Below are 72,089 nucleotides of genomic sequence, written 5' to 3'. Positions count from 1 at the left end.
TTCTAGGCACAAGGGGTTAATTGGGCTATCCGTAGGATTTGATTATTGCAAGAGAATTTAGAATTAGCCCAATTCACCCCCCCTCTTGGGCATCTTGATCCTTTCAATTGGTATCAGAGCCTCGTGCTCACGTTTTTTAAGCTTAATCGCTTAGAGCAAGATGTCTCACGGGGATGGACCTCCTCCTTTCTTTGAGGGAGATGATTTTCCATATTGGAAAATCTGCATGGAGGCATACTTAGAAGCTCTAGATGTTGGAATTCTAAGAGCCGCCTCTCAAGGGTTCCCAGCACCTAGGAATGCCGCACAACTTTAAGGTGATGAAGTGAATTATGAAAAATGGAATGCAAAGGCTCGCAACACCATCTTTAGAGGCCTTTGCAAAGATGTGTTCAATCGTGTAAGGAACCACAAAGATGCCCATGCACTATGGTCGGACGTTTGTGCGCTCCATGAGGGAACCAAGAGTGAGCGTGAGGAACGCTATCATCTTGTGATTAAAAAGCTAAATTCTTTTGAGATGTTTCCCAAAGAAAGTGCTAATGAGATGTATTCTCGATTAAATGTTCTTGTAGAGGAAGTCAATGGGCTTGGACTCACTCAAATGTCACCATCCGACGTTGTGAGAAAAATCTTGAGTGTCCTCCCCATTGACAAATATGGGCACATTGTGACCGTGCTACATCAAGGTGATCTTTCCGCCGCTACACCGACACAAATCTTGGGAAAGATCAATGCTCATGAGATGTACATGCATATCACACCACAAGATGGCTCATCCTCTACAAAGAAGAAAGAGAAGGACTTAGCATTCAAAGCTAGCCAAGACAAGGGCAAAGCAAGACTTGAGTATGAGAGCTCAAGTGATGAAGATGATGAAGAAAGCCTTGCCCTCATGGTGAAGAAGACCACCAAGATGCTAAAAAGGCTAAACAAGAGTGGCATCAAGTTTGATGGCAAGAAGAAGAAGTTCTTCACTAGCTCAAGAAGAAAGCCAATCTCCGAGATGGATTGCTACAATTGTGGCGAACTTAGCCACCTAGCTCATCAATGCACAAAGCCCAAGAAAGACAAGTTCAAGAACAAGGGCAAGAAAGATGAGTCAAGCGATGAAGATGAAAAGAAAAAGAACAAGCCATACAAGAAGAGAGATGGTAAAAAGAGGGACTTCTACAAGAAGAAGAAGAGTGGCAAGGCCTACATTGTCGGTGATTGGCTCACGGACATTGATTCATCAAGTGGATCATCCGATGATGATAGTGATGATGAAAAGGTGGCCGCCATTGCTATTGATCTTGCATCTTCACCACCACCATCGCCATCATCCTCTACACACCTATGCCTTATGGCCAAAGGTGAACGCAAGGTAACTAAGAGTGATGATAGTAGTGATGATGAACATGCTAGTGATGATGATAGTGATAGCGATGATGATGACTCACCTACTTATGATGATCTTGTCAAAATACTAAGAAAATATACTAAGATCATTAGAAAGAGTAGAGCTACAAATGAAAAACTTGATGCTAAAAATGATTCACTCTTAGCTAAGTGTGATACATTAGAAAAGGCTAATGATGAGCTCAAGGAAACAAATGATTCTATATCATCCAAACTCAAGGAGCTCAAATCTTCTAAGAAAGAGCTTAAAGATAAAAATGATAAACTTGAGTGGGTGCACAATGAGCTTATCACTAGTCACAATAAGCTAAAAGATGAATATGCAACTCTAAAGATCAATTATGATACCCTTATTATTGCACAAGAATTCTTACCAAATGAGCCACATGATGCTACTAACCATGTTGTTAAGATTGATATAGCTACCTCATGTCATGATTTAATTGATGAAAGCATTGAGCATGGATCTAGTAGCAAGGGCAAGCAAGTGGTTGAGTGCAATGACTATGATGAGTATGTCAAGCTCAAGAGTGAAAATGAGAAGCTCATGAAAGATCTTGAAGAGATGAAAAGTCACAACACCATTGTGCTAGAAACTCTTGATCATGACAAAGAGGTGATCCTTGAGAATGAGAAGCTAAAAGAAGAAATCAAGAAACTCAAGGAGGAGAAGAACAATGATATTCTCAAGGAAGAGAACAAGAAGCTTAAGATGGAGAAAGAGCATCTCAAGGTGGGATTGAGTAAGTTTGCTAGAGGCAAGCATCTTCAAAGTGAGCTACTCATGAATACCGTCATGAAGATGGATAGAAGTGGCATTGGATATATGGCAAGTGTAGAGAAGAAGAAGGCTCAAGCTCAACACCAACAATCAAAGCCAAAGCCAAAGCCAAAGAGATGTTTTGAGTGTGGACAAGAAGGCCACTTTGCTCATGAGTGTCAAACTCCACCACCACAACCCTTGCCCAAGCATGCTAGACCCTTTGCTTTCAATGCTCACTACATGCTTAGAAAAGATTCGAGTGGAAAGATGAAAGTCATGTTCTTAGGTCCCCCCAACAAGAGTAGGCCTAAGAAAATTTGGGTGGCTAAGTCACTTGTTGAGAAGGTGAAGGGCCCTCAACAAGCTTGGATCCCTAAAGCTTGAATCTCTTGTGTGTAGGTGAACTACAAGACCGGTGGAAGTCATTGGGTTATTGATAGTGGTTGCACTCAACATATGACCGGTGATCCTCGTATGTTCACCTCACTAGATGAAGAGGTAGATGGACAAGAGAAAATAACATTTGGAGATAATTCAAAGGGCAAGGTTAAAGGATTGGGCAAAGTGGCAATATCAAATGATCATTCCATCTCCAATGTGCTCTATGTTGCTTCATTGAGATTCAACTTGCTATCCGTTGGGCAATTGTGTGATCTTGGCTTTCAATGCTTATTCACCGAGAAGGAGGTTGTTGTATCCAAGTTAGATGACAATCAAGTGATATTCAATGGATTTAGATACAACAACTTATATCTAGTTGACTTCACCTCCGAAGATGCAAACTTGAAGACTTGCCTATTCACCAAAACAACACTTGGGTGGCTATGGCATAGAAGACTTGCTCATGTTGGGATGAGCTCACTCAAGAAGCTTATGAAGAATGATTTGGTGAGAGGGTTGAAGGATGTGAAGTTTGAGAAGGACAAGCTTTGTAGTGCATGTCAAGTCGGCAAGCAAGTTGCAAACACTCATCCAACCAAAGCTTTCATGTCAACCACAAGAGTGCTAGAACTCCTACACATGGATTTATTTGGACCAACAACATACAAGAGTTTGGGAGGAAATCTCTATTGTCTTGTGATTGTGGATGACTATTCAAGATATACATGGGTGTTCTTCCTTCATGAAAAATCCGAAGTTGCATCTTGTTTCAAGAAGTTTGCCAAGAGAGCTCAAAATGAATTTGAAGTGAAGCTCAAGAAGATAAGAAGTGACAATGGCAAAGAGTTTGACAACACAAACATAGAAGCTTATTGTGATGAAGTTGGAATCAAACATGAAGTCTCCGCAACCTATACTCCTCAACAAAATGGTGTAGTTGAGAGGAAGAACCGGACTTTGATCACTCTTGCAAGGACAATGATAGATGAGTACAACACCCCCAAAGCTCTATGGGCGGAAGCAATCAACACCGCATGTTATGCATCTAACCGCCTATTTCTTCAAAAGTTCCTTATCAAGACACCATATGAGTTGCTCAATGGGAAGAAGCCGAACATCTCCTTCTTTAGGGTGTTTGGTTGCAAGTGCTACATCTACAAGAAGCGACAACACCTAGGGAAGTTTCAAAGGCATTGTGATATAGGTTTTCTTGTTGGTTACTCATTGAAGTCCAAAGCATATAGAGTATTTAATCATGCCACCGGCTTGGTTGAAGAAACATATGATGTAGAATTTGATGAATCTAACGGCTCCCAAGGAGCACATGAGAATCTTGATGATGTAGGTGATGAACCATTGAGGGAGGCTATGAAGAATATTCCGGTGGGAGACATCAAGCCAAAAGATGATGTACAAGTCATTAACCAACCCTCTTCATCAAATGTACCACAAGATGGTGAAAAAGTTGGGAGAGTAGAAAATGAAGATACTCATATCTCCCATGAGCAAATGGTGGTACAAGCACAAGATGTTGATGCTCCACAACCTCCTCCTCAAGTGGTCAATAGAAGAAATATACCTCTCCTACAAGATCATCCACAAGATCTCATCATAGGGAGTCCAACAAAGGGGGTGATGACTTGATCTCAAAAACTTACCTCATTTATTGCTCATCACTCTTTTGTCTCTTGCTATGAGCCTACCAAGGTAGAAGAAGCTCTAAAAGATCCGGATTGGATCAATGCCATGCATGAAGAGTTGAACAACTTCACTCGCAATGAAGTTTGGAATCTTGAAGAGCGACCAAAAGGTGCAAGAGTGATTGGAACAAAGTGGGTGTTCCGCAACAAGCAAGATGATCAAGGTGTTGTTGTGAGGAACAAGGCAAGACTAGTGGCAAAAGGGTTCTCTCAAGTTGAAGGTTTAGATTTTGGAGAAACCTTTGCACCGGTTGCAAGATTAGAAGCCATCCGTATCCTTCTTGCATATGCATCACATCATGAAATGAAACTATATCAAATGGATGTGAAAAGTGCATTCTTAAATGGCTTTATTAATGAACTAGTCTATGTTGATCAACCTCCCGGGTTTGAAGACCCTAGATATCCTAATCATGTTTATAGGTTGTCCAAGGCACTATATGGGCTTAAGCAAGCCCCAAGAGCTTGGTATGAGCGCCTTCGGGATTTCCTTATTGAGAAGAGCTTCACCATTGGGAAGGTCAACACCACACTATTCACCAAGAAGCTTGATGGGCATATCTTCATTTGTCAAGTATATGTTGATGATATCATCTTTGGATCATCAAATGAAGACTCATGCAAAGAATTTGGTAAATTGATGTCTAAGGAGTTCGAGATGTCAATGATTGGTGAGCTTACATTCTTTCTTGGTTTTCAAGTCAAGCAAATGAAAGAAGGCATCTTCATCTCTCAAGAGAAATACACAAAAGATCTTCTCAAGAGATTCAAGATGGATGAATGTAAGCCAATCAAGACCCCAATGCCTACCAATGGACATCTCGACCTAGATGAGGGAGGTAACTTGGTTGATCAAACTCTCTACCGTTCTATGATTGGCAGCTTGTTATATTTAACCGCATCTAGGCCCGACATCATGTTTAGTGTGTGTATGTGTGCTAGGTTTCAAGCTAGTCCTAAGGAAACACATTTAATTGCCGTAAAAAGAATCCTTAGGTATCTTAAGCACACGCCAAGCATTGGCCTTTGGTATCCCAAAGGAGCTTTATTTGAATTAATTGGCTATTCCGATTCGGATTACGCCGGATGCAAAGTTGATAGAAAGAGCACATCCGGAGGGTGCCATTTGCTTGGTAGATCACTTGTGTCTTGGTCCTCCAAGAAACAAAATAGTGTGGCTTTGTCCACCGCCGAAGCGGAATACATTGCCGCGGGTGCTTGTTGTGCACAAATATTATATATGAAACAAACTTTACTAGACTATGGAGTAGTTCTAGAGAAAGTACCTCTTTTGTGCGACAATGAAAGTGCGGTAAAACTTGCAAATAATCCGGTTCAACACTCTCGCACCAAGCATATAGATATCCGCCATCACTTTCTAAGAGATCATGTAGCTAAAAATGATATATCACTAGAAGGTGTAAGATCCGAAGATCAATTAGCGGATATCTTCACTAAACCGCTAGATGAGGCTACATTTTGTAGATTGCGGAACGAGCTCAATGTACTTGATTTTAGTAACTTCACTAAAAATTGAGCTTGTGTTGTCCCTTGCATTCATTGTAATATACAACATGTTTAATTTGTGGCAATGCATATAGGGCTTGTCTAACATGGTTAAGATAACCGCTGAAAAGCGTGTGAAGAAGCTTAACCTTAGATCAAACTTGACAAGCAACTAGATTTACTTACAAGTATTACATATGCATGAATGTTGTTTTGTCGTTTTGTTCCATTTGCCCTCTTGTTGCCTATTTTCTTAAAAAGAATTATAGCCTAAGGCAAAATATTTTGAAAAATATGAGGGTTTGAGAGAGGTCACTCACATCAGTCCCAATTGGTGTTTATTTGGATCTTATTTAAGTTGGGACTTGATTGGGAATAGGCAGCGCGAAGGAAGGTTGAAGGTTTGCTGGAAAAGGTGCACCGGACGCTGTACCGGACGCTGCTGTCTAGCGTTCGGTCAGTTCACAGGAGGTGAACTGCTACTGAAGGAGTGACCGGACGCTGCGTCTATGCGTCCGGTCAGGAAGGGTTCAGCGTTCGGTCGATCAAAGGATGATCAAGTTGTACTGACCGGACCCTGCCTGCGTCCGGTCATGGACCACCGGACGCGTCCGGTCCCAATTCCAGAGGATTTGGACCTCTCTGGAATCGATCGGACGCTGGGTGGTAGCGTCCGGTCGCTACCACCGGAGCGTCCGGTCAGTGGATCTCGCGCGTCTTAAGGACTCTTTTCCCTGTTTCCTTTTCTGTCACAATTTGGGGGATTACTTAACCTGCCCGCAACCTCTGTCTCCCGTCATGCCCTAGCCCGTGCCGCCGCACTGTCGCACCGCCGCCTCCTCATGCCCAACCTCGCGCACGCGCCGCCGTCTCGCAAGCCACCGTGCTCGGCTCCCTCACCTGCCGCGCCTCTGCAGCGCCGCCGTGCTCTAGCCAAGCCCGCAGCCGAGCTACGCGCCGCCGTCCCACGTGCCACCGTGCCTGCTCAGCACCACGCCGGCCTCCTCGCGCCCAAGCTCGCCGCTCCGCCGTTGCCAAGGCTGCCGGTCTTCGCCAAGTGCTCTTGCCCTATCCTCCCATTGATTGGGCATTTGACCTAACCCTAGCCGATTCCGAGATCCCCCACGTGACATCTTATCTATTCTCGGATCGCTGATCGTTAGGTAGAAAGCCACTCGATTCAAGTTCGCATCTAAAATTGCTTTCTCTATTAGGATTTCGCATCTATTAGATATATGGTATTTATTTGTATATCCATCTATTCTATCGTGCAGCGAGTCGATTCCGTTGTGTTTCGTCTGGTAGTTGGCAGTCAACTCGGAGCCAAGCTCGCGAGTAAGGATCGAGGCCAAGCCTCGAAAGCGGCAGTTTGACAGTTGATCTTCATCAGCGATAGTTCACCATCTTGTCAGTTCAGATGGCTCGCACCAAGAATGTTGGTGGTGGCCCAGGTGATGATGATCGGAGGCCCCCGCCTCGCCAGCCAGCCGGATCTAAGGGCAAGTCAACCAAGCAGTTGACATCCAAGAAGTGCAAGTACCCCGATGCAGAGACAGCGAGAGCAGCAGCTGTTGCAGAGGCCGCAGAGCGTGCCGAGAGAGGTGGTACCCGCAGCGGAGTTGTCATTGCAGATCAGCCAGTTTCACCCACAGTCAGAGCTGCGATTGAGGAGGTTGAGCATCGTCACGGTAGTCCAGCTGGGACTGCCACGTTTGCAGGACGATGGGTCACCATTGAGGAGGGTCCGTCAGCACAGCAGCAGCCCCCACCAGCAGAGCCTCAGTCAGCCCAGGAGACTCAGGAGAGTCAGGAGACCGAGCCGGCACCTCAGCTATGCCGCTCGAGTCATACCAGTGCTGTAGTTCCACCGAGGCCAGTTACACAGCGCAAGGGTTCTCGCCCTTCGCCCAGACCACAGGGTCCGCCTCCAGTGGTTCACCTCGACTTAAGGGCCGCTACAGCCAGGCAGGTTCAGCAGCTGTGTTTTGTTGAGTTTGAGGTTTGGTTTCCTCCGAGGAGGGATGAGAGAGCAGCTGAGGGATTCTACACGCCACTGCAAGAGGATTTCTACAATGCATATCTCAACAGTGGGGTAGTGTTCAGATCTCAGAGGGTCTGTCAGATAGAGTCTATTGTGGCAGCAGCCGGAGAGAGCATTCGGCCATACTTGTCATATTTGCCAGGACTGTCAGATCTGATTGGACGGACGGGGATATATGTACCTTCTTGGGTCCGTCAGTTTTATGCCTCACTCTTCATCGATCCACATCACAGATTCATTCACTTTGCTTTCAGAGGCAAAGACTATAGAGTGACGAGTAGCAGGGCCAGAGAGATACTGAGGCTACAAGAGCAGCCTATAAAGATGCATGAGGTCTGTTATGGACAGCAGGGACCTCCCAGGCGTCCCCATGGAGGGTTGGTGCCCCCTACAGATTTAGTGCGCCATTGCTTCAAGGAGCCCTTTGGTGAGGGGTCGAGCAGGAACCCCAGTGACTTGACTCCTATAGCGAGAGTACTAGAGGCCATTATCAGGAGGACACTGCTTCCCAGGTTGGGATACAGGGAGGGCCTGACTCGCTTATAGCTCTGGCTTCTCAATGCCATTATGCAGAGGATAGTATTTGACATCTGGGACCTCCTTCTTTCAGAGATGGAGGATACTATAGCTGAGGGATTCAAGGGTCGCAGGCAGCTTCCCTATGCTCACTGGATCACGTTCCTCATCCGCAGAATAGTGCTTGATAAGCCCCCTGGTATGATGGATGAGTATACAGGTGCCACCACAGAGTTCCTGGCTTACAACCTGTCACAGAGGATTAGACACGCCACTCCTCAGGCACCCAGTCAGCCTAGCCATCGCCCCGACGTGCCAGAGTCTACAGCTCAGCAGGATGAGATCATCAGAGGGATTGCAGCCACTGAGGAGGAGGAGCTAGAGGCACAGCAGGAGGTGAGTGAGTACAGTGATAGCTCTGACAACGACTACCAGCCTATACCTCAGATGCCTCCACGTAGACACGATGCAGAGGCAGGTAGCTGTAACACCCCGGTGTTACATTGTAATGTTTTGCTAAAACATCGCAGGAGCATCATGTATATGTGCATATGTGTGTAAATTGGAGTATAAATCAATATACGACATTTGAAACGTTTATCCGAAACGGGAAATAAATGTTAAGTTTCATGTCGCTTTATATTGTTTAGTATTCTAAACGGATTTTTATTAAATAAAAATGATGTAGATCGTGTATGTGAACTTTAATAAAATTTGTAGTACGAACTCAGTAGTCGACAACGAAACAGGTAGCTCGGAATTGGAATTCGACGCGAAACCGTTCGAAGTTTAAGTCATTTCGCGTAAGCTATAAATGGGTCGACGAAGCCACTTTTGGTAATTTGTAGAAAACCCGTGCACGTCATCTGCTTTGGACAAGCCATCACTGACCATGGTCACCACTGTGCCTTGGTTGCCTGCCACCGCACGCAAGCACACTGCGCACGAGTCCTATCAGCTCTGCACTCGCGTGGGTCGACCGCGCGGATAGTCGCCTGGGCACGTCTCACTGTCTTCCGTCGTCATGTGCACGCGTACCTTGTGTTAATGACCGTGGATGTGCCAACGCCTCTGTCTCCGCTGAAACCATGGCCAACGGTACCTCTTGCTTTCAATTCGATGTGACCGTAGAGCGTTAATGAAATTCGTCGCGTCCGTGGCTCCGCGAGACAGCCAGCAGCTTGATTGACACCACCTTGCCCATTGTAGCACCTCACTGTGCTTCAATTTTGGAAGCATAGCTCCGCCTGCTCCATAAGAACGAGGTGAGCTGCGCCGTCGTCCATCCACTGAACTAGAGCATACCAGTTCAATCCACCGCACTGCTAGCTTCTCCTTCAGCTGTGCATCGCTCTGCCCACTCATTCGAAGCTCCACCGCCCAGTAGCATCCTCTCCGTGGCCGGCGGAACCACGTCCCGTGCAGAGCAGAGCAAGCAGAGCAGCGACGGTGCGTTACTGCTGTTATTAGCTTGTTGATGTCATCTTGACGTCACCCCTACGTCACATGTGTTTTGTGGCCGCTTTCATGTAGGAAAATAAAGCCGTAATACGTTGAAATACGCCTCTGTGGGCTGCTGTCGCTTGCTGGGCTGCGCTGCTCGCGCTGGCCACCTGCTGCCGCGCTGTTGGGCCGCGCGCACTCGCCCGCGCTTGCTTCCGCGCTGGGCCGTGCCCGCTGCTAGGCCGCCCCGCTGCGCTGGGCCGCACGCCTGCTGCCGTTTGCTGGCCGCACCGCTTGCGCTCGCTCGCCCGCGCCCGCGCGCTGCTGCGCTTGCGCTGCCGCTGCTACGCCCGCTGGGCCGCTGCCGCGCCTGCGCTGGGCCGCGCCCGCTGCTGCGCCGCTGCCGAGCCAGGCCATGGGCCACGAGGCCTGTTTCGGTTGTTCCTGAGAATAGAATTGCTTAGTTAGTTTAGTTATGTGCTGAACTTTGATAAATGATAGTAAATGGTGTAGATGCCCTAAAATAGTGAAACCAAGTTTGTTAGGTTCACAAAAATGCCATCTACCTGCTAGTATAGTTAGTTCACCATTAACTGTTAGGATGGTAGGCTCATAAGATTAAAGTAGAGAGCTTAGCAGTATATCGATCTTTAATTGCAGGATTTGTTGTGGTAAACCGGCTAATAGTTTTAGCTTCGAAATTGTTACGGTAGGGTCCTTAGATCTTTACATACTTGCTGTAAAATAGGTAGCCATAGAGCGAGTCGCTTAATGGCATAGTTATTATCCTTGCTTTAGGGTATGTATCAGTAAACTAGCATTAGGGGTAAGAATAGCTGTAGTTGCTATAACAATAATGATACTTCAAAATGGTTATCGGTGACAATAGGTAGCCTAGTACCGTGGTCGATATCCATAGCTTAGTAGCTAAATCAATGTACTTTTATTTTAAGAGCTGTTGTTGTTATATTCATAAGCATTGCATCATCATTTCATGCATGTAGATCACGAGCTGGTAGACTTCGTGCCCGTCGTCGAGCCGGAGTACGACGAGGTGATCGAGGAGTACGAGGAGGAGATCTTCGCACAGGAGGAAGCCCAGGAGCCGGTTGGTGCTGACTTTGCTGACCCGGCACCTGCCCAAGGCAAGCCCCGGTGCATAACCCCTATTTTTAAATGATCACTGAATATATTTATATGATATGCATTTACGTTACAGGCATTTTATGGAAACTACATGCATAGATATATCCACCATGAGTCCTACTAGTGCAGGTCGAGTAGCTGCTATGCTCAGGATGTCGGTAGCGTGAGTAACCTGCCGTTACTCGCAAATAGGTGATTACACTATGATATCATGATGAAATAATGGAAAGGAAAAATGGTGACCGGACAGGGATGTGGATTTTGGTACTGGTGGGTGTGAGGGGTTGTGTCCTGCGGCCAACAGGGCATAGCTCGGTTACACTTTTTCCCTGTCTGTGTCGATTAAGGACCGGTCATTGCATATGACTCTAGGCAAGTCACAGACTATTGTCCCGAGCACATACTTGGGTATGGGCGCAGGGAAGACTTGCTGCTCTCTTGTCGCTGGATCCGGCTCTTTCCGGACCGACTGATGGGAAGAGGAGGTGGTGGAGGTCCTTGCGCCGCACTGAGTCCGGGATTCAGAGGCGGGGGCTTGGAGTCCAAGTTTGGACGGGGACCTGGACACCCGGGACAGGAGAGTGGTGGGTTAGTCCTGTTTGTGCCTGGGGTACAAGCGGGGCGTGTGTCTTCGGGGCACCCAGCTAGGTACATTGATTCGCGAATCGCCGGGTTATCCGGTACGGCTTGTCTGCGGTTTAGCACCGTAGTAAGAACTGGAAGTGAAAAAGGAGAAGGAACAATATCGATTGCTCAACCCCTGCTTGAAAGTAGAACAGGTGCTTATATAGATTGACTAGATGAAAACTTAATCCGGCTGATGATAATAATGTATCAATAAGGATTCACTATTAGTATTGCTTTTTGCTAAAAGAGAACCAGCAACCATAAAGCCTAGCATATTCCTTGGAGTCGGGAAAGTATTCCCACTGATCGGATAAGTCTTGCGAGTACATTGTGTACTTAGGGTTTATTTTACCCCTGTTGCAGGTGATGCTTGAGGAGTTCCTTGTGTGGAGGATCCATCTGGTGGGCTCAGACGGAATCCTCGTTATCTTATCGCTAGATGTTATCTTTTAATATTCCGCTGTTTATCATTCCGCACTCTGTATTTGGTATTGTAATAATGTACTTTTAAGAAACTCTAATGTATGAGATGGACTTGTGTTGTAACTCGTTTTCATTATTGGATCCTTGGGATAAATGTGGATCTTTCGGGTTCTCCCTCGGGGTGTGCCCGACGGATACCGCTCGTGGTAGTGGCTTTCGGGGTGCTTAGTGTCTGGTGGAAGACGAGCGCCTCCGTAAGTACGCTATTCCGGGTGGTTCTGCCACAGTTGGTACCAGAGCCAATAATGGTCATGAGTTCCTCACTCTTTTACAAAACTAAAAGTTTGACCAACAAAAGTTTTGCGAAAAGTAGGATGCGATTAAGTTAAGTTATATAAGTATAAGCCCTAGCTATATGGTGTATCTAGGATAGCGGCACTGGTTTTATCTAATCAGTTTTCTGCAGGTACACTGACTTACGTTGCATAAGAAATCGCTTAGTATACGGAAAAGTGAGTGTGCGATGTGCCGAAAATGTTACGAACGCCGCTATATTCCCGGCTTGAGTGAACGAATAGGTCGAAGCATGCATCATATAGTAGCATCTTACTTGATCTAGGAAATCCCCCTTCACGTATAATGAAAGTAGTAAATTGGTAGAACTAACTTAATGAATGCTTTAATAAATGTGCTGCCATTTCTTTAATCTCTGGATCCTATCAGGAAGGTGTCCTAATGGTTGGTTCGTCTCTCTTACAGATGAATCTGAGGTCCGGACGTGGGAGCACTAGTTCGGGAGCGGCCAACGAGGGCCATGGTGACAGTGGTCGGGCCTTTGAGCGTGACGATGAGGGAGCTCGGGAGGTTCCACCTTTGGTTCCTCATCCTTTCCCGCCGCCGCCACCGCCTCCGTCGTTGTCCGCCGCGGAGGTCATGGTGGAGTTATTGGCTGCTCGTCAGGAGACAGCTCGTGCCATGGAGATTATGGCACAGGCCATCGCGGGTCTCGCCCGTGGAGGCCCCGGAGGCAACGGTGGGAATGGGGGTGGTGCTCGCCGTCCTGAGGGACAGTCCTCTTACCAGGACTTCCTCAAGACCCACCCGCCCACGTTCACACCGTCGGATGATCCGTTGGAGGCGGAGCACTGGCTTCGCACACTGGAGCAGAAGTTTCGACTGCTTGGAGTGGCCAACGAGCAGAAGGTGCACTTTGCGTCCCAGCAGCTTTTGGGGTCCGCAGGTGCCTGGTGAGAGACTTTCCAGGCCGCGAAGCTGCCGGATCACCCGGCAACGTGGCAGGAGTTCTCCACCGCCTTCCGCGAGTTCTTCATACCTGCTGGTGTTATCCACCAGAAGGTGACCGAGTTCATGGAGCTGCGTCAGGGGAGCAGGACGGTAATGGAGTATGTGACCCTAGTTTAACCACTTGGCTCAGTATGCTGGTAGTCAGGTGGACACGGATGACAAGAAGAAGGATCGCTTCTTTCGCGGTCTCACTCCTGCTCTTCAGGAGAAACTGTACCTAGGGGAACTATCAGACCTTTGGGGCTCTGATGAACGCCGCCATTGCTCTTGAGGGTTTTCAGCGGGCATCTCAGGCGGATTGGAAGCGGAGGAGGGTGGCAGCTGGATCCTCCAGCCACCCTCATACTCAGAAGGTGCAAATTGTTAGGCGGGGGCCCTATCAACCATCCGGCGGGCCTCCGTTCTGGTCACCCCAGCAGACATCACATACTTCTGCTACTCAAGTACAAGGCACCTCAGCAGCAGGTGCAGCCCCAGCAGACTCAGGGACAGCAGGTCCCACCTCGTCAGGGATTCGGGAACAAGCCTGGTGCTTGTTTCAAGTGTGGCAAGGAGGGCCACTATGCTAGGGAGTGTCCTCAGCAGCAGACAGCTCAGCCGTCTCAGCCATCTGCAAATTCCAGGCTGATTAAGAGGACTTTCATCAAGAGGAAGGTGCCCAGCAGATCTGGTCAGGTGCACTTCACGGATGCTCAGCAAGTTGTGTAGCAGGAGACAGTCATGGCTGGTATGTTCACCATCGAATCCCATCCAGCTTTGGTGTTGTTTGATTCTGGTGCATCACATTCCTTTATGAGCATGGGGTTTGTAGAGCGGCACAACCTATCACTTGTGGCTATACCGTATGCCTATAAGATCCGTACTGCGGGTTCTCAGGTGTTCATCAATACCCGCACGGATACAGTAAGTTTGGTATTAGCCACCCACACTTACCGTCTACAGTTCATGATAATGCCTGGGCAAGGCATTGATGTTATTCTTGGAATGAACTGGTTGCGGGCGTATGGGGTAGTATTGGATATGAAGAGAAGAAGTGTAGAGTTACGGCTTCCGTCTTCTGAGGATAGGATGTCTCTCATCATACCCTCAGAACCGGTCTTACCTGTTGCTGCCCATGCTGAAGCCGTTCCCGATCTTACCTCCATTCCAGTAGTATGTGAGTTCCCAGATGTTTTCCCTGAAGATCTTCCTGGATTGCCACCGGACCGTGAGGTAGAATTCTCCATTGAGCTTGAGCCTGGTACTGCTCCTATCTCTAGGCGTCCGTACCGCATGGCTCCGAGAGAACTGGCAGAAATGAAGAAACAACTGGAGGAGTTGATGGACAAGGGTTTCATCCGCCCAAGTTCTTCACCATGGGGTTGCCCTGCAATTTTCGTGAAGAAGAAGGATGGTACTCTGCGGATGTGTGTGGATTACCGCCCTCTCAATGCGGTAACAGTTAAGAACAAGTATCCCTTGCCCCGCATAGATACTTTGTTTGATCAGTTAGCTGGTGCCATGGTGTTCTCGAAGATAGATCTCCGATCGGGCTACCATCAGATCAAGATCAGGCCACAGGATATACCAAGGACAGCTTTCTCTACTAGGTATGGGCTCTATGAATACCTAGTGATGTCTTTCGGCCTCACCAATGCCCCGGCCTTCTTCATGTACCTGATGAACTTAGTTTTTATGCTGGAGCTGGATAAGTTTGTGGTAGTTTTCATTGATGACATCTTAATCTATTCCAAGAATGAGGAAGAGCATGCCCATCACCTCCGGATAATACTAACTCGGCTAAGGGAGCACCAGCTGTATGCTAAGTTCAGCAAGTGTGAGTTTTGGTTAGATCGAGTGCAGTTTTTGGGACATGTGTTGACACTTGAAGGCGTTTCTGTAGATCCCAGCAAGGTGCAAGATGTATTAGATTGGAAGTCTCCTAGGTCTGTACACTAGATCCGTCAGTTCCTTGGGCTAGCTGGATACTATCGACGTTTCATCCCTGATTTCTCCAAGATAGCCCAGCCCATGACTAAGCTGCTCCAGAAAGAAGTTAAGTTTGTTTGGAGTCCAGCTTGTGAAGAAGCTTTTCAGTCCCTGAAGACTTTTCTGACCACTGCTCCTGTATTGGCTCAACCTGATATTGAGAGTCCCTTTGATGTTTACTGTGATGCCTCGAAGACGGGTTTGGGGTGTGTGCTTATGCAAGAGGGGCGTGTGATAGCTTATGCTTCGCGCCAACTGAAGAAGCACGAGGTGAACTACCCTACCCATGATTTAGAGCTAGCTGCTGTAGTTCACTCTCTGAAGATTTGGAGGCATTATTTGTTGGGCAACAAAGTGCACATCTTCACTGACCACAAGAGCCTTAAGTATATTTTCACTCAGTCTGAGTTGAACATGAGACAAAGGAGATGGTTAGAGTTGATTAAGGATTATAATTTGGAAGTCCACTATCATCCAGGAAAAGCCAACGTGGTAGCTGATGCCTTAAGTCGTAAGTCGCATCAGGTTGAGGAAATACCCTTGTCACTTCACCACACAGAGGTGCTAGCTCATATTGCATTGACATCAGAATTGCTGGAGCAAATTATTCGGGAGCAGAAGGAAGACCCCGAAGAGATTCCTCACATCAAGAAGTTGCTAGCTGAAGGACGTGGACCTCATTTTAGCATTGATGAGATGGGAGTCGTGAGATACAAGAATAGATTGGTGGTTCTGTCTAATGAGGAGCTGAAAAGGAAGATTCTAAAAGAAGCCCATCATTCCAAGCTATCTATCCACCCTGGTAGCAACAAGATGTACCATGATCTACGTCAACTGTACTGGTGGTCTTATATGAAGCAAGATATCACCCAGTTTGTTGCAGAGTGTGACACTTGTGGTAGAATCAAGGTAGATCATATGCGTACTCCTGGATATCTGCAGCCCTTGCCCATTCCTGTTTGGAAATGGGAGGATATTTCCCTGGATTTCATTGTGGGTTTACCCCGCACCTCCTCTGGCTTTGATTCTATTTGGGTCATTGTGGACCGTCTCACCAAGTCTGCCCACTTCCTTCCGGTGGACACTAGATACAATGCAAAGAAGTATGCGGAGTTATACTTTGATCGGATTGTGACCCTACATGGAGTTCCTCTCACCATCATCTCTGATAGAGGGTCAGTTTTTGTCTCTCGTTTCTGGGAGAAACTCCAGGAGTGTTTGGGTACTCGTCTTCTCAGAAGCTCGGCATACCACCCACAGACTGATGGTCAAACTGAAAGGGTGAACCAGGTGCTCGAGGATATGCTGCGGGCTTGTACCATCTCTTTTCCTGAGAAGTGGGATCATTGTTTAAAGCTGGCAGAATTTTCTTATAATAACAGTTATCAGGAGAGTATTCGCATGGCGCCATTTGAAGCTTTATATGGACAAAAGTGTAGGACGCCACTAAACTGGGTTGAAGTAGGAGACCGTGGGTACTTCAGGCCTGATTTCATAAAGGAGGCCCGAGAGAAAGTAAATATAATTCGTGAACACTTGAAGGCAGCTCAGAGTCGACAGAAGGCTTACGCAGACAAGCGAAGAAGACCTTTGGAATTTGCAGCTGGAGATTTTGTGTATCTCAAGGTATCTCCTATGAGAGGGGTACATCGGTTTGGTGTCCATGGCAAGTTAGCCCCTCGGTATGTGGGTCCATACAAGGTGTTGCAGCAGTGTGGTCCCGTTGCTTATCGTCTCCAACTCCCGGAAATTCTCTCGGCAGTTCACAATGTATTTCACGTCTCGCAACTGAAGAAATGCCTACGAGTTCCTGAAGAATCTGTGGAAATAGAAGGACTTCCGCTCCAACCTGATCTGTCTTATGTGGAGCATCCTATAAAAATCTTGGATGAGAAGGAGAGAGTGACCAGGAACAGGGTGATAAAGTTTTACAAGGTGCAATGGCAAAACCATTCAGAGGACGAAGCCACCTGGGAGCAAGAGAGCTACTTAACAAAGCATTACCCCCATCTCCTCTCTGGGTCGGATAGTTAGTGTTGCGCCAAATATATTTCCCTGTCTCTTTCTCACACTAGGCACATAAATCTCGGGTCGAGATTTTCTTTTAGGGGGGTAGGTTTGTAACACCCCGGTGTTACATTGTAATGTTTTGCTAAAACATCGCAGGAGCATCATGTATATGTGCATATGTGTGTAAATTGGAGTATAAATCAATATACGACATTTGAAACGTTTATCCGAAACGGGAAATAAATGTTAAGTTTCATGTCGCTTTATATTGTTTAGTATTCTAAACGGATTTTTATTAAATAAAAATGATGTAGATCGTGTATGTGAACTTTAATAAAATTTGTAGTACGAACTCAGTAGTCGACAATGAAACAGGTAGCTCGGAATTGGAATTCGACGCGAAACCGTTCGAAGTTTAAGTCATTTCGCGTAAGCTATAAATGGGTCGACGAAGCCACTTTTGGTAATTTGTAGAAAACCCGTGCACGTCATCTGCTTCGGACAAGCCATCACTGACCATGGTCACCACTGTGCCTTGGTTGCCTGCCACCGCACGCAAGCACACTGCGCACGAGTCCTATCAGCTCTGCACTCGCGTGGGTCGACCACGCGGACAGTCGCCTGGGCACGTCTCACTGTCTTCCTGTCGTCATGTGCACGCGTACCTTGTGTTAATGACCGTGGATGTGCCAACGCCTCTGTCTCCACTGAAACCATGGCCAACGGTACCTCTTGCTTTCAATTCGACGTGACCGTAGAGCGTTAATGAAATTCGTCGCGTCCGTGGCTCCGCGAGACAGCCAGCAGCTTGATTGACACCACCTTGCCCATTGTAGCACCTCACTGTGCTTCAATTTTGGAAGCACAGCTCCGCCTGCTCCATAAGAACGAGGTGAGCTGCGCCGTCGTCCATCCACTGAACCTAGAGCATACCAGTTCAATCCACTGCACTGCTAGCTTCTCCTTCAGCTGTGCATCGCTCTGCCCACTCATTCGAAGCTCCACCGCCCAGTAGCATCCTCTCTGTGGCCGGCGGAACCATGTCCCGTGCAGAGCAGAGCAAGCAGAGCAGCGACGGTGCGTTACTGCTGTTATTAGCTTGTTGATGTCATCTTGACGTCACCCCTACGTCACATGTGTTTTGTGGCCGCTTTCATGTAGGAAAATAAAGCCGTAATACGTTGAAATACGCCTCTGTGGGCTGCTGTCGCTTGCTGGGCCGCGCTGCTCGTGCTGGCCACCTGCTGCCGCGCTGTTGGGCCGCGCGCACTCGCCCGCGCTTGCTTCCGCGCTGGGCCGTGCCCGCTGCTGGGCCGCCCCGCTGCACTGGGCCGCGCGCCTGCTGCCGTTTGCTGGCCGCACCGCTTGCGCTCGCTCGCCCGCGCCCGCGCGCTGCTGCGCTTGCGCTGCCGCTGCTACGCCCGCTGGGCCGCTGCCTGCCGCGCCTGGCCGCTGGGCCGCGCCCGCTGCTGCGCCGCTGCCGAGCCAGGCCGTGGGCCACGAGGCCTGTTTCGGTTGTTCCTGAGAATAGAATTGCTTAGTTAGTTTAGTTATGCGCTGAACTTTGATAAATGATAGCAAATGGTGTAGATGTCCTAAAATAGTGAAACCAAGTTTGTTAGGTTCACAAAAATGCCATCTACCTGCTAGTACAGTTAGTTCACCATTAACTGTTAGGATGGTAGGCTCATAAGATTAAAGTAGAGAGCTTAGCGGTATATCGATCTTTAATTGCAGGATTTGTTGTGGTAAACCGGCAATAGTTTTAGCTTCGAAATTGTTACGGTAGGGTCCTTAGATCTTTACATACTTGCTGTAAAATAGGTAGCCATAGAGCGAGTCGCTTAACGGCATAGTTATTATCCTTGCTTTAGGGTATGTATCGTAAACTAGCATTAGGGGTGAGAATAGCTGTAGTTGCTATAACAATAATGATACTTCAAAATGGTTATCGGTGACAATAGGTAGCCTAGTACCGTGGTCGATATCCATAGCTTAGTAGCTAAATCAATGTACTTTTATTTTAAGAGCTGTTGTTGTTATATTCCTAAGCATTGCATCATCATTTCATGCATGTAGATCACGAGCTGGTAGACTTCGTGCCCGTCGTCGAGCCGGAGTACGACGAGGTGATCGAGGAGTACGAGGAGGAGATCTTCGCACAGGAGGAAGCCCAGGAGCCGGTTGGTGCTGACTTTGCTGACCCGGCACCTGCCCAAGGCAAGCCCCGGTGCATAACCCCTATTTTTAAATGATCACTGAATATATTTATATGATATGCATTTACGTTACAGGCATTTTATGGAAACTACATGCATAGATATATCCACCATGAGTCCTACTAGTGCAGGTCGAGTAGCTGCTATGCTCAGGATGTCGGTAGCGTGAGTAACCTGCCGTTACTCGCAAATAGGTGATTACACTATGATATCATGATGAAATAATGGAAAGGAAAAATGGTGACCGGACAGGGATGTGGATTTGGTACTGGTGGGTGTGAGGGGTTGTGTCCTGCGGCCAACAGGGCATAGCTCGGTTACACTTTTTCCCTGTCTGTGTCGATTAAGGACCGGTCGTTGCATATGACTCTAGGCAAGTCACAGACTATTGTCCCGAGCACATACTTGGGTATGGGCGCAGGGAAGACTTGCTGCTCTCTTGTCGTGGATCCGGCTCTTTTCGGACCGACTGATGGGAAGAGGAGGTGGTGGAGGTCCTTGCGCCGCACTGAGTCCGGGATTCAGAGGCGGGGGCTTGGAGTCCAAGTTTGGACGGGGACCTGGACACCCGGGACAGGAGAGTGGTGGGTTAGTCCTGTTTGTGCCTGGGGTACAAGCGGGGCGTGTGTCTTCGGGGCACCCAGCTGGGTACATTGATTCGCGAATCGCCGGGTTATCCGGTACGGCTTGTCTGCGGTTTAGCACCGTAGTAAGAACTAGAAGTGAAAAAGGAGAAGGAACAATATCGATTGCTCAACCCCTGCTTGAAAGTAGAACAGGTGCTTATATAGATTGACTAGATGAAAACTTAATCCGGCTGATGATAATAATGTATCAATAAGGATTCACTATTAGTATTGCTTTTTGCTAAAAGAGAACCAGCAACCATAAAGCCTAGCATATTCCTTGGAGTCGGGAAAGTATTCCCACTGATCGGATAAGTCTTGCGAGTACATTGTGTACTCAGGGTTTATTTTACCCCTGTTGCAGGTGATGCTTGAGGAGTTCCTTGTGTGGAGGATCCATCTGGTGGGCTCAGACGGAATCCTCGTTATCTTATCGCTAGATGTTATCTTTTAATATTCCGCTGTTTATCATTCCGCACTCTGTATTTGGTATTGTAATAATGTACTTTTAAGAAACTCTAATGTATGAGATGGACTTGTGTTGTAACTCGTTTTCATTATTGGATCCTTGGGATAAATGTGGATCTTTCGGGTTCTCCCTCGGGGTGTGCCCGACGGATACCGCTCGTGGTAGTGGCTTTCGGGGTGCTTAGTGTCTGGTGGAAGACGAGCGCCTCCGTAAGTACGCTATTCCGGGTGGTTCTGCCACAGTAGCTCCAGTTCTGCTCCACTTGCTCCACAAACATACCCCGCTCTCATTGCTATTCTTGAGCGGATGCAGCAGGATCAGACACAACAGGCACAGGAGACAGCTGCCAACTTCACACAGTTTCAGGCTCGTCAGGACGAGTTTCAGCGGCAGCAGCAGCTTCTTCAGCACCAGCAGTTACTTATGCAGCAGCAGCAGCTCATGGGATTCATGCAGCATGTAGTGACAGCCATTGGGATCCCACTGCCACAGACTTCGCCCCAGCTTGCATAGCCGCCTACCACTTCGACGACTCTAGCAGTACAGCCCATTGGGCTTCAGAGTCAGGGACAGCCTCCAGCTCAGTTTCCTTCACCTCCTGTACAGGTGTCCCAGTGGTTAGCCTCACCTGGTGTAGCCCCGTAGTTCACTCCTTATCACACGGGTTTCTCACCAGAGCAGACTTCCTCACTATTCGTGCCTGAGTCGTCAGTCTCCAGGAGACTTGGAGCATCATTCAGCGAGTTGACCAGCATGCCTACTCCGCCTCACATGCATACTGCCGGTCCGTTGAGGCAGAACCACCCGGAATAGCATACTTACGGAGGCGCTCGTCTTCCACCAGACACTAAGCACCCCGAAAGCCACTACCACGAGCGGTATCCGTCGGGCACACCCCGAGGGAGAACCCGAAAGATCCACATTTATCCCAAGGATCCAATAATGAAAATGAGTTACAACACAAGTCCATCTCATACATTAGAGTTTCTTAAAAGTACCTTATTACAATACCAAATACATAGTGCGGAATGATAAACAGCGGAAGATTAAAAGATAACATCTAGCGATAAGATAACGAGGATTCCGTCTGAGCCCACCAGATGGATCCTCCACACAAGGAACTCCTCAAGCATCACCTGCAACAGGGGTAAATAAACCCTGAGTACACAATGTACTCGCAAGACTTATCCGATCAGTGGGAATACTTTCCCGACTCCAAGGAATATGCTAGGCTTTATGGTTGCTGGTTCTCTTTTAGCAAAAAGCAATACTAATAGTGAATCCTTATTGATACATTATTATCATCAGCCGGATTAAGTTTTCATCTAGTCAATCTATATAAGCACATGTTCTACTTTCAAGCAGGGGTTGAGCAATCGATATTGTTCCTTCTCCTTTTTCACTTCCAGTTCTTACTACGGTGCTAAACCGCAGACAAGCCATACTGGATAACCCGGCGATTCGCGAATCAATGTACCTAGCTGGGTGCCCCGAAGACACATGCCCCGCTTGTACCCCAGGCACAAGCAGGACTAACCCACCACTCTCCTGTCCCGGGTGTCCAAGTCCCCGTCCAAACTTGGACTCCAAGCCCCCGCCTCTGAATCCCGGACTCAGTGCGGCGCAAGGACCTCCACCACCTCCTCTTCCCATCAGTCGGTCCGGAAAGAGCCGGATCCGCGACAAGAGAGCAGCAAGTCTTCCCTGCGCCCATACCCAAGTATGTGCTCGAGACAATAGTCTGTGACTTGCCTAGAGTCATATGCAACGACCGGTCCTTAATCGACACAGATAGGGAAAAAGTGTAACCGAGCTATGCCCTGTTGGCCGCAGGACACAACCCCTTACACCCACCAGTACCAAATCCACATCCCTGTCCGGTCACCATTTTTCCTTTCCATTATTTCATCATGATATCATAGTGTAATCACCTATTTGCGAGTAACGGCAGGTTACTCACGCTACCGACATCCTGAGCATAGCAGCTACTCGACCTGCACTAGTAGGACTCATGGTGGATATATCTATGCATGTAGTTTCCATAAAATGCCTGTAACGTAAATGCATATCATATAAATATATTCAGTGATCATTTAAAAATAGGGGTTATGCACCGGGGCTTGCCTTGGGCAGGTGCCGGGTCAGCAAAGTCAGCACCAACAGGCTCCTAGGCTTCCTCCTGTGCGAAGATCTTCTCCTCGTACTCCTCGATCACCTCGTCGTACTCCGGCTCGACGACGGGCACGAAGTCTACCAGCTCGTGATCTACATGCATGAAATGATGATGCAATGCTTAGGAATATAACAACAACAGCTCTTAAAATAAAAGTACATTGATTTAGCTACTAAGCTATGGATATCGACCACGGTACTAGGCTACCTATTGTCACCGATAACCATTTTGAAGTATCATTATTGTTATAGCAACTACAGCTATTCTTACCCCTAATGCTAGTTTACGATACATACCCTAAAGCAAGGATAATAACTATGCCATTAAGCGACTCGCTCTATGGCTACCTATTTTACAGCAAGTATGTAAAGATCTAAGGACCCTACCGTAACAATTTCGAAGCTAAAACTATTGCCGGTTTACCACAACAAATCCTGCAATTAAAGATCGATATACCGCTAAGCTCTCTACTTTAATCTTATGAGCCTACCATCCTAACAGTTAATGGTGAACTAACTGTACTAGCAGGTAGATGGCATTTTTGTGAACCTAACAAACTTGGTTTCACTATTTTAGGACATCTACACCATTTACTATCATTTATCAAAGTTCAGCGCATAACTAAACTAACTAAGCAATTCTATTCTCAGGAACAACCGAAACAGGCCTCGTGGCCCACGGCCTGGCTCGGCAGCGGCGCAGCAGCGGGCGCGGCCCAGCGAAGGCGCAGTAGCGGCCCAGCGGGCGGGCGCGCAGCAGCGGCCTAGCGGGCGTAGCAGCGGCAGCGCAAGCGCAGCAGCGCGCGGGTGCGGGCGAGCGAGTGCAAGCGGTGCGGCCAGCAAATGGCAGCAGGCGCGCGGCCCAGCGCAGCGGGGCGGCCCAGCAGCGGGCACGGCCCAGCGCGGAAGCAAGCGCGGGCGAGTGCGTGCGGCCCAACAGCGTGGCAGCTGGTGGCCAGCGCGAGCAGCGCGGCCCAGCAAGCGACAGCAGCCCACAGAGGCGTATTTCAACGTATTACGGCTTTATTTTCCTACATGAAAGCGGCCACAAAACACATGTGACGTAGGGGTGACGTCAAGATGACATCAACAAGCTAATAACAGCAGTAACGCACCGTCGCTGCTCTGCTTGCTCTGCTCTGCTCGGGACATGGTTCCACCGGCCACGGAGAGGATGCTACTGGGCGGTGGAGCTTCGAATGAGTGGGCAGAGCGATGCACAGCTGAAGGAGAAGCTAGCAGTGCGGTGGATTGAACTGGTATGCTCTGGTTCAGTGGATGGACGACGGCGCAGCTCACCTCGTTCTTATGGAGCAGGCGGAGCTGTGCTTCCAAAATTGAAGCACAATGAGGTGCTACAATGGGCAAGGTGGTGTCAATCAAGCTGCTGGCTGTCTCGCGGAGCCACGGACGCAACGAATTTCATTAACGCTCTACGGTCACGTCGAATTGAAAGCAAGAGGTACCGTTGGCCATGGTTTCAGCGGAGACAGAGGCGTTGGCACATCCATGGTCATTAACACAAGGTACGCGTGCACATGACGACGGAAGACAGTGAGACGTGCCCAGGCGACTGTCCGCGCGGTCGACCCACGCGAGTGCAGAGCTGATAGGACTCGTGCGCAGTGTGCTTGCGTGTGGTGGCAGGCAACCAAGGCACAGTGGTGACCATGGTCAGTGATGGCTTGTCCGAAGCAGATGACGTGCACGGGTTTTCTACAAATTACCAAAAGTGGCTTCGTCGACCCATTTATAGCTTACGCGAAATGACTTAAACTTCGAACGGTTTCGCGTCGAATTCCAATTCCGAGCTACCTGTTTTATTGTCGACTACTGAGTTCGTACTACAAATTTTATTAAAGTTCACATACACGATCTACATCATTTTTATTTAATAAAAATCCGTTTAGAATACTAAACAATATAAAGCGACATGAAACTTAACATTTATTTCCCGTTTCGGATAAACGTTTCAAATGTCGTATATTGATTTATACTCCAATTTACACACATATGCACATATACATGATGCTCCTGCGATGTTTTAGCAAAACATTACAATGTAACACCGGGGTGTTACATCCGTCTATAGCAGCTCTAGCTATCATGACTACTCAGAGGCTCCCCTCGTCTATCGCCTCGTCAGATCCTACGACAAACATACTTGCAGCTTCACAGGCAGCACCTGCCCCAGCTCAGACCCAGACCGCTTCAGCGACACTTCCTACTTCAGAGGGTCAGTCAGTTCAGAGCTCAGGGTCAGATGATGATGGTGCCCAGTTCCATCTTGCTCCACGTACTTTCGCGCCCGACTCGTCCGCTGCAGCCCCGCCGTCCGACCCTTAGGTTTTGGTGTTTGACGCCAAAGGGGGAGAGGGTTTGAGTATGTAGACTTAGGGGGAGCTAGTTATCTAGTATTAGCTTATTATATACATTTGGAGTTTTATTTGTGTGATACACTATTACTTATGCATTCGTGTGTTTACTTTCATGCATACTATTATATATATGTGATAGTGCTATCTACGTGATTGTGATATTTGACATGTGTGACTTCTACTTTGCTTTATCTATATGTCATATCACTTGTGTAATGCTCATTTGCTCTTGCTTCCGTGTTTATACTTCGAAGCAAATGAGCTTTGTTATTTGTACTCATGCTTAATTCATATCCTTTAAGTACATTGTGTTGGCTTGGGTCATATAAGCTTGACTAACTCTTTTGTTCTTATTGACAAAAGCTTATATGAACCAAGCCCATCAAAAACCTCACTCCATAACATACTCGAGGTGGTATTGTCATCAATCACCAAAAAGGGGGAGATTAAAAGCATCTGGGCCCCTAGTTGGATTTCGGTGATTAATGTCAATACAAGATTACTATGACTAACGTGTGTTTTGCAGATGCAATTAAGTTAGGTCATGGTAATGGAGATCGATTGGGGCAATCGAGGTTGTCATGCCCCTACGATGGAAATCGTTTCGGTTTTCAAAGGATGGACGACAAGGTTAAGGATAACTAGTTCTAAGTGTCAATTGGAGTTGGAGAGACACTTAGAGTAGTTTAGGACTTTATTTTTCCTTTGGCCGTACTATGAAGGGGGGTATGAACGGGTAGCTTGACCTAGTTAAGTCTAGTGAGTTAGGTGTGGTGCACACTTGTTAAAACTAGCTCTAGGTAGCTCCTATGAATGCCTAAGATCTTTTGGAGCAAACTTCATTCACATATGTTCGGAAGTTGGAAGTGAATGGAGGGTCAAACACTGACCGGACGCTGGCTCCGGTGCGACCGGACGCTGGCCGCAGGGTCCGGTCAGTTCATTTGACCAAGGGGATCAAGTCTGGTGTGACCGGACGCTGGGAGGTCATGTAACCGGACGCTGAGGGCCAGCGTCCGGTCGACTCCAGTAAGGGTCCAGACTTGGGAAAGAGTGACCGGACGCGTCCGGTCAGTATGACCGGACCCTGAGTATCCAGTGTCCGGTCATTTACAGTAAGCATCCAAGAGCGACCGGACGCGTCCGGTCGGTACTGACCGGACCCTGACAGCGTCCGATCATCACTTGAAAACTGTACGCGGGTTGAACTGATCGGAGCGTCCGGTCAAAACGATCGGAGCGTCCGGTCATCCCGCAGAAGCTCATAACGGTTCGTTTTTCAGGCTAGCTTATAAATAGAAGCTCCACTCGTGAGTGGAGCATCTTTTGCTCATTCCAACAGCTAAGAAACACGTTTGTGAGTGCCAAGAAGAGCAAGGTCCTAGTGAGGTGTTTGTGATTTGAGAATCCAAGAGAGTAGCCTCACTAGCAAATCAAGAGTAGCAAAGTGTGCATCCATCTTCTCATTAGGCTTCGCGTGGTCAAGTGAGAGTTCGTGCTTGTTACTCTTGGTGATCGCCATCACCTAGACGGCTTGGTGGTGATTGGGAGTTTGGTGTTCACCCAGCGGAGCTTGTGGGTGACCCAACTCAAGTTGTGAGCGGCTTTGGGTGATTCGCCGCGACGGAGTGTCGAAGAATCAACCCGTAGAGAGCACTTGATCCTTGCGCGGATCAAGGGGGAGCTACACCCTTGCGCGGGTGCTCCAACGAGGACTAGTGGGGAGTGGCGACTCTCCGATACCTCGGCATAACATCGCCGCGTTCCTTTCTCTCTCTACTTACTTTGAGCACTTACTTTGAGTATTTACTTTGAGCAATTCAATACTTGTTTTACATCCATAGAATTGCTTGCTAGAGTAAGTTTGGAACATAGGTTGCGAGGTTGTTGTGCATTAGTTTGATATAAACACTTTTCTAGGCACAAGGGGTTAATTGGGCTATCCGTAGGATTTGATTATTGCAAGAGAATTTAAAATTAGCCCAATTCACCCCCCCCCCTCTTGGGCATCTTGATCCTTTCAGTCGTGACCAATTTTACGCGCATTGTTCCTGTTTTGTCCTCTAATTCGGAGTCCATTCTTAAAACTGGTCTAGTTTTCGCATACGAACTCGGATTTCGACGTTCCATATATCAAAATTGATTAGAAAAAAATTTCGGATCCATCCATCCCCGCTCTGTCGGGGTCGGAGATTTTTATTTTGTTCAAAAAGTGGTCACAAGATCCTCTTTTCGTGGTCACAAGGTCTTTGTCAATTTCGAGCACGTCTTCTGAAAATTCCACAGGCCACGCCTTTCATTTGTTTAAGCTCATATTTTCTGTGGTTACTTCTTTTGTGCTCCTAAGTGAAGAAAAAATATCAAAAAAATAAAAAGAAAAAGTCAAAGAATCCCAAAAAAAACAACGACAGCTCAAAAATAGAGAAAAAAGAGAGGGGCAAAAGTGGAACAATATCTAGAGGAGCACATAGAGAGCGCCATTTGAGCTGTGTTTGCGTGGGCCGATTTCTACCTTGTTCCTAATCATATTCTTGTTGTTCATATCACTTGATACATCTGGTACTTGGAATATGAGTAGGCCTAGCAACTAAGACAAGTACTTGGGATACTTATTCAGCTTTGCTATTCAGTTACGAATTTTGCTATTCCTTGCTACTATATTATGTCTGTCCAAGCTCCACTTTCTTCTAACCAAGTATAGGTTCGCCTTGCAACTGTTACACTCAAGCTACAACGGTATCACAGTCACCGACCAATTGCACCGCTTGTTGCTTTGGTAAGAACACTTGTAAGACCGTGGTAAGACGCTTGAGAGTTGAGCGCCTTGTTTTTCCTTGTCCACAACCTAAGTAGTTGGTAGGGATAATACTTTTGTATTGTCTTTTGATGTCTTCTAACAATACAGGTTGTTCGTATCCACCGACTTATGATGGTATAGGTGCTGATGAGTACATGGAGTGCGAAATTGCCATCAATAACATATTTGCTACTCGCTTTATGTGTTCAAGGAGGAAGGTAAAAAATGTAGTTAGTGTTTTGTGATATTCTGCTTTATCTTGGTGGGAGTCTTTAGATCCTTCTAATAAGCCTCAAACTTGGAATGATATGAAACTTCTTATGCGAGAAACCTTTGTTAATCCACCTCCTGTTTTGACTTCATATGATGAGGTGCACCATTTAGAGGAAGAGTCTGTTGTTATTCCTCCTGCTATGCCTAACTTTTTGCAGGACAATGTAGAAAAGAGCGAGGATGACGTGACAGAAAATGAGAAGCTCACAGCCTCATGTGAAAATTCAGAACTATCAACTATTACCCTTGTTGAACATGAGAGCAAAGGTAATGCCCATGATGCTAAACTCACAGCAGGTGAGAGTTCTCTTGATGTGCTGAATTTTTTCACCAATCATGCTATGATAGAGCAAATTTTAGTGGAGCATTCATTTGATTTACCTTTATCACAAGATGATTTGCTTGATGTTTCTTGTGACGAAGATGACTTGCATGATGATATTTATGTTATACCCATGCAATCATTGAAGAATGATCACGCTATATGTGTGCTGAAAATGAGAACTTGTGCTGAAAATAGACTTGTTATTCATAATGCTAGTGAAGTTGATGAGCTGAAATTGTTGTCTTCTTTAAATACTTTGGGTTACATTGAATTTGATGTTCCGTGTAATCTTAGTTCTTTAGAGGAGAAACTTTATGCATATGCTGATTTGCCATGGTTTTCTAGACATACATATCATGTTTTTAGTAAATATAACAACCAAGGGCAATATTTGATACAAAGAGTTTACATTTGTACAAATCCGAATTCTCCTTTTGTTGTGCAAATTAATGATCAGCTAGAGGACAGTAAAATCAACACTATTGTTATGCCATATTCCTCCAGTTTTGCTTTTCGAACACAAGTGGAATCCAAAGAAATGGAGCATATATTTTTTGTTAGTACTAATCTTTTGCAGGATAGTATTGGCAAAGATCGTGTGTATTTCAATCGAGCAGACTACATGTCTGTAGGACAAGACATGCTACAAACCTGGACATGTGGTCATATTCTTTCTCACAACATTGTCCATTCCCATTATTTTGAAAACCTCGTTTGTCCTCATGTTGTGTAGGATCGACTTCAAACAAAATCGACATCGAGGACGACTTTTCATCAAGAAAGGGAGGATGATGAGGACATGACCTCCATACATATGACCATGCTTGGAGAACCATATGGATACCAAGGAGATCAGCGTGGGTGTCCTAAGCATGAAGGAGGCCCGAAGCTCATCTGGTTCGAGTCACCAAGGTGGAGGCCCAAATCAAGTTCGAGTCCATCTCGGCCTCCAGGACCAGTCTGCCTTAAACTGGTCACCCAGGACGCATCCGGACTCTGTTTTTGATGATCGACATATGGATGAAAAGCTAATTGGATAAGGAAGCCAACCCAATTGGTCTCACGTCAAAATCCTTTCAGGAATCAACGGAATCGTTCGAAACAAGTCAGCATCCAGAATCTATCAGGGTGCTGCGACACCGTCTTTTGGTCCGTTAGGACCGTGTATCGTGTTTGGGCCCAAGAGGGGGCGCGTCTAGGGGGGTGACGCCCAAGACTCTATAAATACCAGCCGTCGCTCTCCTTAGGGTTTGGGTTTTGTTTAGTTCTTGATTTCCTCGTGAAACAGGCATCGTTTTGCTGCAACTGTGCCGCCAAGGCTGCTTGCTGTGAACCAGGGCCCCAGTTCTTGATCTTGTTCGCCTGTGGCGATTAGTCCTTTCGAATAAAGACTTGAACTCCTCTTGATTTCATAAGCCTCATATTTATTTGTAATTTCAGATTGCGTTCATCCCGTTCTTGCTTGTGTTCTCGATTCGCTTATAGGAAAGCCTTCTCGGCGAGGTCAATCGCGTTCGCGTGGTTGATAACCAACTGGAGCAGTGGTGTAACGGTTGCGGGGGTCCGAATCGATCTTGGTTCGAAGCCTAGATCGTGAACGTCGAGTCTCCACCAATCGACACTATCATACCTTTCAGAAGATCGAGCCTAGTCTACATCAATACCCTCTCAATCTCATTCTCGTCTAACTTCTCAATTTTGGTAATATTGTGTGTTCTTGTCTAGTGGTTTGGTGAATGCTTGAGTCAAATAACCATTGTAGTTCTTGTTATTGAAAATTGTATGCCATAATATAATGAAATCCAAATGTATGTAATTATTATTTTTTTTTGTCAAAACATAGGAGATCAAACCTCATTTTGTGTTCCGTTTTAGAACCACAAAATCCTATGTATGAGCCTGCTACATGTGCATACTTGTCTCCCCGTCGTGTAATATTATTAGCCATATATATATGATGTAAACTAAACGATGCTTCCTATATATAATCTGGTCTACACATATGCTTATTCATTTGTAACTTTGAATTAACGTGTCAGTAGTATATATACACTCTGTTGTTTTAAAACTTCATTATTGGTTTATTCTCATACAAGGCTTTACTATTACATTGTTCAATTATTGTGATAGAGACTAATGTATGGCATATGCATTAGGGCCTATTTAGATATACATGGGCTAGTTACTGATTGTGGCTAAAAAATAGCCTAAATTAGTTGTAGTTGGCTACCTGGTTGACTAGCAACTAGTTGAAAGCGTGGCTAAAAAAATAGCGCTTCTGTTTGGATTCACTAGAGCTAATTTTGGCTAATTTTTTGCTAGCTAGCAATTAGCCCTTGTATCAAATAGTGCCTTAAGCAAACCAGATACTCTATAATCTATACCCTTAATAACACTAGACATGCACGCATGCATATCAGCATATGCATGTCGGCGCGAAGCTAACCACCCGAACGAGGAGTAGGGTACGAGTGCGCATCATGCGTCCTAGGGTGACAAACCGGTAAAGAGGAAAAGGGCATCGTCCCTTGTGCAAGAAAAGGTAATGTTAAAATGATTGGGTCGCGACGCAACGCAAATGATAAGATCGGATCAAAGCGAGAGCATGGGGGCGGTACAAGTGTGCAAGACTGAATTTCTTACTGGCTTGCGTTACGCCGCCTGACAGCGACACCATGGTGTGCCAGTTTCTTTTGATCTGCTATTATATATATTTATATGTATATACATATATGTTAACTCTAACACTACACTGACACACGGCATATATATAAACAACAAGAGCCCCCCGGAAAAGTAACGGCTTTTCCACTGCAGCACAGCACGGCTGAATGGAGCGGAAGCAAAAATAAAGGAGCCGACTGGGGCCGGTGCAGGCGTAGAAAGAGAAGAGAGATCCCTCCGATGCCGGGAGAGGGAGCTAGCTAATTAGCTATGACTATGCGTGTCGTCTTCTGTGGTGTCAGCGTCACACAATGACACAAATAAAGCAGCATGCTGTTGATGAGGCTGAGATTACTTGTGCGTGCGTGCGTGCATGGCAGCATCAGAACGCACCGGCCAGGAATTTTACCTAGAGAGGGCAGAAGCGCTCGACCTAGAGAAACATTTTACACTTTCGTTAACTACCCTTTAGTAAAGCCAATTAGCAGTAGCCAGTGCCACAAACAAACATGTGTACTCACATTAGCGAGCGAAACCAACAGTAACAATTAAATTAGTTATCCAAAAGGAAAACCATTTTTTAAAAGTCAAAAGGAAAACCTTCAATCCTGTTGGTAGAGTTTAACCCCAGATTCTAACCGCAATCAGTAGCAATTTCGACTATCAGAGACCATGCCACGTCACAAAATTAAAAAAAAAACACATTTTTACACACCTGACCGGAGAGAATAGCGACTTATGCATGGTCCACCATCGCAGCACCTACTGCCGTACTGCGTGCCGGTGCGAGCCACGGTGATCGATGATGGTCCAGCTAAACACGTATGGTCCCGTGTTGCTGGAGACCATCTAAGCATCTTTTTTTTCCCTCTTCGTGGCTTTGTCCTCTTCAAGCTTGCAAGTAACTAATCAAGCAGAACCATCCATGATTGCAAGATGAAACCGCAAATCTAGCACAGCTTGTGGCTTGTGCCGCTGGACCACACACCAGGGTTAGCCACAAGCCTCGCGTACCTCCGATATCGAATCACATGCCGAGACGTTACTCCTAAGCTCGCCGAATAATTAGAGCTTGCCCCTGAAGGAACTGATCAATAGCTTCCCAGCAAATCAGAGCCTGGATCCCAAGTTCCCTCCCTGTCCTTTCATCCTCCTCTTCGCCCAAGAGCAAAGTTAATCACAGATTAAGCTGGCGTTATTAGGGGAAAGGAAGCTTCTTTCTTGGAAGAAAAAGACAGTACTGCACTGGCTTTACGCTGTGTGCCTGGGAGGACCATTTCTGTTGCAGCAAACCTCCAAGATTGTTCTTGTCCAAGTCAGGAGCTGTCATTGGCTCGGACATGTTAACCTGTCGGGCCCTCCATAATCCCTGCCCTTGCGTGGTTGTACAAAGCTATATGGTGCACTACATTAACCTTTTGAAGCAGCACCTATCCAGCAAGTGAAGTTAGGACCAACTGTTGACAACAATGCTTCAACGCCCACAATGAAAGTGAGCCAGCCAATTTGGCTGGCCCTGTGTGGAGTTGTACGCCCGATGACACAGGTCTCCTGATGCCATCAGAATATATGTAGTAGATGCTTACACTACAATATCTGGCACCACTAACCAGGATGACACAGTGGTTGCAGCACAGCCATATCAATCTGGCATAGAAATGTTGATGTACCTCACCCAACGTTTCACAGAAAGGTGCTGGATTGGTGCCACTAGGCGACGGTGAGCAAATTGCAGAGCTGACCACTGGCATGGGAACTAACCAGACACTGACGTACAAGTATATCTGAGCTGGACCAAAGCAATTCACCAAACTCAAAGATCGGCTTTGATCTCCAAGTGGATGCTGCCTTTGACACCTCTGAAGTTTCAAACTCACAGAATTTGGTCGTATCCAAATGAGGGTGTCCTGCCCATGTGACCATCAGAGCCTGTGAGCTTCCTTCTGGTTTGGGTAAAAAATGCCATTCTTCAATGTTATCATGGTTTTACTGCAAAGATTCCCCATGGTTTCACAAAAGGTACCATCACCTAAAGCACACACTTGAGTGAGATTGTCCTTACAGAGCAAACACAAAGCGACCAAAATGTCATAGTGCCAGTCAGAAGTCCAGTTCACCTGAATTTGCTTAGTTACTGGTAGAGTGAGGTGAATATTTCTGGTGCAGTACTCTGGTTGTCAGTCATGCATGCTTAATGATTCAGTGAGCGAACCAAAGCTGCAGGGCATTAGAACTCTTCCAGATATCCATTTTGTTACATCGGTGCAGATACTTTAAGCAATGAGTAACAGTCGCTGGAAACATGTACAATCTATTCGCCACGTCCAAAGCAGGCAAATCCTCCCGTGCTACTCCAAGCTGGGTGTAAATAGGAAACAATAATAGAACGGCAAGTTGTCCAAATACCTGAAACTCGAAGCTGAGTACAAGGTAGTTTTTGAGGAATCAGTTTGATTCCCTTCAAAAAGCCAAACTCAACAAAGTATCACATCTCAGGAGAATGAATTCTCTTCCGCTCTGCCACGACGATGACTGCCAATCAGAACATGATCTGCAAAAGTCAAATTGAAAAAAAAAGAGGAAATTGTAAAGCTTCCATTTCTTTTGGTTGCTAATATAGGCAGGAAAAGGGTAGGAGATGAAAGTTGAAGTGGCGGAATTATGAGTTGTTGGCAGTTATTCCCTTGCCAGAGGGGTCCAGCCAATAGTGAAAGCTATACACAAATACACACTAGCAACATGGAGAGACATGGCTCCCATGTTATCCCGTGCAACCCCTGTTCCCCACTTGTGCCCCTCCCATTGCACATGGCCCTGTAACCAACCATTCCACCCCTCCTAGAGTTAACATTGCCATGGGACCCCCTTTCCATACAGAACAATTATCATCACCTTCCTTCCTCCGTTCCTTTGTACCCTGTACTTCTGTATTCAAACAGTGCTTTATTTTGAGTAATGGTATGGTGCGGCAATATCTCTACTACGGTAAACGAAATTAGTGAAGGCATCCGGCTTACATGAATTATTGCTTGCACTAACTGGCCTTGTTATGAACAGGATCTCACTACAGAATATGAAAGTTCAAAGCAAAACCATACGCGGCAAATAATTGCAATAAGGGAATCTTTAATCAGCATCCTGTACCACATGTAGGACTTGAAATCAGTAAGTCCAGGGATGATGTTGAAGATAAATATTCCATATTGGTAGAGTCCCAGTTCTTTAGAAAGCAACAGGTTTTATCATTTTTACTTTGATGCCTATCTACACCACCTTTCACTTATCATTTAGTAAGTTATGGATAAAATATATTTGAACTAGAGGGCTGGGTGATTAATTAGCAAATTCCAGGGTTGGCCTTAGAGCTCAAAAGGGGATTGAACACCACAGCGGGAGCTGCATGATGAATCTTGATGCCCTAGAAATATAGCAACCTACTGTTCACTGATGGGAACATATGAGCATATAAATTCTAGCAACTTTCCAGCCATACGAGTGGGTTGGCCTTTGAGGGGTCACTTTCACAAGCCATACTTACAGTTGCACAACTTTGGTGGCCATAATTTAAACTTGAAGCTAGATAAGAAATTGTAGAGCTTACATATATCCATTAAAGGAAACCTTTTGATCATTATTACTGCATAGCCCAGAACTGGAAGATTCTCACCAAGTTGGGCCTAACAGATTGATATAGCATAGTTCTGATATGAGCCAAACAATTTCTCAAACAGCAGATGCCAGTCTTAAGATTTTTCACCTGAAATAAACATTTGGATTGAAACCATTGAAGTATAAGCTTTTTTTCCTTAGAACAGAATGCCATATGAAATATGAACGAATCAGAGTAAACACGCCGTCATATCGAAGAGAATAATTGCATCTGATCATTATTATCTGGCTTAACTCTTTACAGGTCGGGTGTTCCTAAATTTTGTACCAGATGCTTGGTCGCGGAAATGCGTATGTTGCGTCGGATTTGCGGTCATACAAGAAGGGATTGAGTTCGGAACGATGATATACGTGAGAGATTAGGGGTAGCGCCAATTGAAGAAAAGCTTGTCCAACACCGGTTGAGATGGTTTGGACATGTGCAACGGAGACCTCCAGATGCACCGGTGCGTAGTGGAATCCTAAGTCAGGATAGTAACGTGAAGAGAGGCAGAGGAAGACCGAAGTTGACTTGGGTAGAGGCAATAAAAGGAGACTTGAAAGGATGGAATATACCCAAAGACTTAGCCTTAGATAGGAGTGCTTGGAAGACAGCTATTCACGTGCCTGAACCTTGATTGCTTCTGTTGGGTTTCAACTCTAGCCTACCCCAACTTGTTTGGGACTTAAAGGCTTTGTTGTTGTTGTTGTTGTTGTTGTTGATGCTTGGCATTCAGAAACAGAATACTGGAAGCAGGGAGCACCATTATATTAGAGTGAATGTACAAATGGTTCTAATGAAATTAGTAGGGATGTCTTGAAGAGATCACAAGTAAGCACAGGATCTCTAGTCACTCAACTTGCTGGATAAGAATCGAAGTCCACAAACTATTATACTTAGGTTTCACACAATCATCTTCCTTATCCTATGTTATACACATGTCACATCAAACAATACAGCCCACCCTTTCAATCATAGTCAAAAGGATATATCCTTCAAATAATTTATCATTGCTTCACCCTACATAACTTGCATTATGTACCAAAGACTACATAAGCTGCTTTACAAAAGAAGGAAGCAATACATGTCCTATAACAATTTGACTAGCAACCTAAATAATGTTGGATGTGATATGGTGCAAGCTGCGTACGATGACAGAAGGATTGTTCAATATAATAGAATAATAATCCACTCACATCAATGTCGTTAATCAGCATCTCAGAAAGAGTTCTAAATATTAGGATTACTCAGCAGCATTCTTAATTATATTACCACTGATTTGCAGTTCTACCTAAAGCATTGAAAACAATGATATATCCACGGGCGGACCCAGGGCCCGGCGACCCTGGGCCTCCGCCCGTCGCTGTTGGACACAATAAATTTAATTAATGTGCAGCCCATATACAAAGGGGATTAGACCTACTCAGCTGCATAGCCCACTAAACTGCCCGGGCTCCTAAATAGCTCTGGGTCCGCTACAGGATATATATCTACGTAAACTCTATAGAACTCGCACCCCTTTCTGGATATTACTTCAGATAAGCTAGTGGCATATTTTCCTTGTTCTTTTCTTTTATTAAAAAATACTAATTTAAGCACAAACCTTTTTTCTGATAATTATATCGTTTATTGAGATGTACTGAGTGAAAGCTGAAAAACATCAAAACAAGACATGAACTCAAGTGTCAGAAAACAAAACCATGGAATGGATAAATCATTTACTCAAACTCATACGCTTGTTAGACTAAGGAGAAACAGCATTCCAACACTATGTATACTTGAGTACTTCACCACCCATCTAAAGGAGCGAAATAAAACTTAGATGGACAATTGGGTCCGCACGACGAAATCGATTTTAGTATTAACTTGGTTTAGTTAGTTTTCCACAATCCTTTTCTGAAGATCCGAGAACCCTTCCAGATAACCAGCATATATTGGGTGGCATATGCTTGCCCCAGCAGTAAACATGCATGGAGCATAGAAAGAGCTTACATAGCTATTGCAGAGAGCATCAATACCATGATATTTGGGTCAAATGTTGCTGTATGTTACTTGGACGGTGAGGAAGCACCGTAACTGCTGCATCTTTGACAGAGAAAGATTAGAGGGCTAGATGGTATTGAGAGAAGTGACCAAGCAAGATCAGCTTTGGCCTTTGGGTGCTGGATAGAGCACACGAGTTGGGGGCTTTACGACAGTAGTACTAGGCCTAGGCAGCTGTGATTTGTAACAGGCGCACACGGACCATTTCTACCTTCAATATAATGGCGTGTAGCTCTCATGTGTGTTTGAGAAAAACAAAACAAAACTATGAAATCCATCATATTTATCTTTTTATTAACGCAACGGCAGGAGCTCTGCCTTTCAATTAAGAAGAAAAGAGTTTCTAAGAAATCCTATCATCTCTATCAAAACTCATCAAAGCCCACTTTGTCAATAACAAAACAATTTTCATTACAACAGTAAAAGAAACAAATAAAAAGAGGCAGAACTTTCACAATGGCAAGGTATTATGAAATTAACACCACCGAAACAAAAATTACAACCTTTATGAATAGTAGTATAATTCGAGTTATTTGTGATCGATAATTCGATATTATACATTTCTATGAATTATCAAGTGTAGCTGTACACAATAAAATGTTCAGCGAATCATTGGCAAAGTGACAGAAAAGAAACGATTAGCTAGTGATTAGCCCTACACCTGATCAAATGTCGGAACGGGATCGGTTTCGGGTTGTGCCGAGAAAAAATGTTGGGTCAAAATCTTTGGACCGAGCTAGACCCAACGCACTGGCAGGTCGCGTCGGGCTATTTCTCAGGGGGTTTTTTTTTTTTTGGATTTTCCTGACTTTGGGTCAGGTCATGGGTTGAAAACCATGACCCAAACCTGACCCGACGCACTGGCAGGTTAAGTCGGGTTGGCCAGGCCCCTACTCCATATGACTAGCAGTAGGAGATAAACATTGCACCAAATATGATAAATTTGCTCACAATACGGTTAGCAGGCGAACTAAAATAACGAGCTAACCAAGCAGAAATATTGCATGGAAAAGCATGTTTCCACACGAACTATGTTTGAACAAATCGTTTAGCTATTATTTTCCTACAAAGGACCAATGTAGAAACAAAATGTGCTTCACCTTGGCACACTCCAGTAGTCCCGTTGTACATAACCTGCAAGTTCCCATAGAAATACACCTTGAACGAATCCGATAGCCTTCTGCCCCTGTATGGTGAGCAAACAAACAATGGAGGTGATGTTTCATCTTGACTTGGCACAGGAGGTGAGAAATCTCTCAGATGATGAGCAAGTGCTTTATGATGATCTTATGTGATTGTTGCCCAGCTTTGAGGTGGCGACCGAGGCGCTTTTGGTCGTTGCTCCATGCCTTGCCTCTAAAGGCACTTCTGATTGCCTACTTCGTGCCCCTCCCTCAATTGTCGTTCGTGGTGTCGTTGATGAGATGCTCTCAGCCCTCGCCAATGTTGTCCATCTTCCCGCTGTTACCGGCTGCCATGGACAGAACCTCTCTTGTGGTTGATGGATCCAATAGTGTGGATAAGAAAATGCCTCCCGGATTCTTAGTGGTTGATGGTTCAGCTGCTGCACTTTTTCCACCTCCACCACCGCCACCACCTCTTGGTCTTGGACCTCTAATGGAAAAGAGGGAGATGTGTTTTCTTCAAATGATCGTATTGCTACATGATCGTGAGGAGAAGACTGCTGCGGTCCTTATGCTCGCTTCCGCTGTGGAGCTACATGGAGGTTTTGGTTGCTTAGAGGTGTCCCCTTTAGCTGCTAGTTATGTCACTATGATGGCTGCTTCTTTTAGTGCTCGTAGCCGTCCGGTCGCAAATTGTTTGTATGTAATTACTTAATTGTGAACTCTGGCTGATCCTTGTGAGATTAGTCTGGCAAGGATTGCATTGATCTTGGTAAGCCTAGGCTTACTAAGACCATACATTGTAACTTTCTATTCCTCTTAGGCCCTGTTTGGTTCCCAGGAATTGAGATGAATTGGAAAAATAATCTAATAATAAAATGAGAAACGCTTTCTAGATTTTGGTTCCAATTCATGGATGCAAACAGGCTCTTAATGAAATACGCTTAGGCACGGTCGCGAAAAAAAAGAAGCTGATTTGGTTATAAAAATTCAGGGTCAATTACTAGCACAGGCACACAAAACAGTTGTTACGCGCCGAGCCACATCACCAAGCCCACAACAAAGCTAAGCCAAAGCCATCCATCAATCAGCACAACAACTGGTGAACCGCGTGGCATGATGACCAGAGGTGGGCGATATAATCACGGGTCACAATGCGGTCACAAGATCAGCGCCGCGCAATCACCTCGGGGACTGTAAGCTTCACGGACCCGGCCCGAGACGAAAGTTGAGGAGAGGATGGAATGGAACGCACCAGGGATCGAAGGGGGGTAGCACCAGTCCCGCCCCTGACGGGGGCGGCCGCCAATGGGGAGGTTGGGGGGTCTCTCCTCCTCGCCATCCCCTCCGTATCCTCTCCTCCTCGCCATCCCCTCCGTATCGAACCGCGGGAAGGAGTGGGTGGGCGTCTGAGCGAGGGGCTGGAGTTCGCTGCTCGCCTGCGCGCGCGCGCCGGCCGTGGGGATTGGATTGGGGCTTGGGGTTGCGGTGGCGGCACCAGCAGCCAGCAGCGCACGAGCACGAGGCAATGTTTGCAGGCTTGCAGCGGTTCGTGAGTGAAGCGCGATGGGCTTTCACGGTTCGCGCAGCCTCGGCGGAAAGGCCTGGCCTGGTTGGTTGTGCCGCGGTGTCGGCATGGCAGGCCCGTCCGTCTGTCCGTAGAAAGGCCGGAATGACGCGCCCGCCGCCCTCGGTGTTGTTTCTGGGCTGCTCGTTTGATCCCACAAGATAACCGTTCTCTCAAATGAAATCTAACAACAGCCTTACAGAGCCCATCTGAGCTCCAGCGGAGCATATTTGGGTCTACCAACGTGATTCAAGGAATCAAGGTGCATTCTTCTCATGTAATAATCATCATGATATATCACACCTTTTACATTATCCCTTTTAGAAGAGTGAAGCTCAGACATGCTCTTTATCAGATCAGATGCCTCGTATATAACCTCGTTCCTTTTTTTTCTGAATGAACAGACACGTGATTGTGCACCATTTCAAATATAGAAGAAAGTGTGTAAATTCCTCTCATTCTAATCTCCCAATTTACTAGAACTCCAAAAAAAAAACTAAGTATTAGAAAAAACTGGTGCCGACAGTCCGTGCCCAAAGTTCTGGGATCTGGCACCCAGGTCGTGTTATGTCCACTTGTGCAGTGGCTGAAGCATATCAAGCATATGCCAAACAATGGTGTTCGCGCCCTTTTCCAGACGGGCCGCGTTCTATCTGGTGGCACACAGTAGGAATTCGCGTTAGATACATAAGTAAGAGAGTAAAAAAGAATGGAATGCCAACAAGAAGCGATGTGGGACGCTTTAGGCTGTGTTTAGTTGTAGGAATTTGGATTTTGGGGCTACTGTAGCACGTTCGTTTTTATTTGGCAAATAGTGTTCAAACATGGACTAATTAGGCTCAAAACGTTCGTCTCGTAATTTCCCACCCTGAACTGCACGAGCATCGGGTATATGTTCTCGAAGGCCGTGTATATCTCTTCCCGCACCTTGGCTCCAGTGAGGACGATCTTTCCAGAGACGAAGACGAGGATCACGATCTTGGGCTCCACCATACGGTAGACCAGTCCAGGGAAGATCTCTGGCTCATACTGTACGTCAAACATCAGGAGAGCAACAGGTTAATAAGTTCTTCAGGTCAATGAGGATCAACAACAACAAGGCACACAAGTTTTTGAACTGAAGAAAGAACCGAGGACCGAGCTCCAAATGTTGCTAATTGTGCAGCTATGACGAACTTACATTGGCAAACGTGCCACTGGCCAAAGCGAGGCCCTCCAGACGAATAGGAAATTTGACGTCACATGACCCAACTATATTCTGGATCTTGAAATCCTGCATGTCACCAGAACCGGCCCGTTGAATCAAGGTGAGAGATCGAGTATCTTTTTTCTTTCTGAATGAACGAATCAAAGCGACAAAAGTATTACCTTGAACCGAGCTGGGAAGCCGAGCTTCTGGACAATGCGCGCAAACTGCAATGGAGGATAGCATTATACATATTAAGTCACATGGCAAAATTCAGCAAACAGCCAAAATTGGCATCCATCAACAGTTTATCCCTGCATAGGCGAAACAATATGACAAGACCTTACCTTCCTCGCAGCAAGCTTTGAATGGTCTTCACTCTTTGCTCCAGTGCAAACCATCTTCCCTGAGGCAAATACCAATGCTGTTGTCTTCGGATCCCTTATCCTCATGATAACCGCAGCAACACGCTGTCAAGTATCAAGGTTATACGGTGATGAGACTGCAGTTGATAAACGAATGTAATATATAGTTCCATGGAAAATGTCCAAGGTAAATGAAAAGGCAGTAGCGGCACTGATCGATGATACCTTTGGGTTGTACTCTGCGTTACGAGCACTGTTGGCTATTTGTTGCAGATCCAACTGGCAGTCCAAATTGACTGTTGATACGATGTTCCTGACACATCAAGCAAGAGGCTGGTTAGGACTCCATCATTTCAAACTAGGCAGCAAATTAAAGAAGCAGTCACCTATCAACCCTTTTGAAATTAAATCAAGGAAAAAAGCCATCACACGGATCAAAAAGAAAAACAGCAACTCTTTACCTCAAAAAAGAAAAACAGCAACTCTTTTACAGCCAGATCAACAATGATGGCATGCTAGTTCCTTTTGGTGCAAGTTCAACACACTTTAATTAATCTCCCCATGTCATGCTAAGGATCAAACAGGTCATGCATAACTCCCCTACCCCACGGAGATAACGACTGCTATTTCGTACTACGTACTTGACTAGATATGCAATCCAAAGATTGAGCTCTCAGTCTCAAGAACCTTTGTAAAGAGGTGGGCTAAATTCAGCGCAGAACGTTCGGTCGCAATCGGTTCAGATATTCGAGCAAGGAACACGCGAATTCGAATCCTTCGAATCACCCCAGACGCAACCCGCGACGCCCCGAATTGGTTCGCAATCCACACAGACGCCAACCCAACTAACAGATCAAAACCAAGAGCCGGTGCAATTGGTCGCATCCAAATTACCACGTACCCCATCCCCAATCCCCATCACCCACAAAACGCCCCACCCAACTGCTCCCCACGTCCAAGTTTTCGCCATCCCCAATGAAAGATCGCACGCGCGTCACCGCAATCTGCGTCGAGGGCTCGGGACTCACTGGAGGGTGGGGACGAAGCCGGACGGGTGCATGGCGAGGTCCACCCCGGGCTCATACGCGTCGTTCATCGCCGGCGCCGCGGCTCGTCCTCCTCCTCCGCCCCACGCCCCGCTCCCGCTGCGCTGCCCCAGCTCCAGCGCTGTCGGATCCGCGCCCGCCGCGGAAGCCATGATGAGAGAGGACTCGGCGCAGGCGTTGGGAGCTCGGAACGGAGGCAAACGGTTTTGAATGGGGCTGGGTTTTATTTGGCGAGAGGGGTTTGGGCGTGCGGGCGGCGGCCTTGGTTGGTTGGTTGGGCGGGCGGGCTCGAGTACGAGCGGCCTAGGGCTTGGATTCCACCGTCTTGATTTGATGAGGAAGAAAGAAGGCGGGGGCGGGGCTCCGGATTTATATAGACGCGGGCTAGGTTCCGAGTCCGGGTAGGAGTTGGACTGCGGACAGCCCGGCAAGAAGGATGCTCCGTCCGAGTCGTCAGCTTCGCGTGTTTGAGCGGGCCGGGAAAGAGCAAGGACGCCGGCTTTCGCTCGGTCGCAGAAAACTGGAGAGCCATAGGTGGGTTTTGTTCGAATGTCACCTTTTTATTTTTTTATAAGGTCAGTGTCAACGAAGGTTTATAGACATGAAATAAGCCGACGTGGTATAATATTGATAAAGCAAGATATGATAAAAATTTAATGGGATAAAATGAGTTTCAAAGCAAGGATAGCAACGTAGTCGACAGCCGGCTAAAGACTACTCTCTACATCCCACAAAGATCGTCATTGTAGTACCAGCCATATCTACCAAGAAGAGATGGTAAATTATAATATTGCCTCTGTAAAAGACTAGATTGGGTTTGGTTGGATTTTTGTAGGGGCAATATTGTAATATACCATTTTTTTCTTGATAGATGTACATGTTTCTACAACGACGCTCTTTGTGGGACTGAGGGAGTATATGCCCCTAAAACGATGGTCTTTTGGGACTTTTTTTCAAATCTCAGAACCACGGTCTTTGTGGGATGGAGGAAGTAGTAGGTGCCACGTCTCTAAAATCCTTCACTAGTATAATGACGTGGCTATATCTACATGGTTGGGTGCATGTAGAGTCATTAATGTAGCACATGCATGGTTGGGTGCCTGTAGAGTCAAACTTACCAGGGCTAGCAGCAGCCTCTTTTTCTCTCGTATGACGCGCACAACCGGGCGGTGAGTCGAGCGCCGGCTCATGTCCCTCTCCTTGTTTTCTCTCTCATCCGCCAAGGATTTTCTTAATGAACTAGTATATAACCCACCTAGGTGGTTTTATTATATTTGCGCTCGTAGAAATAAAACTTGTCTACATAATTTTTAATATATGAGAATCTTAAAAAGTGACATAAAACCCCACCGAAACCAGCCTAGTATACCTATTGAATTTTTATTCTTTCCACAAGTGTGCATGCCCAAAGCATAATGAGTGCGCACTCGGAACTAAGCAAAACATAACGTTCTCTACCGAGCGTCCGTTCGGCCAGACAGGATGGACCCGTCACCCCCCGCACCTCGCCCGCGCAACCGCGCCTCGCGCTGCACTCTGACGCACCTCGCGCCTCCCGCCCGGACTCACGCGGCACACAATCGAGGTCCGTGGACCGCATGCGACCTTCGCGTTGTGGGATTGAGCTCCGCGTCAACGAGTCTCTATTGGATGGCAGCAAGTAGATGAGCACACGTTACATCCGTATGTTTTATGCATTTCAGATGTATGTTGCATATGTTTTATTTGGATGTTGCAAAAGTAGATCTAGTGTTGCATATGTTGCAATGTCTATACATGTATGTTGCAAGCGTATGTTTCAAATATTTCAGCTGTTTCAAATATATGATGCAAGTGTTTAATCTGTTAGGAATTTAGGCATTTTCATTATCAGTTTAATCCAGAAATATAACAGCAGCAGGTTTGTGACAGCATATATGTGCATGTGTATATTTCTTATGAACGTTACAGCATGCATAGATGACATACTGATTGATACAGTAAGAATACAAAATACAGTAATCACAGAGATTAGACTGTACCCAGCGGAGGGTCCCATGCCGAGGGCATCGAAGGCTCCATTTGCACTAGTCGACACAATGCGTTGCTCGAAGTCGCAGACCACAGTCGATGCAGGACGATGTTCGTAGTGCAGTCCCACGAACGGATCACCAGGAAGAAGACGCCTTGACGTTCTAGGGAGAGGACGGATCCAAGAGCGATCTCTAGGAAGAAGATGGACGAGAAGTCGCGGATCGCTCCCCAAAAAACTAATCGTCGCTCACCCCGTGCAGGATTCTCAGGAGGATGAGGGTTTCGGAGGCACCTGCTCTCCCGCTCCTCCGTGCGCGCAGAGGTACGGGACGGGAAAATTAGATGGCTGCTGATCTATGGTTCTCTCAGGAGTGGTTACGAAAGATGGGGTCTGGACTGACGGAAGACAGGATATATGGCTGCTGACGGGGGAGAGAAGACGAAGGCAGCGGAGAATCCCATGAGACGGGAAGCGGAAGCGGAAGGGACGGTAACTGACGCAGTCAGTTAGCCTCCACCATCAAGGAGCGAACCTCCCATGATAATGTGGATTTAAGTGGTAAAAGACTGGCCACGCCCACTCGCTCGCCGCCTGCCTCGCCACGCCCACGGCCTTGGCCTCAGCCTCGGCCTCAGCCCGCGCCCACGGCCCGGCCGGTGGCGACGGTGGCGCGCACGCGCTTGTGGCACGTCTTTATCATTTTCTCAGCTTCTCAATTTAGATGAATAATTTCTAACCATATAAGCTGAGTCAGCATTCAGTCAAAATCCCGTATGGTATTAAACCATACAACACTTAATGTTACGCACCATAGAGTATTAAATATTATATGGGCCAAGCCCATATTATATCCAACAATCCCCACTAAACTCTAGGGTTTGTAACAAAGTAGTCTTAGAACCACATTTCTTTTATATACCAGTGTTTCGATGGAGACTGTTAAGTTGAACATCCATCTAGAACAATAGTTTCACTCAGTCACAACTGAACAATAGACTAAGCCTTGAATTGACAGTTTTGTGTGAGGTGAATGTCACTAAAGTCCTTAGCTGATACTGGGCAGCAAAAGGCATCCCCTCTATTTGAAGCATATAAGTCATACTTCAGTGTCTTTCATGAGTATTTAGAGATCACCCAAATCTCATAGACTGTGACCAGCAGTCTGACTCATATAGGTGTGTTCCTCAAAAGATGTTCTGTAGAACAACATCTTTGCTTTGACAAGCCACTTGGAACACATTAAGGCAAAAGTTAACCTGCCTTAAAGAAAGGAAAGATATGCATCAGAAATGAGTCTTACTAAGGATCTTTCCTCACAATTTACTACTAGCTTGTTTCACCGTCCTACTTCACAGGATCTCCGATCACATAGAACATGTTACCACTATAGTAAATTTCAAGTGGGTCTCAAACCTATCTCTCTCGATGTACTTTCTATCACGTTGCGTGACAAACCCTTAGTGAACTGATCTACCAGATTGCTAGACGTGTGTACATAGTCCAACGCTATTATTCCGGAGTTTCTCAATTTTCTGACAGATTTTAGTCATCTCTTAACATGCCTTGTGGACTTCATGTTGTCCTTAGAATTGTTAACCTTTGTAATCACAGTCTGGTTATCACAGTTTATAGAAATAGCTGGTATGGGTTTTTCAACAACCGGTAAATCCATAAGGAGATCACAAAGCCACTCAGCCTCAGATCCAGCAGTGTCTAATGCTGTGAGTTCTGCTTCCATTGTAGACTTCGTTAAGATAGTCTGCTTGCAAGACTTCTAGGAAACAACGCCACCTCCAAGCGAAAACACATATCCACTTGTGGCATAAAGCTTATCAGCATCAGAAATCCAGTTGGCATCACAGTAGCCTTCTAGCACTTTTGGATGTCCGGTATAACAAATACCATAGCTCATGGTCCCTTTTAGGTAGCGCATTACTCTCTCAAGAGCACGCCAGTGATCATCTCCCAGGTTTGACACAAACCGGCTCAGCTTGCATACTGCAAATGAGATGTCTGGCCTTGTTGCACTAGCAAGATACATGAGCGAACCAATGATCTAGGAATATCTCAACTGATCCCTTGCTATTCTTCGATTTTTCCTCAATAGCACATTAGGGTCATAAGGTGTAGGAGCAGGTGCACAGTCACTGAACCCAAAGCGACGCAGCACCTTTTCCACATAGTTACTCCACCATCACCTTCTCTTAGAAGCTTGATATTAAGAATAACATCAGCATCTCCCAAATCTTTCATCTCAAAATTATTTGTTAAAATCCCTTCACCTCTTCGATCACTTTGAGGCTGGATCCAAAGATTCAGTATGTCATCAACATATAAACACAAAATGACTCCTTCACCCCCACCATACCGATGGTACACACATTTGTCAGCTTCATTCACAACAAAGCCAGCAGATATTAAAGTTCTGTCGAACTTCTCATAGCCATTGCTTAGGAGCTTGTTTTAGGTCCGTATAATGACGTTAATAATTTACACACTTTGCCTTCTTGACCATTTGCCATAAACCCATTCGGCTGATCCATATAGATCTCCTCCTCCAACTCTTCGTTTAGGAAAGCTGTCTTAACATCCATTTGATGAACGATAAGACCATAAGAGGCTGCCTAGGGAAAGCAAAACTCGAATTGTGGTCAATCGGGCAACCGGTGAATAAGTATCAAAGAAATCCTCACCTTCCTTTTGAGTATAACCCTTGGCCATAAGCCTTGCCTTGTACCTCTCAATAGTACCATCAGGCCTAAGCTTTTTCTTGAACACCCATTTGCACCCTATAGGCTTACACCCATAGGGACGATCAACAATTTCCCAAGTTACATTGGACATAACAGAATCTATCTCACTCCGTACTGTTTCCTTCCATAAGTTAGCATTAGGAGAGAAATATGCCTCTTCAATGGTCGTTGGTGTGTTATCCACAAGTTACACAATATAGTCATCACCAAAAGACTTTGTAGTCATCTGTCTCTTGCTTTTCCTGGTGGCTATAGTGTCATCCTCCTCAGAATTTTGCACATAGGGTTCCTCAATTTGTTCTATCGGAATAAAATTTCTATGCTCATGGGGAATTATAAATTCATGACCAGTTATGCTAGGTGCATTTTTCATAGGAAACTCATTCTTAAAAAATGTAGCGTCTCTAAATTCCATGATTGTATCAACAGCCATCTCAGGAACACTAGAGTTTATAATTAGAAATCTATAACCCACGCTGTGAATAGCATAACTAAGAAAGACACCATCAACAGTCTTTGGTCCAAGCTTTCGCTTTTTGTTTATTGGCACATTCACCTTTGCCAAACAACTCCAAGTTCGCAGGTAAGAGAAATTTAATCTCTTCTTCTCCCATTCCTCGAATGGTGTGATTTCTTTGTTCTTTGTGGGCACTCTATTCAGGACATGGACATGCTGTCAAAATAGCCTCACTCCACCATTCCTTAGATAGTCCCGCAGTCTCCAACATGGCATTAACCAAATCAGTTAGAGTAGCGGTTCTTTCTCTCTGCAATCCCATTAGGACTATGGTGAGTATGGTGGCGTCCTCTCATGAATAATTCCATGCACCGCGCAAAACTCAGAAAATTCATTTGAGAAATATTCTCTCCCCGCGATCGGACCGCAAACGCTTGATTTTCTTCTCAAGTTGATTTTCTACCTCAGCTTTATAGACCTTAAAATAATGCAACGCTTCATCTTTTGTTTTTAATAAATACACGTAGCAAAATCTAGTGCAATCATCTATAAATGTCATGAAGTATCGTCTACCACCTTTAGTCAATTCGCCATTCATTTCGCATAAATCAAAATGAACGAGTTCTAATGGTGCCAAGTTCCTCGCCTCAGCAGCCTTGTGAGGCTTGCGCGGTTGCTTTAATTGCACACACACCTGGCACGTAGAATCTTTGACTAAGTTAAATTTCAGGATTAAATTCAGATTTGCAAGCCGTGTGAGACAGCCAAAAATTAGTGTGACAAAGTCGTGAATGCCATATATTCGACTCATCCGAAACAATAACATTGTTCACTACTTTATTACACACATCATCAAGCAAAGATAAGCGGAACAAGCCTCCACAATCATATCCTTTTCCAACAAATGTTCCATGTCTCGACACAACACATTTATTGAACTCAAGCACAATTTTAAAGCCATCGCGACACATCTGAGAAGCGCTAATAAGATTCTTCTTGATGGAGGGGACATGCTGCACGTTCCTTAATAGCACCGTCTTTCCCAAAGTAAACTTCAGAACAACCGTATCAGCACCAAGAACATGCGCATGCGAACCGTTTTCCCATCAGCAAGGCTCCACTCCTGCCAGCCCTGATAGGAAATAAACAAAGAAACTATCAGCAAACATATGAATATTAGCACCTACTGTCCATCCACCACTCAGGTGAAAGACAAACTGAAAGAACAAAGGGTAAAGAATTACCATACCCAGATGTTCCTCCTGCAGTCTCGCTAATGACCACATTTGCTGATTTCTTTTCTTGCTTGTATTTGCGGTCTAGGACACGCACTTACCCAATGCTCATCACTCCCACAAATAAAGTATCCTCCACCTTTCTTGTTGTTTTTCTTCTTAAACTGTGCGGTCTACTTAGGCTTTGCATTGTTATTCTCTTGCATGTTCTTCTTCTTTTTATTATGAGATGCAAATGAGTTTTTCTTCGCATCATATTGGCAGCGGAAGACTCAACTCCTTTTCCACAGGTTGTCTTTTGCTCTCACCCTCTCCTCAACATCAAGAGATCCAATAAGCTCAGCCACGCTAAACTCTTGTCTCTTATATTTTAGAGAAGTAGCAAAATCCCTCCAAGAAAGTGACAACTTAGCAATTATACCGCCAGCCACAAACTTATCGGGCAACAAATATGGAAATGTTCTAGTTCCTTTGCCAGCGCATGTATCTCATGAGCTTGTTCGACCACAGAACAGTTTTCAACCATTTTGTAGTCATACAGCTGCTCCATAAGGTACAGCTCACTACCAGTATCAGAAACCCCAAACTTTACCTCAAGAGTATCCCATAATTCTTTGCCTGATGTGCAAGATATGTAGTTTTTCTCATACTTAGGATGAAGTGCACTAATCATGGCGCCTCGAAACAGGTTATCGGCAGCCAAGAACTTTCGCTCCTCCTCAGGAGTAAACTTGTTCAGACTTCCCCTGTGCGGTATGATAGCAGTTCATCGCAGTCAACCACAATACCATCTTTACACGCCATATCATAAAATTCTTGCCATCAAAATTATTCGGCTTCAAAGCGGCAGCAAATCCACTGACAGAAAATTGTCTAACATTAGAGTTTTGGATTGTTAGGAATTTAGGCATTTTCATTATCAGTTTAATCCAGAAATATAACAGCAGCAGGTTTATGACAGCATATATGTGCATGTGTATATTTCTTATGAACGCCACAGCATGCATAGATGACATACTGATTGATATAATAAGAATACAAAATACAGTAATCACATAGATTAGACTGTACCCAGCGGAGGGTCCCATGCCGAGGGCATCGGAGGCTCCATTCGCACTAGTCGACATAGTGCGTTGCTCAAAGTCGTGGACCACAATCGATGCAGGAAGATGTTCGCAGTACAGTCCCATGAACGGATCACCAGGAAGAAGATGCCTTGACGTTCCAGGGAGACGACGGATCCAAGAGCGATCTCCAGGAAGAAGATGGACGAGCAGTCGTGGATCGCTCCCTAAAAACCTAATCGCCGCTCACCCAGTGCAGGATTCTCAGGCGAACGAGGGTTCCGGAGGCACCTGCTCTCCCGCTCCTCCGTGCGCGTAGAGGTACGAGTCAGGTAAATTAGAAGGCTGCTGATCTGTGGTTCTCTCGGAAGTGGTTATAAAAGATGGGGTCTGGACTGACGGAAGACATGATATATGGCTGCTGACGGGGGAGAGAAGACGAAGGTAACGGAGAATCCCAGGAGACGGGAAGCGGAAGGGACGACAGTCAGTTAGCCTCCACCATCAAGGAGCGAAACTCCCGTGATAATGTGGATTTAAGTGGCAAAAGACTGGCCACGCCCGCCCGCTCGCCGCCTGCCTCGCCCACGGCCCGGCGGTGGTGGCGGCACGCGCGCGCGTGGCACGCCTTTATTCTTTTCTCAGCTTCTCAATTTAGATGAATAATTTCCAACCATATAAGCTGAGTTAGCGTTCAGTCAAAATCCCGTATGGTATTAAACCATATAACACTTAATGTTACGCACCATAGAGTTTTATTTAATTATTAAATATTATATGGGCAAAGCCCATATTATATCCAACATAATCTGGATGCGGCATATGTTGAGTGGTCGTACACGTATATTGCAAGTGTATGTTTTAAATATTTCAGCTATTTCAAATGTATATGTTGTAAGTGTTTTATCTGAATGTTGCATATATTACCGTGGTCATACACATATGTTGCAAGGACTATGTTGTAAATGTTTTATCTTTTTAGACGTATATTGTAAGTGTTCCGTAAACATGCGCTGGACAGAGGTGGTCTCCGCGGGCACAGTGGTCCCACATGCGTGGAAAGCGAAGCGGACGCGGCAGCAGCAGCGTGTGGCGACAACAGCAGCCGTAGCGCGCCGGTAGGTGCGGCAGCAGCGTGCGACTAGGCGCAGCAGGAGCATGTGGGCGCAGCAGGAGCATCCAGCGAAAGAGCCCTGCAGCCTACGGCCATGCGAGAACCGATGGCTGCCGAATTGATTGATGTGACAAAATCAAAAGGACGGACAGCACGCACGGACGTTCAGACACGTCTCGCGCACCAGACGTCCGGAGCTAGCAAAGCACAAACAGAAAAGGGCATGTTTTACTTTGATTTGATCTGTGCTAGAGGGGCGTTTAGGGCGTGTTTGGTACCATTCCCAGCCCAGCTAGGCCAGCTCCAGGCAGCCAGGCTACATTTGCCCAGGCCAGATGCATGCAACAAGGGTTGTTTGGTTGCATACATCTGTGGAATCAGGCTAGACTGAGACAGTGTTTGGTTGCATGCATGTGTTTGCAGATTTAAAAAGCACATGCATGGATCATTATTTGGTTGGCTGTATACAACAAGTTCTAGTCACCTCTTGCATGTAGTGGTAACATTACCACCCACTAGTTGACATCAGATATTACATCAATTTTCAAATGAAAAAACCTACTAGCAAGACAATAACTACTGCTATTACAAGTATAAATGAACTGTGGCACAAGTGAAAGTTGTCATTTCCATCATTTTCTAGTAGAGGTGCACTGACAGGTTGGAGGGGAGGTAGATTTTCAGGTTGATCACTATAGAAAGCTAGCAAAGCTTCATTTCTTGTTTCGTATTTTTTTTAGCAGTTTCCCTTGAAACCAACTACTTGAGCATGTGCTTCGGCCCAGCTGGAGTAGACCCCAGGCTCCTTCCCAACATGAACAACATACCAAGCCATAGCTGAACATGTTCTCAGATCAATCAAAAAAAACATCACAGGCAATGGACATGTGCTCAGATTAATCAAAATAACATCATAGGCAATGAGCATGTGCTCAGATCAATTAAAAAACATCACAGGCAATGAATATGTGCTCAAATCAATCCAAAAACATCACAGGTAATGGATAAGTGCTCAATTCAGTCATAAAGCATCACAGGCAATGGACATGTGTTCAGATATAAAAAAACAAACATCACAAGCAATAAGGTAAGTGCTCAAAATAAAATTGTGCAAATCACAGGCATAGGCTGGTGCCCATATCAAGTTCAAAACCACAAGGTTCACATCATTGGCAATGAACTTATGGTCAGATTACCACCACTAGGTTGATCTAGGTTGTAGGTGCAGGGTTATCTAAGACACTAACTATATGTTAGTGTTAGTAAATAAGCTATGCAGGATCAGATCAACTGCACAAAAGAAAAGGTCAACCCACTACACATCCACCAGTTGTAGTTAGGTATGCATAAAAGATGCCACCACTGCACAGGGACAGGCCACCACCATTGCATAAGGGCAAACCAGGCTCCCGGGATACATGTCCAAAGTCTCAGCATAAGTGTAGTATCACAGAAAATTTATCATCATTGCACATGCCCAAAGCCTCAGTATAAATGTAGTATCACAGAAAATTTATCATCATTGCACATGCCCAAAGTCTCAGATCAAGTGTAGTATTACAAAAAAAAACATCATTGCTATTGCCCAAAGTCTCAGATCAAGTGAAGAATCACAGAAAAAAAATATCATTGCTATTGCCCAAAGTCTCAGATCAAGTGAAGAATCACAGGAAAAAGGGTGCCCTTCTCATTCTAAGCATGTTCACACACTCTATATCATTGTAGTTGTAAATTAAGTTTAAGTTCCTTTGGCGCTCCTCATCCCTAATGCTCATTGGACCATAACTGATCTGAGGCCGCTGACTCTGAAGCATTCTAAGTGTAGCAAGCAGCACGAGCAAAAAGAATGTGTCTCTTCTCTTCTAAGTCCATCTAGAAAAAATGAATGGAATTTAAGGACAAATGCTCAAAATGACAATGTCATCATCATGGACTTGGACAAAAGCTCAGAAAAAGGATTCATCATATACTAGAACATGCTAAAAATAAGACTTTCATCATCACAGACTAGGGCAATAGCTTAGAAAAAGGCATCATCATAGACTAAGGCAATAGCTCAGGACAAAAGGAATCATCACAGACTTGAACAATAGCTCAGACAAAATGGCAACTTCATATACTTGCTCATAATCTCACAAAGTAGGACATGCATCCAAATCCAAGAACGCAGGACTCACTATCGCACGGTACAGATTAGGGGGGAGGCGAGAGGGGGAGTAGAAATACAAAATACCCACGTCAACAAGCAGCAGCACCAGCAAAAGCCCAACCCAGTAGGTGAGAGAGCTCAGATCTGCAAGCACACAAGCAAAGAAAAGAGGATTAGCATACAGAAAATAGGATTTTTACTTGGAAAAAACAAGAAAAAAAATGAGACATAAGAACAAGGATCCATACCGCAATAACAGCCAAGAAATTAGATCTGGTGTGCCTGCAGCGAGATCAACAATCAATGGTGACCTAGGGTTTCAAATCGCACAGAAAAAATGAAGAAAGAGAAGGGGAAAAACTCACTTGCTTCGAGAAGACGCAAATCCACGGCACCTGCAACAAATTGAGAGAGAGGGTAGGCATTAGGAGGCCACAAATCCATCAAGAACACCGGGGGAGGAGGAAGAGGAGGTGGAGCTTACCGGCGGCGCAGACAGGGAGCGACAAGAAGAAGAAGAGAGGGAGGCGGCGGGAGGAAAGATATAGAGGCGGTGAATGGCGGGAACGGGGAAGGTAACCCTAGGATCTTCGCGCCATCTCCCCACGCACGGAATCGCCAGGCGCGCGAGCTCTCGGGAGGACGGAGCGAGCCAGGCTGAAGAAAAACGGCCGATTTGGGCGTTCCTCGTGAGCCAGGCCAGGAGAGGACTTTTGCACGAGCGGAGCCTGGCTCGGGAGGGTGGCCAGGGAACCAAATATGAGCAGGCTGCATCCCGGGAGCCTGGTTTGCCCTTATGCGGGCAACCAAACACGCCCTTAGTTCCCATCAAATCCAAACTTTGGCACTACGTAAAAAGAAGATTCTCCGTTACATCAAACTTTGTGGTATATACATGAAGTACTAAATGTTGATGAAATCAAAAACTAATTACACAGTTTGGTCGTACTTTGCGAGACGAACGTTTTGAGCCTAATTTATCAACGATTGGACAATTATTACCAAATACAAATAAAACGCTACGGTACGCTACAGTATTGGTGCAGTGATTTTGGTTGTCCAAAATCGGGCACCTAAACAAGGGCTAGGATCGGATTGTCAATATAGCGCCGTCGCACTTGCATGGCTATTTTCTCCTCCGGAGGGAAAGGATCAGAACGACGCCCGTCATGTCCTCCTCCGCGGCCGGGCCCATGTACCGCTCCTCCGCCGCCCTGGCGTAGGCGTCACCAATGCCGTCGACACGGAAGTGCCGGACGAGCAGCCACTCGTCCAGCACGCGCAGGAACCTCGCCATGGCCTTGCTCCTCTCGGCGTCTCCCCGGGGCCCTCTCTCCAGGAAATCGTGGCTCTCCAGGCCGACGATCTCGAAGGAGCCCTCCTGCTCCACGGCGCCGCGGAGCTCCTCCTGGCAAGGGCTGTAGAACGGCTCGTTGAACGAGTCCACCTCCGCCGCTGCGATCACCCCCTGCACGCACGCGCGCCACGCCAATCCGCCGTTAGCGAGGCAGTCAAAACACGAACTGAATTCAGTTTGTTGCCATCACCCACGCCCATGCATACTTTTGTAGCGAGCCAGCTACCTGGGATGTTAAGTCTTGTAGGATCTCGGCGATGAACTCCGGGTAGCGGTCTTGACTGGAGAAATCCTTTGCAGGTCTACCGCAGAGGGAGAGTACCATCCATCCGCCGGGCACCATTTCTTCGGCCCGTGACGCCAGAAAGCGCTTGAAATCCTGCTCGAATTGCCGGGCGTAGGCTGCGGTGACGGCCGGCGTGCTCGTTCTCCCCGCCGACACGCTGCCCTTGTTTATCAGCACTCCGTCCACCAGTTCTTGCGGAACCTGCCAAATTTCATACTCCTAGTAAACAAACACTGCTGATTTCCGCAGAAACACCAGGAGATTATGACTGATTGGTATGCGACGGTTTTGGCCGGGCGGCAATGCAAATTAACCTGGGAGAGCCAGTGGAGGCTGAAGGAGGAGCAGACCAAGTGCAGCGTCTTGGCGGGGAAGAGCCGGCCGTAGAACGACCCCGGGGCACCGAACACCATGACGAGCAGGCCGCTGTCCCTGTCCACTCCCCCGTGCCCCAGCAGGGACGACGGCACGTCCTTGAACACCGTGTTGAAGTCGTTCTCCGGGAGGTCGTTGAGGTACACGCAGATCTCCCGGCACTGCTCCGCCCAGTGCGGCTGGCGCCGCACGGCGTCAACGGCGGCCGACGCCAGCGCCAGCGCGTTCGGCCCCGACGAGCACCCCAGATCTGCTACCCGGAGGCAGCCCGGCACGGCTGATCTACACAGGTCCGAGATGGCCTCCTCGACCAGAGGCTTCACTCTGCTCTGCACGCCACTCTGAGAAACTCACACAAGTTACATCGAACATCGACTTGATCTAGCTAGGGCCAGATGGCCACGTCGTCCCAAATGATCTGAGATTCTGAGACCGCGTGAACGTGATGGAAGAGGAAGAGGAGGGCATGAGGATGAGGGAGCAACCTGAATAGCGGAGTTCTTGGCGTAGCTCGTCTCTCCTTCCCCGCTCATGCAAACGCTCTGCACGGACGCCATTAGCCGGCTGGCTGGCGATTGAGCTGGACGCCTGGACGTTAGAATGCACTGTATTGTGGCACTCAAAAGATGTTCTTGGGCGGGTCAGAATCCTGCACTGCCACTACTGTTTGACACCATTTGCGTCTGGATCGTCCGTCGGCACCGGCACATCAGAGCCACTGCCTCGCCAGACCGACAGTGACGTGCGTAAACCACGCCACGAGATGCACGTGATGCCTACAGAATGGTCGGAACGCGTGGCAGAAAGGTGCCGGTGTGCACTTTCATTTTCACTTTTTTTTTCTTTAGAAAAAGTATATAAAGTAAAAGATACATTATTATCGCAAAAGAAATAGTCTGGTAATATTGGAAATGAAATAGCTCCAAAAAAAAATAACCATGTAGTAACAATTAAGATATTGATTAACTAGCAAGCATGCCGTAGGGCTGCAACATAATTTGCATTTTGCATCATTGGTTCCAATAGACTCAGACCGTCTTATGGTTAGACGTGACTATTCTAACTCGCATAAGTACAGTTCGTGAATTCGGGACAAGACAATACAATTCATCACATCTGTCTCCAATAGGAGATCATCAGGAGACCCAAAACTAAAATGGGTCTCTAACAGAATATCTATAGCCTCCAACAGAGTACCTATATGAAAGGCTCATTTTGGGGATCAGGAGAGGTATAACCCAAATCTGAATATCCTCTCTCCTGGAGACCCATTTGCAGAGATGATTCTCTTTAGGGTCTTCTTGTTGGAAAAGACAAAAATGAATATTGAACCATTTACTTGTAGCGCTACCCAAACGTGGAATAGGTCTTATATTTTAGGTAGCGGTTGTTGAAGATAGTCTAACACTGGCTAGGACTCTTATCCTCAACATGCAACACAACACCTGCAACATGCGCTCGAAACACCTGAAACATTCGAAATATAGGCTTGCAACATAGGATTATCAGAGCAACATCTCCTTCTGCTTGGTCGAACGGAGGCTCATTGGCACGCAGAGCTCGACAGAGGTGCGTGGAGCTCGCTAGTGGCACGAATCTTGGCGGCGTGGAGCTCGTCGGCAATGCGGATCTTGACGGCGTGGAGCTCGCCGACAACACGGAGCTCGACGACGCACAGAAGGTGACGCCGCACAGAGCTGGGCGACGACGCGCAGAGGGCAGGGTGAGGCGGGCACGACGATGTAGAGGATGGGTGGGAGCAGAGGTGGCGGCACACAGAGGGCAGGGTAGGGCACGACGATGACGCAGAGGACAGGTGGGGGCTATGGCAACGACGCTTAGACGACACATGCATTTCAGAACGGAGCGTCCGTCCGTTCGGACGCATGGGTCGCGTCATTATCGTAGAAAAAAACACCTATGTCTACGTACCAATTATGCTTATGCATCCTCAGGTTAAGTCAATTCTGCTTCTGCATCTTCCATTCCTCCTGTTGGTAGGGCTCTTCCTCAAGGGCTCGTGACTTCTCCAAAACAGTTTCGGCTCTTTTTTTTTACTGAAAAATCACTTCAAACGACTCCTACTACTAAACCATTTGGTAGAGCTCCTCCGCTGAAACCGAAGCCAGAGCTAGAGAATAGCCCTACTCAACAGTCCGTCCGCTCTTTGCTCGGGCTCGGCTGGGAGCCACAGGATGGAAGGACCAAGAGAGCCACATGATGATGGATGAAGAGCCCTACCAAACGGTCTCCGTCCGCTCTTTGCTCGGGCTCGGCTGGGAGCCACAGGATGGATGGACGCCTGGGTAGGTGCCTGCACCGGATGGAGATTGGAGAGGACTCGAGGGGTGCTTGGCACGACTCGTCTTGAGAGGCTCCTCTAGAGGAGCCAGAGCCGTTTTGGACGAGCCATAATTTGTGGCTCCTCCAAAACGACGGCTCCCGTTCCTCTACCTTTTTTTTTTCTAAAAAACTTCTCTAGGAAAATGCTTGGCAAGACTCCTCCGCAGGAGCCAGGGAAGAGCCCTACCAACCAGGCCCTCAATTTCACGATATGTTGCTTCTGGCAGGCAGGAGTTCAAATCGAGTGTTATGGCTCACATGCTACCGGGATTGCAGATTTCACCTCTTACGATCCTTCGTTTCGGCCAGATCTCTGTTACAGCCCATGTTATTGATCCACAAATTGCATCCTCAAATAGTTTTACATTCACGACACCCACTCGACCAATTGCTTGTGCCATCCATGTGAAGCACGCTTCTTTTATATTGTACTGATCTTGATCGGTACCTACGAACATCCTGACATCCTGTCTACTGCTTAGGGAAGTTGCTTATTGCCACATACACGATGCAACTTCCAACCCCATTAGCCAGGTTTGGATGGGGATTTGGTCCAGTGTGAGTGTGACACCGGTGGTGAATGAGCCGTTATTATTTTTGAAGGCATCATGTTTTTTCCTTTCAGTATTCTACATTACTGTGTAACCAGGGCCACCTCCACCTTCTGGAACAGTCCATTCGATGTTCTGCTTTGGATCTTTTATGTCGCAAGCCTGAAAATACAGTGGACAAGTAATTTAGGTTGGATGGCCCAGCACAGGCTAAAGGGCGTACCCAATGCAAAGAGCTCCCGCTCTGTGCGTGGTCTGGGGAAGGGTGTTAATGGCAAGCCTTATCCTTGCCTGTGCAATGCGAGGAGACCGCAACTCGAACCCGGGATCTTCCGGTCATAGGCGGTAAGACTCTACCACTTGCACCAGGCCCGCCCTTCGGCCCAGCACAGGCTAAAAGAGTAAAATTTTCTCAGTGTCCATTCGTGCATAGTATAATTATCAATATCAAAAGGCTACATCTATTCTTTCTATAGTAAAGTGAATGGAGACGAATATTCTTTCCAGCCATTGCAAACCTTTGATCAAAATGCATGATACACACAAGGGTACAAATTTTCATGCACATATCTAGGTGACTGAAAATCTCACCCACAACAAAATAAATTACCTTGCAATGAAGACAATTCTGTGCATTTATTTGAACCTTTGGGTCACCTTTTTCGTCAGAGACATATCTACACGAAAACAGGCATAACCAATAGTGATCAGCAAACTATTGGTCACTAAGCATTTTAGCATCATTGATACATGAAGGGACCAACAGGAATTCAACAAGGTGTGGCTACTTTATGTACTCGTAAACCCGGGCTGGGCAATAGCATGATTCTGGCCCCGCATACAGTGGAACATTTACTCGTTCGGGTATTATAGGATCCCTCAAGCGGAGATGAGGCGGCTGATCATGCTCATGGTTTGTATTGCTCCTGTACCAAAGGAATGACGGATGGAGAGAAATACAGATTGAAAATATATTCTTGTAAGTGCATTTCTAGACTACAATATATTTTTTTTTCTCACAGAAGAGCTGCGTATCATTATATTAAAGAAGGATAAAAGGGTAAAGAACCCTGGTTACACCAACACCCACACACCCAAAGGATCACAAAATTACTTACGCGCCTTTTTGTTACATATACACACGACCTGGAACGACCTAGCCCCTTGGAAGACTACAATATACAGGCTGAAGTAATTGTAATATCAAAAAATAATTGTTTGGTTATAATTTTTTAGGCAAATCTCAGAGTCACACATTTGGGTAATCAACCCTATACCAATAATACCATGTTAGACACAACTAGCATACTTGTTACCAGTTACCCCATGAATGGCGAAGCAATAGTCAACAAGCACAAATATGGAGTGCATACAAAGAAAAGAAGGTTGTCTCTTGCTGCAGACATTACCTGTATAAAGATGTTGGGACATCAAATGTTATCTGTCCATCTGGTTTAGGATATTGAATAGGCACATGCAGATTGGCCGTCTGTGCACAAGTCTTTTGTCAGTCTCAATAGACAATGTCATGCATTTGAATGTTTTTTTTTCTAACAAAGCAGTTATCACTACAAGCAACAGCAGCACTGCAGACTCACATCTGTTGCTTCATGATCGGGTCTCCCGTGCTTCAATGTATAAGGTGACTTCCCTTTGAATATGTAGCTAAAAGTTCAAAATATAGACATGACTCAGTGAATGCAATAGAAATATCTCAATGACTAAGACTCAAGTAATTTTCGTAATAGGGACCTCACCGTTCCAGTGCAGACAAAGCCATGCCCGGAATAAATCCATATTCAAATGCCTGGAAGAAAAAAACAGTAATAAATACACATTCAACTAATTGACTTACTACATTCGGAAAAAAAGAAGATAGCAGAATTTGCCTTCTTTTCCCCCTCAGCTTACAGAACTAGATATTTAACCAGATACCAAAGGTAAGTTTGTTTGGAAAACTCAACCATAAAATAACCACATACTGGTCTATAATTCCTAGCTTTATGAAGTTCTTCCCATATCCATGACTTCTTGAGGTTCTCCCAGTACAGTTCCATCGAAGATCCTTCAACAAGGGACTTGAAAGTTGCTTCCGCCGCAAGCATACCTTTTTTACACATCCATCCCTTTAGTACAAGGCTTATCAATAAACTACTCCCTCCAGTCAACAATATATGATGTTAGGACACGATAATTAGTGCAGTGTCCAAACATCATTTACTGTTGACTAAGATGGAGTCTAAAATTAGCATTCCACCAAAAATAATTAACGCAATTTCAAAATATAATCAGAAAAGAAGAATGAGCATTGAAAAAGGATTTCAAGCAAAAGACAGAGCGATGATGGGCAGAGATATACATCAACCATGAAGCTGAGCTAAGCAACAGAGTTGACAATTAAGTTATCCACAAGCTCTAGTAAAGTTCCAAACAAACTAACATTTCAGTAGAAAGATACCTGATTTCATAGCCGTATGGGTTCCTTTTATTTTGGGAACATTTAGAAATCCTGCAGAACATCCAATAATTGCACCTCCAGGGAAAACTGGATATGGTATTGACTGAAATTTGACATAAACTCATCATTGTCATATTAGTTTTTTTTTCGAACACGCAAAAGATTTGTGTATCATTTCATTAATACAAGAGAAGAGAAGAAAACACGGGTGAAAAGGAGTCCTCCTCCCACCTGAAGACACACCTAAAACATGAAAACTCTAAAAGGAAAAACTAGAAAAAGGCAAAAAAGGCGACCAGCTACCCCAAAACTAAAAACACACACCTCCTGTAAAATCCCTGACCAGGAGCTCTTGGAGATCTTTTAGGCCTTGTTTGGATGTGCATGTATTCATCTCAATCCACATGTGTTGAAGTGGATTGGAGTGGAATTAAACTAAGTTCCATTCCAATCCACTTCAACACATGTGGATTGAAGTTGATACACATGCATCCAAACAAGGCCTTAGTAATAATTGTCAACAACAAAAACACAAACTTAGACAGGTGCTGAAACTCGCATAGGACAATAAATGAGTACCAAGCTATACTTCAGCTTACAAAGGTCGTATCGTGTAGTTAACCATGTTATGAGGTGAAACATTAGTGACACCCATGTACAATGATTGAAATAAAAGAAACTTGATATGGATAACAGATAGAGCTTATGTTTGTCTATTTGCTACAGAATTGCCAAATTGAAATGTCATCTTACCTGGAAACCACCTTCATTGAGAGTACGTGCACCATACTGAATAGCTGTTCCACCTTCCAAAAGTTTTCTGACAGCAGGATGCTGCTTAAATTTCTGAAATATGATTGCACAACATTTAGAGAAAAATAGGTCCATTCTATTTATTAATTCGCAGTAAACCAGTCCGTCTTCTAAACTACCCATCCTTAATATTAATTAGCAATGAGCAAGATCTCTGGGCCTTCTAAATTGTAGCATAAACTAAACTAGGCAGGGGTACTTCAGGAAGGCCCCTCTATTGAAATCTCTATAGCATCCTATTACCCTTAAAGAAAGACAAGTGGCGTACTTGCCATCAAAAATTCAAAATGCATCGACAAAGAAAAACCACATACCTGGAATTCATCATAGGGACTAAGGAAAGGATTTCGATAATTCAACGCAACAACCAGACCAATTGCTAACTGAAAAATGAGAGGAGATAACACATTAAGTGCAACCACTTACTACTTAGCCATCAGTGATCTAAACGTTTGAATAAACATTGCAGGAAGTTTGATTATGAAAAGAAACTCATATCTATTCAACCTGCAACTAAACACCCTGTGATAACTGATAAGTGATCAATTGGTGGTTTGAGTCTTCTTTTGGGCACAAACTAAACAAAAGTTTTTTCTTTTGCCGCATTGTGCTAAGTAGACAACTTCTCTAAGCAAGAGCAGCGGAAAATAAAGTTAATGTTGCTTAGTTTGTGTATAATGCAGACTACAATATGATATTTAGTGTGCTTTTTCCTTTATCAGAAAAACAAAACCCCAAGGATAGAATACTAAATCTTTATTTATGTGGCAGAGCTCATGCATAATACTTGAATACCAGTTTGCATCTCTAACAGAACAGTGACCTGTCTATCATCAAGGTGGTATAGGAATGATCCTCCATATGTTTTAGTGTCCAAAGGCCATCCAACAGTATGAATAACATAACCTGGCTTGTGCTTTCCTTCTTCAATCTCCCAAACCTAAAGAATAGAATGCACTTAGTATATGAGTGGCATTAATAACTCCTCTAGAAGTAGTTAGCAGAAAAGGTTTAAGGATGCAAAAGTTTATAAAGAGAGCTCATGAGTCACAGTTCAATAAACTGAAATACAATGGGAAAGGGAATAGCTCGGAATGAAAAAAAAAAATAAAGGGCATGGTGAAATTCCTCAGAAACGTTGACTAAGCAAAAACAAACACAGATTTGTGAAACAACAAAAACATAGATAATCAAACAGAACTACAGCATATATGGCTTATTGTCTGTATAATGATGTAGATGAATTGACATAATTCAGGGACACAATCTTCTCATTTTATGGGGGATATAAGGTTGCTTCCATCAAAACTGAGAACAAGGCATTTGGAAACTAGAAGTGGTATAACGGATATCAGAATACCTCCTTAATTCCAAGAGCATATGTCTGATGTTGCCCTTGCCCTCTCTCTCTGAGCTTGTGATTTCTTATTATTTTCTGAAATATGATTAGGCCTTAGCATCAAACTGCAAGCATAATAATAATAATAATAATAATAAATTGTTAAAGGACAAAAAAACGAAACTAGCATTACACATGCTGACCTCTGATAATGAACCTCGGCAACCCTAAGCAAGCAGTGTTATTCGCCCTGTATTTTCAAAGTAGCTGGCCATGAGAATAGATGCATGAGTGGAACACACAGAACGGAAAAGCAAGTTATCAATTTATATAAATAAAATAAGTGTGTGTATTGCCCGTCTACCCAAATTCCAAACAAGGAAAAAAACACCACTGGCAAACTCAATACACACTCGATATTTCAGCACATTATCTGCTAGACAGATGATTATCCCTGCTATATAAGGAGCGAAGGTTACTTGCCTCTTAGTTCTACACCAGCTTGGAAAGTTTCCCTTTTGGTACCATCCTTAGCAATACCAACATCATTGGTTGCGACTCCTGTAACTATTTGATTTTCATCATAAAGTATCTGTTAGAGAAGAATTCAGACAAATATTAGTCTTTCCACATAAGGGTTTCTAATATGAAGAATGATGGTACCTCACTAGCAGCAAAACCAGGATATACTTCAACACCCAACTCTTCAGCTTTTGTGGCCATCCATCGCACCAATTGGCTCAAGCTGGACACAAGTAAATTTTTCAGCAAAGCCTGACCCTCTAGAACAGGAGGAATGACAGACTTCTTTAAAAGGCGTGGATCTAGATGATGAACACAGCAAAATGTTGGCACCTGATCACGTAGTTTCCTTTGTTGTCAAATGGAGATGGCAGTGTCCATGCTTGGTTCTTTGTTAACAGCCAGAACTTGTCAGATGAGACAGGAACTCTGATTGGAGACTGTCAAACACAACATAACCAAATTACCACAAACAGCTCATTGCGTGGTTTCCAATCTGCATTGCTGACAAGAAAATAATTCAAGTAACGCGTATACAGAAAGAAAGATGTATCCAACAAAATGTACTTCATTGTGCAAATCAAATTCTCAGAAGGTTTGGATTTCTAATAAAATCAAAAGTACAGCCATAGAGACTAGCAATTGGAATTGTTCTATACCTGAATTGAAAACTAGATAAAAATATACTATCAGTTGAATGAATCTAAGTCAAGTGAAGTGAATGAACCACGAGCTCACAAAGGCACATGTAATGCTTGGTCTGTATGCATGAGAGATTATTCTAAGTAAAAATAAATAAATAAACTCGTCACAGTTCAGAAGACAGAATGCGTACATCCTCTTGCCTCCACTTGGGAATGAGCTCGTCCAAGGCTCGGGGCTCAAACACATTCCCCGAAAGGACATGAGCACCTGCAGCGCAACCAGAAAATTGCCCAAAGCAGATGACGCAGAGCACATAGCTGCTCCAGAATAAATGAGGGGAAGCGTGTTATGGGAGGCGCCGCACCGACTTCGGAGCCCTTCTCCAGGACGCAGACGGAGAGGTCGGCGTCAGCGGCGCGGCAGAGCTGCTTCAGCCGAATCGCCGCGGCGAGCCCCGCGGGCCCGGCGCCCACGATGACCACGTCGTAGCTCAGCGCCTCCCGCCCGCTGCAGAACCACCTAGTGGCGCCCCAGCCAGGCGCGAGGGGGCCGCGGGGAGGCGGCGGCGATGCCCTCGCCGCCGCCGACAGCGCTCGCCTTGTCGCAGCCGCGGCTTTCCGGATGGCTCGCTGCATTGCTCTCTCCTGCTCGGGAGCCCAAGGTGTTTTGGGATTTTTGGAGAAGTGGGGGTGTGGCCGTCCGGAGAAGGCCGTGAAGACACGGAAGTACGGGGCAGGGTAGGGATGAAAACTACCGATATTATATTTGTTTTTATATTTTTATTTTAATTTGGATTTGAATAGGGATAGTGTTAACTATATGAGATATGATACGAGATATCGACATCATAAATATATAATTTGAGTATTCGGATACGGATACGGTATCGAATGTTGGATATCCAGACTTGGATATGGACAGATCTCAACTCCTCTAAACGAATTTGATTTCGAATACGGACGGAAAATATCCATACCTTTTTCGTCCCTACAGCAGGGGAGTGGCAGTTGTTTTTTTTTCCTTCACTTTTTTTTGTGTTTGGAATGCATGAGATCGCTGAGGTGGACGGACCGACGGAGACGAGGACAAACAGCTCTCTCTGATGGGCTCCGGTGTAGCCAGGCCCGTTCCACGAAGGCCGAATAAGTTTGGTTGTCTGGGTCCGATCCATTTTCCCTTGCTCGCGTCGTGCATTATAGGCTCTGCCGTCATGGGCCGACGGGTACGTGGGAATTGTGGGTCTGTTTGGTTTCCTGGCTAGGATTTGAGCCTAGGTAGTGCAGGACCGGCTCCAGCAACACAATATGGGCTTGTTTGGTTGGGCTGTTATACCTGGCCTGGTTTAGATAAGATTTTGTTTGGTTGAGTGGTTCAGTTTCTGGCTGCACTAGTGAATCCAACTGTGGGTGTGTTTGGTTGCTTATCCACAGAAGTATCCACCCACCCCTTCCTAGAATCGGTATCGTTACCACCTGTGACCGTACGTGTTATAAACATACCCATGTGCCTCGCTCCCATTCATTCGCTCACCACTCACCGATCTCTCCCCTTCCGTCTCCCTCACGCCGGCCTTTCGCCTTCCTTCTCCTCCCTCGAAACTGTCGCTGTTGAGCCACCCCACCAACGCCGATGAGAGACAACTCCGCCGCGGCGGACGCCATGCCTATGCGCCAAGCTCTTCAGCGCTGCAGCGGTGGCCCTGGTTGCCCGTGTGCCTCGCACTCTGGCGACTCATCGTCTGCGGCTCGTTCTCCGCCCTCGGGGTCACCGTCGAGGAGCTGGTCGGCGAGCACTGAGAACACCAACTCCGGCGACTCCATCAACGACAGCGGCAGCTAGGTATGTGCCGATTTCCCTTCGCGTCCTCCCCACTATGGTTTACTCTGACTACCAAAGAGACGGTTCTTTAGGCAAAAATTGGTAAGATTGCATATGCTCTGTTTAATCTAGACCTGTTTCAATGCTTATGTGCGCATTTGTTTGATACATTGGTCACGAAATTAAGATTTCACCAAAATGGTACTAGGGCAACAGCGACACCGTAATTTACAACGTAGGTTCACATTACAAGGTACCTGACATCCTCATTCATACAAGTAGTTCTTGTTCAGCAAGGCCAACTACTTAAGATACAACAGATAGGTCTGGAAAACAACTACAATTACGAGCAGTACAACACAAAGGTCCTTCAGACTGAACGCCATAATCTTGTTCAGCTCCTTCACCTCACTGGTAGAGAACAGAGCTTTACTCCCGGTGGAGAACCCCCTCTAGTCCCGGTTCTCCACCCGGGAGCAAGCATCTGGGACTAAAGGGGTCCTTTAGTCCCGGGCCAGGAACCGGGACTAAAGGAGGACCTTTAGTCCCGGTGGGTAACACCAACCGGGACTAAAGGTGCCTCCTGACATGCCACGATGGCCGGCACCTTTAGTCCCGGTTGGTAATATGAACCGGGACTAAAGGTTTTTTTTCTTTTCTTTTCATTTTTTTGTTTTCTTTTCAAAATAGGTTTTTGAAGTTGTATTGTACGCTACTAATTATACATTTATACGCGCGTATAGTATGTTTCGGTTCAAGCACAATGAACGTATTAAATCACACAATTCAAGCACATATATATATATGCATGCATCATATATATATTTACATGCATGCATGCATATGTGTATTTTACATTATATTATTTCATGTGCATATATTACAAAAGATTGCATTACAGTTGTTGTGATATAACATGTTTCTTCTCATCCTCTAGCTTGCTTCCATGGCAGTGTTGGGTCGAAGTAGAACTCACCCTTGGAATCGATGACCTGCTCATTAAAAAATCCGACTATAGACTCTTGAATTGCTTTGATTTGGTCTTGCCGTATGACATTTTCCTCCAACCATCGAGCCTACAGGTTTGAATTAAAGGAAAATAAATTAATATATGTATATATATATATATATATATATATATATATATATATATATATATATATAAAGACATAGTAACACAATCAATAATAATAATTAAATAAATATATAGTGTATTTTTAACGTACTTTGAGTCTCTCTGTAGGAGTTCTTTGGGAGACAACCTTGATAAACTTGCAAACATAGTAACCACAGTAGTTGTTCCCCTGTTCCTGCCTCAGACACCACTTTACGAGAAAAAGATTTGTCATCCAATCTGGTGATCCGGTGAAAGCTATATGTTTAATTAATAAAGATGATGCGATTTAGGGGACTTACTTTCAAAAGGATTACATTCAGTGGCGCTTTGCATTTTCCCATGTGTTGCTTCTCAATAAAGGTTTTTCAAACACTGTCCAATAAAAAATTTGCCACGTCATCAGATATAGTTAATCATCATGTTTGTGTGTATATATAGTTGCTAGAGATACCGAAATTACCTCTGGATAATATCTATCATATCTTGGTAGTCTTCTTGTGGTTTTCTCATCGAGTCATAGATTATCAAGTGACTTTTCATCAGATTGATGTCCATCAATATCCAGTGATTGCTGCATGTGTTTATAGGATATAACACATAACACTAATTAATTAACTAGAATCAACATATAAGTCATTAAGGATGATTGACATTATTAACACTCACTTAAAGTTATAGGGAAAGAGTATATCCTTCTTGTGGCGTTGGTTCACTAAGAAGTTCATGAGGTTACTCTCTAACTCAGACTTCCAATTAGTCTTTGGAGTAACTAGGTCTTTAAATACTATATGGGGATCAACAAAATCAATTTCATTGTAGCCTTCCTTTCTGAGCTCTATCATTGTAAATCCGCATATATATAGTACTTGTTAGGATAATTTATATGCATATACACACATATGATGAGTTTAATAATAGATTGAAAGAATTATTACTTACAGGCAATAGCAGCTAATGATAACTTTGTCTAGAGAGGTCAGGTGGCATAGTTGATGAAATTCTGCAAAGTCAACATACATAACATCATCGCCACGGAACCAATGTTCGTCTCTAATTCTGACACCAACGCAGAAGTCTCCACCGGTAGACGCCTGCATGTACCACTTGTTTAGCAGGTACATTTGCGTCCCCAGATCAGATGAGGCTTGAGGGTTGTATAGACTCTGGCCTAGTATAAATTTTTTCTTCCAAATATCAACCTCCGCCGTACTTTCAATGTTTCCATCACCAAACATCCGGTAAAGGTCGAGACCAGTCTCATCAATAAATTCACCAAGGTGATCCAAATCGACATCCAGAGGTATGTTTGCCTGATGCATTAATCCTAAATTCGAACCATATTCATTACCAACAACTAGCGAGGGGACTGATTGGTGCGCTTGTTGTCCGAGTTGGGCAACTCCTTTCCCTGCCCGCTTCTTTTTCTGTGCCACCTCAATTGACTTGGTGAGAGTGCGGTCATAGTCTGTTAACGTTGATTTGGACGGCTTACGAGATTCCCGCTGTTGTTGCTGGTAAGAAGCCACCCTTTTTCTTAGAATATCTGGAGCTACGAAGAAGTACGGTTTCTCCGGGTTTCTCCTTGCTTCTTGATTCTTTTTAAGTTTGTCATAGAATCTAGACATATCTTTTTTATATGCATCAGTTCCTTCTTCCTTCTCTTCAGATATTATTTTGGGAATAGCCCTTGGTTTCACGGTGGCTTTCTTTACCGGCGGGGACTGGTTCTTCGTTTGCGGGGCTGGCCTCTTGTTAGGCTTCTTGGTAGGCGGGGGTGGGGGAGGCGTTGGAGACCTCCTTGGAGGTGGTGGCAACGGCGTTGGAGACCTCCTTGGAGATGGTGGCAGCGGCGTTGGAGACCTCCTTGGAGATGGTGTGGATGCAGCCTCGCCTTCCAACACAATGTCATCGTATAGAGCACTATGATGATCTATCGATTGAACAATTAGATTTAGGTTGAGGGAGGATCTACTACAAAAAAAGGAATGACATATAATTATGAGCAGATTGTTAATTATTTAAGCCAATACAAATTAATGATGTAGTGTTTTCATCCGCACATACCTATGGTGAGGTAGTTCAGGAGGAGGTGGAGCCGACATCCCGGGAATGATGATGTAGCGCTTGCGCCATAGAATGAATGTCTTCTCTGCTTCTCCTAGAGTCTTCTCGCCATCACCTCCAGGAATGTCAAGAGGCAAATCACTAAAACCTTTTTCAGCTTTATCTACCGAGATGGTAGCATATCCTTCTTGGATTATATTCCCATGAATCCTTGGTGTCTTGGTTCAGTTGATAGAATTAACAAGACCGATAGCCACCTTGATTGTAGAATTCCCCTTCGGAATGTGTAGCTCACACGATGTACAAGGTTCAGTGACGTCATCCATAGGGAAGCGCAGTCCTGTGTCCCCTTGATTTGGTATCTCTATGGAAGCGCAACTGCTTTTTAACTGAACAGATTGGCTAATGTTGATTCCTGGCTCTGATGCCTGCTTGCTTGCACTCACTGCTATTTGCACTTGCCTTCTGATTTCCTCCTGCATTCTCGCTTCAAGGTTTTTTCCCGCTCCTGTGCTTCACGCACCGCTTCCTCCAACCTCTGAAGCCGCCGTGCCTCTTCTTCCTTCTTTCTCTAGCGGCTTCTATAGGAAGGTCTGTCCTAAGGGAATCCATGCTCCCATGAGACACTTCCTTTGCCTCTAGTTCGGCCACCATGTTCAATAGTCCCGATGGCATATGTCAGCTCATCCTTCTCTCTGTTGGGCCTAAACGCACCACTAGCAGTAGCTCTCTGAGCATAAACAATCTTTCTACTGCTTCTTGCAGTCTTGCACCATAAACGCACTTCCCTATCTCTTGGTCTAGTGTTCCCCCATGAGTGAAAAACCAATTCTTTGCACATTCTCCCCACTCGAGTGATTCTGGTGTGATACCCTTGGCAAGAAGGTCTGCTTCCATTTTGTTCCACTTCTTAATGGCAGTCGGGTAGCCACCTGATCCCAAGTTATGGTGGTATGTCTTCTATTGGGCATTACGTTGGTTCTTTATCATCCGACTCACACCCTCTTCCAAAGTCTTGTACTGTACAAACTCATCCCAATAGGGCCTCTGCTTTGAGATCGGGCCTAGGACAGTAAAATCTAGTGCTATGTTCTTCTTGACATACGTCGTGTATAGGTGTTTCTTCCAAGTCTAAAACTGGGTGGCCATCTTCTTCATTGCCCAATCCCTAACTCGCTCCTTCAATTCATCACCATCTATTATATTATCATAACCATCTATTTGGAGCATGAAATGTACCAAGTCATCTTTCTAAATTAACATCTTGTCATGATCGGAGACAAAACTGATATGAGAAGCATTGGTCTTCTTCTTCCATTTGCGGGTACTGATCGGGAGCCAGTCCCATACAAGGTAACCATACTGGTGCATGAATTTCATTTTATTTGGCCCCCCTGGTTCGCCTGTATCCACATTGAACTCCAAGATGATGAAGCGGCCCTCCAATGGCTTTTTGGGACCTCGAACATTTTTACTCTCCGTTGTAGTTGTTGATGTCAATCCAGAGGGCTACAAAACATAAACATTATTTTTAATGTCATGAGCACACATAAGACATATGATAATATATATAGCTAATAATAAAAAATATATACTTGGCCAATATGTTATTGCTCATTTTGTTCAAGAGCGAAGTACTGACTCCCATCATCTGCATCCTCTTGCATGTTATTTTTAGCACCATCATCGCCGGCAACTTGAGTGCTAGTGTTGATCAAATTCATCATCAACTCCTCTTCATCCATGTTTCTCAAGTCGGCCATCTAGCTTCAAAAAACAAAACCAATATATAGTACATCAAATCTTTGCTTACATGCGTAAAATCTTCTGCCATATAAACCCTAAACCCTAAACGAGTAGGTTTTGATGGGTGAAGGTTGGTTTGTATGATAAGAAGAATCAAGAAGCAAGTAGGTTTTGGCGGCGGTCCCGCCTGAAACAAAAGGGGGGCGTCGCTACGCATTAGGTTTTATTAAACGAAAAATAGCGAGCCTCGCCTAAAAGAAAGGGGCCATCGTTGCACGTCAAGTTTTTGAGAACAATAAACGATGAGCCTCGCCTAAAAGAAAAGGGGGGCGTTGCTGCAAACCAAAGTGACAACAAAATCACACTGCATCCTGACTCGTCGAGTAAACAGCTCCAAATAATGTTTATAATGATTGGAACCCTCGAAGAGGTTCACAACAACACGCCAAATTTACAACAAATACAACAACCCACGTTACATCGATAAAAAATAGACATCAAGTCGACCCTTGGCATTGGAACTCCCAAACATTGGGAGCATCCTCTTCAAAACACACCTCGCATGCCATATCCCTCGCCATCTCCATAACTGTATTTTCAAGCACACTCTCAACCACTTCATCTGCTACACCCTTCATAGACTTAGCTATATCATCCACAACCACCTGCAAACCAACCTTCACCCACCAAAAATGATCGAACGAGGGTGGCGTAACCCTAAACCCTAGGGTGAACGAGGGCGGCGGTGCTCCGCCATATAAACCCTAAACCCTAGGGCGAACAAGGGCGGCGGTGCTCCGCTATATAAACCCTAGGGCGAACAAAGGCGGCGGTGCTCCGCCATATACATAGAAACGCATGGCGCTTATACATAGAAACGCATGGCGCTTATAGATGGCGCGTATACACTGGAATTTTTTTCGATCTGTTCCTTTGGTGCTTTCTTTCTTATAATATAGTTAGCACGATAGAGAATAATGCCCGTCTGAACGCCGTGTGCGACGTGCCATGAAAATTAGTTAAGTATACGTTTGGGTTTGTGATCGATACACACATTTGTTGACGTATGTACGTATGCAAGTGACAACCAACAAAGTTTCGCTACTGTATCAAAGCATGCACGTAGGAATAAAAGAAAACGTGAACAACATGTACGTACGGTTACCATGATCGTGAACTTGCCTAAAACATGTATGCATGGAGATGGAATAGGATCGGAGCAAGCACAGTGTACCTTAGGGCAGTCGGCGGTGTGACCGCGCGTCTGGCCAGGGTGAGGGTACCGGTGGTGTGGCCACGCGTCTGGCCGAGGTGAGGGTACCGGCGCGGTGTGGCCACGCGTCTGGCCGGGGCGAGGGTACCGGCGGTGTGGCCGCTCGTCGGCCGAGCAGCAGCTAGCGCTGTGAGGTCGTCGGCGCGCATGGTGGCGTGGGGACCATGGACGCGTGTGAGGCGGTGGCGACGACCGACGTCTGACGGGGTGGCGACGGTGTCCTCGGTGTGGCGGGCTGAGTGGCATGGACACAGGGGGAGAGGAATCGGTGAAGAACGCAAGGAAGAAGATGGCCCTGGTATATATATATGCCATGCCCCTTTACTCCCGGTGCCATCCCCCCACCGGGAGTAAAGGTCCTTTACTCCCGGTGCGGGTTACCAACTGGGAGTAAAGGTATACCTTTACTCCCGGTTGGTAACCCGCACCGGGAGTAAAGGTCTACCTTTACTCCCGGTTGGTA

General features: G+C 45.7%; 2 protein-coding genes, 1 long non-coding RNA gene and 1 pseudogene across 4 annotated transcripts; all 4 read right to left on the bottom strand.

Moving 5' to 3' along the window:
- Window positions 1-31,787: 31,787 nt before the first annotated feature.
- LOC136538758 (uncharacterized) lies at window positions 31,788-39,457 on the bottom strand. Of its 2 annotated transcripts, none has more exons than XR_010779460.1 (3): window positions 39,225-39,457; window positions 34,755-34,910; window positions 31,788-33,704 (listed from the first exon to the last, which is right to left on the bottom strand). It is a non-coding gene; the product is annotated as an uncharacterized lncRNA (long non-coding RNA). The 2 variants fall into 2 exon arrangements; XR_010779461.1 differs by having other exon boundaries at window positions 34,821-34,910.
- Window positions 39,458-40,132: 675 nt separating this feature from the next.
- Window positions 40,133-42,417, bottom strand: LOC136536526 (TATA-box-binding protein 1-like). The gene is made up of 7 exons (XM_066528791.1): window positions 42,116-42,417; window positions 41,313-41,400; window positions 41,070-41,192; window positions 40,905-40,949; window positions 40,717-40,809; window positions 40,404-40,565; window positions 40,133-40,189 (listed from the first exon to the last, which is right to left on the bottom strand). The coding sequence occupies exons 1-7, from the start codon at window positions 42,283-42,285 to the stop codon at window positions 40,133-40,135; spliced, it is 738 nt and encodes a 245-aa protein (XP_066384888.1). The 5' UTR covers window positions 42,286-42,417.
- An 11,628-nt stretch (window positions 42,418-54,045) lies between these two features.
- LOC136536524 (probable methyltransferase TCM_000168) lies at window positions 54,046-55,494 on the bottom strand. The gene is made up of 4 exons (XM_066528790.1): window positions 55,423-55,494; window positions 54,877-55,278; window positions 54,503-54,763; window positions 54,046-54,387 (listed from the first exon to the last, which is right to left on the bottom strand). Exons 1-4 carry the CDS (start codon window positions 55,492-55,494, stop codon window positions 54,046-54,048), a joined length of 1,077 nt encoding a protein of 358 aa, XP_066384887.1.
- Window positions 55,495-55,736: 242 nt separating this feature from the next.
- LOC136523715 (electron transfer flavoprotein-ubiquinone oxidoreductase, mitochondrial-like) lies at window positions 55,737-64,279 on the bottom strand (annotated as a pseudogene).
- Between the last annotated feature and the right edge of the window lie 7,810 nt (window positions 64,280-72,089).

This window comes from Miscanthus floridulus, chromosome 2 (genome assembly GCF_019320115.1).
Source record: "Miscanthus floridulus cultivar M001 chromosome 2, ASM1932011v1, whole genome shotgun sequence".
NCBI classification, from domain to species: domain Eukaryota; kingdom Viridiplantae; phylum Streptophyta; class Magnoliopsida; order Poales; family Poaceae; genus Miscanthus; species Miscanthus floridulus.
The sequence above is the reverse complement of the archived record's forward strand: the minus strand, read 5'-3'. Positions and strand labels throughout refer to the sequence as shown.

Excerpts from the sequence above, each read along its gene's own strand:
- LOC136536526 (XM_066528791.1), bottom strand. The coding sequence starts at position 42,285 with ATGGCTTCCGCGGCGGGCGCGGATCCGACAGCGCTGGAGCTGGGGCAG. Across the intron at positions 40,810-40,904 it reads GCTTCCCAGCTCGGTTCAAG|GATTTCAAGATCCAGAATAT; the intron begins GTAATACTTTTG and ends GGTGACATGCAG. Across the intron at positions 40,190-40,403 it reads CGATGCTCGTGCAGTTCAGG|ATAGAACGCGGCCCGTCTGG; the intron begins GTGGGAAATTAC and ends GTGTGCCACCAG.
- LOC136536524 (XM_066528790.1), bottom strand. The coding sequence starts at position 55,494 with ATGGCGTCCGTGCAGAGCGTTTGCATGAGCGGGGAAGGAGAGACGAGC. Across the intron at positions 55,279-55,422 it reads CCAAGAACTCCGCTATTCAG|AGTGGCGTGCAGAGCAGAGT; the intron begins GTTGCTCCCTCA and ends TGAGTTTCTCAG. Across the intron at positions 54,764-54,876 it reads GCCTCCACTGGCTCTCCCAG|GTTCCGCAAGAACTGGTGGA; the intron begins GTTAATTTGCAT and ends GAAATTTGGCAG.